This window comes from Chinchilla lanigera, unplaced genomic scaffold (assembly GCF_000276665.1).
Source record: "Chinchilla lanigera isolate Chin_1 unplaced genomic scaffold, ChiLan1.0 scaffold00155, whole genome shotgun sequence".
Classification (NCBI taxonomy): domain Eukaryota; kingdom Metazoa; phylum Chordata; class Mammalia; order Rodentia; family Chinchillidae; genus Chinchilla; species Chinchilla lanigera.
Genome location: NW_004955556.1, coordinates 874414 through 944791, shown reverse-complemented (window position 1 = coordinate 944791; position 70378 = coordinate 874414). Strand labels below are relative to the sequence as shown.

The 70378-nt window shown below is 51.7% G+C and overlaps 1 protein-coding gene and 1 long non-coding RNA gene across 4 annotated transcripts; one reads left to right on the top strand and one right to left on the bottom strand.

Annotated features, from left to right (window-relative positions):
• Positions 1 to 10325: 10325 nt before the first annotated feature.
• Positions 10326 to 27293, bottom strand: LOC102030672. Its single transcript, XR_264974.1, has 3 exons — positions 27162 to 27293; positions 13598 to 13741; positions 10326 to 11893 (listed from the first exon to the last, which is right to left on the bottom strand). It is a non-coding gene; the product is annotated as an uncharacterized LOC102030672 (long non-coding RNA).
• A 302-nt stretch (positions 27294 to 27595) lies between these two features.
• LOC102003387 (chromosome unknown open reading frame, human C10orf71) lies at positions 27596 to 50085 on the top strand. Of its 3 annotated transcripts, XM_005412572.2 has the most exons (4): positions 27596 to 27698; positions 39693 to 39795; positions 44140 to 44277; positions 45126 to 50085. In XM_005412572.2, exon 4 carries the CDS (start codon positions 45266 to 45268, stop codon positions 49511 to 49513), a length of 4248 nt encoding a protein of 1415 aa, XP_005412629.1. In that variant the 5' UTR covers positions 27596 to 27698; positions 39693 to 39795; positions 44140 to 44277; positions 45126 to 45265; the 3' UTR covers positions 49514 to 50085. The 3 variants fall into 3 exon arrangements, with proteins under 3 accessions (XP_005412629.1, XP_005412628.1, XP_005412627.1); XM_005412571.2 differs by lacking the exon at positions 44140 to 44277; XM_005412570.2 differs by lacking the exons at positions 27596 to 27698; positions 39693 to 39795; positions 44140 to 44277 and adding an exon at positions 44330 to 44393.
• Positions 50086 to 70378: the final 20293 nt, after the last annotated feature.

The following is a 70378-nucleotide window of genomic DNA, read 5'->3' as shown; positions in this document are numbered from 1 at the left end:
TTTTTGAGACAGGGTCTCACTGTGTAGTTCAGGCTGGCCTTGAGCTCACTTTGTAGCCCAGGCTGGTCTCAAACTCACAAAAATCCTTCTGCCTTAGCTTCCCAAGTGCTGGGATTACAGGTGTGCACCACCATGTCTGGCCACACTTCCTCTTCTTATAAGAACATCAGTTATATTGGGCTAAGGCAACTCTGAAGATCTCTTTTTTAACTTAATTGCCTCTCTAAAGACTATATCACCAGATACAGTGACATTCTGACCTGGGGAATTAGGAATTCAGCATGTGAATTTCAGAGGGACACAACTGAGCCTATAACAATGCTCAAATAATTTTTGGAAAAGCACAAAAGTAAGTTGATGGGGGACATACAGCTCTATGACACATGATGTTGGGGCAGCTAGACATCCCAGTGAATTTGAATCTAAACCCAGGTCCTCCAGATAAATTGACACAAAGTCGGTCACAGATTTAAATGGCAAGCTCAAAACCACAAACCTCTTAGAATAGAAACGTCACTCAGATCTAGAGGTAGACAAAAAATGTTTAGACTTGATCCCAAAAGCACCATCCACAAAAGGAATAAATGATACCATGGACTTGATCAGTATTAAAAACTATTCATCTGAAAAAAAAAAAAAAAAACCTGCCAAGAGGACAAAAAGGCCAGGAGAAACTACTTGCAACATCTGAGGACTCACACCTAAATATATAAAAACTCTCAAAACTCAGGGTCAGTGGGGCAAATAACCCAATCAAAAAATGGACAAAAGACATGGTCAGATATTTCACACACAAAAAAACTATGCAGATAGCAAATACACACATGAAAAGGCAAACACCTTCAGTAATCATGATGGAAATGCACATTTTTACTGCTGTGAGCTGTTACCACACACCTGTCAGAGTGGCCAAAATAAAATAATCTTTTAAAAGTGAGGCTGAGGGCTGGAGACCACATATATTGCTGGTGGAGATATAAAACAGTGCTATTGCTCTGGAAAACAGTTCAGCATTTCTCAAAAAATTAGACAAGCAGTTATCATAGGGTCCTGTAATTGCCCTCTTTGGGAATCTACCCTACAGGGATGGCAATTTATCTTCATACAGAATCTAGTGCACATGACAGTACTATCCAAAGCGTGGAAAGGGTTTGAGTGATGTAAAAGCTGACTGATCCCAAGGACAGTGGCAATGGTAACCCCTGGAGGGCCCTGTTTAAAAGGAATGTGAGAGCTTGACACACACCTGTGCAGCTCCACCGAGCACTCACACAGGTACAGTCTCCAAGTGCAGGGTGCTTATACCAAGGGACACCCCTGACCCACAAGAAAAAGGATGTGAGAAGATGAACCCCTCCCTGGCTGAGCTCCAGGGAACTGTTCTGAAGGGCATTTCAAAAAGATACTAAGATTTGGGCTGAACTGAGTCCCAGCACTCCCACTTAGCTATAAGTAACTGCAGCACACCCTTGAGCTGCCCCTCAGTTCTTCCTGTGTGTCCTCACCCCACACTCCGCAAGCCTGGAGCTCCTCCCAGTACACCACCTGTAACCACTCTTTGTCTTGGTCTCTGATGGAGCCACCCAAATAAGATGACTCCCAGATGGTCAACAAAGACCAGCTAAACACTGCAGCCGAAGAGACCTAGGACAGGTGGCTTTGCATGACCACTTGAACCAATGAGAGTGTGAATAAAGTCCAAGGGCACAAGTGATCACAGTGTTTTCTGTACACCTATGTACCTATTCATTCATCTGTTCATCTACCCATCCATCAATCCATCCATCCATCATGCATCATCTATCCATCCATCCATCATCATCTATCCATCCATCCCATCCACCCATTCATCCATCCACCCATCTACCCACCCATCCATTTACCTACCTTTCCAGCCTCCTATCCATCTGTCCGTCCATTCCTTTGCTTAGACTTTTGCTGAGTTCTGGGAGCCCAAAGGTGCTGAGCTCTGGAGGGCCTGCTCATCCTTGAGCAGCCTGTGAAGGACTGTGGCTCCCTGCACCTTTCTCTGCCCTCTCAGTACACCACAATGATTTGCTCTGCCTGACTCCCTGCTGGTTGCATGTTCCAGCGGGAAAGCTCATACTCACAGACCAGCACCACCATCTATCCTCAGTGCGAGGCATGGATTAAGCCAGAAGTCCAAGGCAAGGAAAGCAAGGCCCAGACAGATAGACGGGTGGCGAGGTAAATGGGTGGGTAGATGGGTGGATGGATGAATGGGTGGATGGGATGGATGGATAGATGATGGGTGGATGGATGGATGGATGGATGGATGAATGGATGGCTGAGGTGACTTGGGTGAAAGCACACAGGGGGCTCCATCTAGATGCTCCAGCCCCAGCCAGCCCAGGTCAAGTACAACCAGAGTCACAGCTGGGGAGCTTCATCACTGACAAGTGCCAGAGCCAGGAGCAGAGCCTGCGCAACCCCAAGGCCCACAGCATGGCCAGGAGAAGCCAGTCTAACAGAAAGAGTAAGTGTGTGTGTGGGGGGGTGCCACAGGAGCTCAGAGCAAGGGCACTGCCCGAAGGCTGGTGCGTGAGGACAGGGAAGAGATAATGCTCAGAACTCATGGGGAGGGACAGAGATGTGAGCAAAGCTGACACTGAGGGCTCTTACCCAGGAGGGGTTACAAGTCATTGGCACTTTTAAAGGAAGAAAACAAATTCAGAGTGAAAGGATCCTCTCAGGGAGACTGAAGCAGGAGTGTGATCAGATGTGAGGGGGTCGAGGATATTGGCGGGGTCAAGACAAAGATGAGACTTAAGAGAGGGGGAAGGGGAGGACAGAGCCCAGGTGCAGGGCGTGTGGATGCATAGATAATGGTGCCCCCATCAGGAAAGGAAAGCATGTCATGCATGCCTACTGTGTGCCAAGCTGTCATGAGTGCCCACTATGTGCCTATCAAGCCATTATGAGTGCCCACTGTATGCCAGGCCATCATAAACACCTAGTGTGTGTCAGGCACTGCACCAGGCCTCAAGATGGCATCCAGCTCTGTCACTGCAGTAGTACTGTAGGATGTGGCTCTGTTCCTCTTCCTTTTTTTATTGCTAGTAAGAAGCCATCTGACATCTGGGAGGCACCAAGGGTGAAGGGGATGCACCAAGGGGTCATGGGACTCCAGGGCCAGGCACCCTAAGATGATACCCAGGTCACTTGCACTCAGCAAAAACAGGACACGGCAGGTGACAGCTGACCCAGCTTTGCATGTGTCATGGAGGTCAAGTGCCAAACTACAAAGCACCCACAACACCATGAAGCCAGGGTGAGGAGCACGCGTCCCTATGTGGTGTACTGACCACAGCAGCCGGCTCTGCCAGATCTGTTGGGGATGCACTAATCCAGCTCAGTGATGGGCATCTGACCCTAAGCCTGGGGGTGACACCCGGCTTGTACCGGAGCCCTCGGCTTAGCCAGGTTTAGTCACCATCAAAGAGCTCCCTGCAGAAAGGGCACCACTCATCCACTCCAGGGCATCCCAGATGGCAGGGCAGCGGGCATCCCACACCCCAGTGTCTGCATCACGCTGCCTTTCTTCTGGCCTTTCTGGTGTGACATGCCGGCCAGGGCCATCTGTAAATTTCACTCACGACAAGTTGCAGAGAGTTAAATGGTGGTCCATTAAAAGCTGTGTCCACATCCAAATCCCCAGAATCAAGGACTGTAGCCTTATTTGGAAAAGGGTCTGTGCAGGTGTCATTAAGCTCTTGAGGTGAGTCGGCTGGACAAGTGTCCTTGCATAGCAGGCAGGCAGAGGGATATTTGAGGACAGGACAGAAGGCAGAGATTGGAGGGATGCAGCCACAGGCCAGGGAGCAAATGGTGCCACCAGAAGCCAGAAGGGGCCTGGGGGACCGTACAGAACTTTAGGGTGCAAGACCTGCTCACACCCTGGGTTCAGACTCCTGGCCTCCATACTGCGGGAAAGTAAAGTTCCAAGTCTTAAGCCACACAGGGCATGGTAACTTGTTACAGTGGCCACAGGAAAGTGTCTGACATGCAAGCTGACTGGGGCTGCTGACCAGAGCCTGGGCTACTATTTGTAGGAGAATCTGTGACTTCATAGCTCAGGCCCACACAGCTGGCCCGCTGCGCCCTTGGCTGGAAAGGGAATCCTGATTGCATCTGTGCTTGGGAGTGGAGCACTGGTAGGGCAGAGAAGATGAGAAATGGGCCTATTTATAAACAGACAGGGCCCCAGGGTGGGCACAGGGTCAGCCGAGGGCTTCAGCAAGGTCAGAGGCCCTGTCACAGGGCACAACACAGAGAAGAGCAATGCTGAGTGGAAGGTGGGGTGGAGCGGGGCGCTCGGGCTCTCAGCAACAGGTTCTGGTCCCTTTTGGAGCAGGAATGTCCAGCTGGCTTCCAAGTCATATCTGGTGTCAGGGCAAAGGGCAGATTCTTCCCTGCTGTCTCATTGCCTCTCTGGGAAAGAAAGCCAACACCCAGGGAAGTGCCCTGCATGCAGCCGCTCCACACTCCTGCCACCCACAGGGTACACTGTCACTGAGCAGGCCTCCGTGTCTCCCCGATAATGACTGCTTCCTACGCAGGGCCAGGGCAGAAGGACTTGGCTGGTGGCGTCTCTGCCCAAAGCTCTCCTAAGGGGACAGGGTGCTGGGCACTGTGCCAGGGATGTGGCTGGCAGGGACCCTGCTAGCAGGATCTACTCACCCACTGGTGCTGGGACAGCTGGATGAGGGGAAATCATGGTGCACAGCCTGCCTCACTTGGCCTGTCCACAGTTCTGTGAGGAGAGGCAAGGGGTCCCAGGAGCCATGGGCAGGTCACCTCTGTGATCCTATCAGGTGCTAGATCAGCACTTCTCTGAGGTCACTCCAGCAGGATGCAGAAGGTTGGCAGACTACCTGCTCAGGTTCAAGGGTCCAAGATTTAATAAGCCTTAGATTCCAGCTCCATCTCCTTCTTAACTGTGTGACCCTGAGTAAGTCGCTCAACCTCTCTGAGTCTAGTTTCCCCATCCATGAAATGGAGATGACAGTTCTATTTCATCAAGCTCTTGATAGGACCCTAAGTGTGAGCAAAGCTTTCCTCCCACTAGAGGCATCTCTGAACCTCTTGTTTCTTCATCTTTCTCTTAAGAAAGTCTGCAGTGGCTGCAGGGCCTGTCCATGCCAGCTGTAGGTGTGGCCACACGGCTGCTCAGCATGTCACGTGTGCCTCCCGGGGCTCCTCTGGGCACCTTGGGAGTCTCAGGCAACCCTGTGCAACTGCAGGCCTGGGCAGCTGCTGCTCCTCCTCATGACTCCCAGGACCCAGCCAGGGCACTGAATTCTGAACCTTTCGCTTCACACCCACTTGTCACACGGGAAGCTGTAGTGACCCCCCTGCCCCAGGTTATGAGCAGGTCCACATGGATGCAGAATCTGTAGATGGTGGGGAGACCCACGGGGAAGGACTGGCTACCAGCTTAGGGAGCCCCAGTGGCTGCTCTCAGCATCTCACATGGGGTGGGGCATGGGCTGTTTCCTCTCTATCTCATCATCCTTTAAAAGGGTGTAACCATCCCTGAGGCCCCAGGGGCACAAGCTAACCCCAGTCACCTGTCTGCTTATGCCAAGCTACAGTAGCTCAGTGAGCTCGAGGCTCCTCTCCTGCTCCTGCCTACCTTTCACGTGAGCTGGAGCCCCAGGAATCATCAGGTGCCCCACATGCCTGGGCATGGAGTTAAGAGTCCCTGCAGGGACAGTAAGGGGACATCAGGGGCCAGCTGGGTCTCTCTGGAGTCAAAGGGGTCACTGCCCTGCTCCTGGCTGGGCAGTACTCCTTGCCAAACAGAGCAGAACTGACCCCAACCCTCCTCTGAGCTGCCACTGAGCCTCGTGAAGCCTAGCACCTCCTGAGCACCTCCATCTCCTGGGCTCCCCAAAGTTCTGCCCTGCTGCTCCCAGTCAGGACCCTGCTGTCCCCACCACACAGCTACACAGACCCCTTCCCAGGCCCCCCCAGGGTACACCTCCAAGCAGCTCTCAGCACCTGTCCCTGCCTCCAAGGGCCCCTGTGTGTGGATGCTGGATCTCCTGTCCAGCCTCAAGACAACACCCAGACTTGAGGGATTCCTCTGCCTCTCGCCCTGTGGGTGCCTGTCCTTGTCCCCAGTCTCTTCCCAGCATACACACACATCCGTGATAACACTGAGCTGGCAACCAACCCCCTCCCCACACACACACACATGCACACATGCAGACTCATATGCATGCACACTCACTCTCACACACAGCAGGGAGGAGAAGGAGGGCTCCCAAGTACCCAGCCTGAAGGGGGCCCCCCGCCTCCCGACCAACTGTACCTGTCTAGTGTGGCCTTTGCACCATCTCCACTGGCCCCTGGGCAGTCCTTGAGCAGCCTCAACCCAACACCCTGGCAAGGGCAGAGAAAGCCTGGGAGTGTGGTATACAGCCAGGGATGGGCACACTGGACAGATGCAGTGTGGGTTGGGGGCAGGCTCCAGGCCATGGCTGAGACACAAGGAGGTTCCTACAATCTATCCACCATAGGGCCTCAGAATTCCCATGGGCTCAACACTGCACAGGAAGGGAGAGTGCCCACCCTGAGCCAGGCTAACTCACCAACAGTCGGGCATCAGCATGTGGATTTGTGCCACCCAGGAGCGTGATAGAGAAATGGTTTCTCTGGACCCACCCAGCCTAATCACGCCCTCACTCTGGGGTGGGGCTACCAATCTGCCTGTCAGCACTTGTCCCCCTTCCTAGGACTGTGCTGCTCAAGGTGACAGCTGTCTGACCTCTCGTCTGCCACTGTACACCAGACCTGGTGGCAGCACAGGGCCCCACAGAGCTGAGACTGAGGAGCTGAGCCCATGGGGCCCAGCTGCCCTTCTCCTGGCTTTCGTATTCCTGGCTCTGAGGCAGGCCCTGCCAGGAACCAGTAGAGGCAGGATAGGAACCCAGACCCAGTTACAGGTGTGCATAGCCACAAATCAAAGAGAGCCAAGGATACCTGAGGCGTGGCCAGAGTGAGACCTCAGCCCCACTGTAGGAAATGGGGCAGGGTTAGCTAGTCGAACCTATGCCCTGAGAAATCTGCAGACTAGTCGAACCTATGCCCTGAGAAATCTGCAGACTTCTCCTGCATTAGTGAGACCTTCAGAGCACAGGACAGAGCAAAGTCACTCTTGAAAATGAATCTCAGGCTGCTCCAGAGTGGCCGCCCCCAGCCTTCCTGAGCCTGTCAGCAGCTCTGGACACATGGGGGTGGTGGTGACTGCAGAGGAGCAACAGAGGCTCGTGTCCCATGCACCGAAGTGAGGAGACAAGGCAGCCCCTCTCCGGAGCTTCCTCCAGGAAGGAGAGAAGCCAGGTGTGGGCAGAGGGGCCTGTGGCCTGGATCTAGGAGGGTGGTACAACTGAAGCAGCTCCTGGGGTGAGTGGTGGACTCAGCCCTCCCCCAGAGGGGCTCCTGTCTGCCATACTGAATGTCAGCACCCATGGGAACTGAAACTTATTCCGCAGCACTCCAGAAGGTGGGGATACCCGAGGCAGGTGGGCAGGGCTTGCCGGGAGGGAAGGACCTGAAGATGGGGTGAACAGGCTTGGAAAGAGAGAGCCAGAGCCCCCCAGAGTTTGTCCAAGCACAAATGTCAGAAGTGTGGGTATTAGGGTTCACTAGAGGGAGAGAATGAGTACAAAATATATGTATGACTACACCGTGGATTTATGAGGTGGGCTTAGAGGATCAGAAGAGAAAGAGTCCCAGTGGCTGCAGGATCAGAGGGGAAGAATCGGGGCTGGGGATTTAGCTCAGCGGCAAAAGCGCCTGCCTGGCAAGCGCAAGGTCGTGAGTTCGGTTCCCGGTACCGGAGAAAAACCAAAAAAAAAACAAAAAAAAAAAAAAAACCAGAAGGGGAAGAATCCAAAATGGTGGCCCACACTGTAGTGAGGCAGAGGATCCAGCAGCAGTCAAAGGTCAAGACTTGGAAGCTCACTGGTATAGAGGCACAGTTGTGAGTCCATGTCCGAAAGCCAGAGTGTCTGTGTAGGAAGGCCAAAGACTCTTCTCCAGAAGGCTGAAGGAATGAAGATGAAAGGACAAAGGCAATGGCAAAGATCAGACCTCCTCTGAGAAAAGGGCCCATTTCCTTCTTCTTTTCCTTTTTAATATCCAGGCTACAAGCCTATTGGTTGGTGCCACCCACATCCAGAGTGGATCTTCTCCCTCAGATTTTGGCTTACATGTCAATTCCCCATGACACATGGGGCTAATTACTAGCTAGCTCAGAGGTTCCTGCTCAAGTCAAATTGACATATCACAAGTAACAATCATGACAAGGGACACCATGCCTGCAAAAAAAACATTCAGACAGAGTAAATATGCTGAGGCCAAATGCCTGGATGAGGCTTCACTGCCTAAACCCTGTGAATCTGGCCAACGTGTCCCAAGTTCCCGGATGCCATAAGCTGAATTGTGGCCCCAAAAGATGTGGCTGCACCCGGGACCTTGGAAGTTGTGAATGTGAGTGTGTTTGGGAAAAAGGTCTTTGCAGGTGTGAGTACATTAAAAACCTTGAAATGAGGAGGTCATCATTATCCAGCAGACCCTAAATCCAGTGGCAAAGAATCCTTACAAGAGTCACACAAATGAGTGAGACACCCAGAGAGCAGAAGCCACATGGAGACAGAGGCAGAGATTGAAATGCCGCAAGCCAAGGGACACTACGGTCACCAAAAGCCAGAAGAGGCAGGAAGGGTCCTGGCAAGGACCTGCAGAGGGAGCAGGCCATGACCACACCTTGACATCAGACTTCTGGCCTCCAGGACTGTGCAACAGGCTCTGTTGTGGTAAGCCACCCAAGTTGCAGCAGGTTGTCATACTAGCCACAGGAGACTAATAAGGTGGCCTTGCCAAATGGGTTCCTGTCTACATATTACAGTTACAGGGGAGGATCTTTTTTGATCTTCATAAAAGGAAGAATACACAGATCCCACCACTAGAAAGCCATCAATGCCCACTTCCAGGAGAATAGCACGCAGCCTACAAAGAAGTCAGCAGACAACAGTTCACAATGGGCCCGATGTTCGTGTTATACGGTAATACCAAACACAAAATTAAATGCATATGCACTTCATTTTGCTTTTATAAGCATGCTGAGAAAGGACAGAATAACACCGGCTTAATTTGGCTCTATAGTAGCATGCCCTTTATTCTCTAACTTGTTATTTTCTCAACTTTTCCAAATTCTCAATAAATACATATTACTTTTGCTGCCAGAAAAAAGAGAGAACCGTTCTAAAGATGGTATCTTCTTGCAGATATGACAAGTGTAGTATCAGGAGATCCTTCCAGCAGCCCCATGAGGAGGTCTTGCCATTGTGCCATGTCGTAGGCGAGTACGATGGCTGCAGGAGGTGCTTGTCTGATGACAGCCAGCTCCTGGCACAGCCACTTAGAAAGCTGCGTCGTCCGACCTGCAGATGGGGCTGCGGCTGCATGTGCCACCACCTCCACCCCCTTCCTGACCACACCTGGGACCTGGCCTTCTCCTTCAAGTCAGTTGGTGGCTAAAAGTCTCAAGTGCCCTCCAGGCAGAGATAAATAACGAAGCATAAGATCCCGGAATTCCAGTTTCCTATTTTTAACTGGGTTGAAGGATAAATCACTTCTGCTAACTGTTTTTACCTGGCTGCAGGAAATGATGCATCGCCATCTTTTAAGAGAAAATTAAGCCTCTAATTCCATGGTGCGTGTAATAAAATGGTACTTCAGCTCTCCGTGCTGAATATATGGCCCGTCGCATCCTAATTTACTATTTCGAAGCTGCCTGAAATGTTCTGAAGTTATTAATGTGGCAATATATTCAAGCACAAAACCTGGCCTTCAAACGCTGTGGAAGCACTTAATTAACGCAATGGATGGTTGTGTGCCAGAGAAGGGATAACAGGAGGCACCAGCTGGGAGCTGGGGATGCGGCCAGCCCTGCAGGGCCACTGTTGTGAGCAGGGCCTTGCTGCCTCCTTCTTAGAGGGCAGAGATGGGGCAGGCCCAGAGGAGATACCCCGTTTCTCCTTTGCCTGAACCACCGCTGCACCCCTCTCCCTCAGCCATGAACTGCCCACATCCTGCTCTTTGTCCTGACTGCCACCATCCACAGGACAGCTGCAAAAGCTCCTGCATGCTGTCCACATACACGTGGGCAGGTCAGGGCTCTGAGCCGTCCCTGCTGTGTTCTAGAGAATCGGCCTTTACGACAGACGATCTGTCCTGACAGCCTGGGCAGCTGTCATAGAACAATAGGCCAAACAAGGAAGAAACAGCAAGAAGAAAGTTTAGGAAGCAGTTTATTACACCAGTGGGCTTCTGACTAGCATCTCTCCTAGAGTTAGAGCCCTGCACGGCAGAGTTTGAGGGCTTGTAAAGGGAAGGTAAGCCAGGAGGTGCAAAGCAAGTTGGGAGACATCATGGGTTGGTAAGGGGTTAGAGCGTCTCAAGTTACATTGTAAGGCTATCAGTTACACAAAGGCAGTAAAGAACACCCCATGTTACATTGCAAGGCCACTGGCTGCACAAAGGCAGTAAAATCAGGGGTTCCATAAAGAAAGGAATGTCCTGTGATCAAGCTTGCCCGGACATGTCCTCTGGGCTTGGCGGGCATTCTTGGCAGGCTTTCTTAGCAGGCTTTTCTCTAAAATTTTAAACCCCCCCATCATTCCCCTTCACAGTGACATACAGGGGGCCAAGTCTCATCCTAAGACACAGGCAGAGGCCTGGGGGGCTCTAACCTCAGGGTCACCTCCCTGCACACCTCCGTCCTCCACCTTCACCCAGTGCATATCAGGAAGGCCACAGTTGCCACATTTGCTGAGTCTCCACTGCTGAGCACGCACCTTCTGCAGGATGAGGGGCACCTCCTGCTTGGGGGACAGGCCACTGGGAGCGTTCATTTAGCTGTGGTTATTACCACGAATCTGTTCACAGCCACATAGACTCAGAGCCATGCCTGGCACACAGACGATGTCACTATGTGTTGGGTGTGGAATGTGCCTGCCCATTGCGAGTGGCTTCTTGACCTTGGCCATGCTCCACACAGAGAGCAAGTAATTGGCACTCGGGGATAATGAGTGTCTTCTGCTTCTTGTCTCCCACACGCAAACCTCCAGCAAGTGCACAACAGACGCAGTGACAAGAACTTGGAAAACCTAGGAGCAAGGGTTTCTGTTTCAGATGAGCCTATTGCTCCAAATCCTGAGCCTTGGGCACCTTTTGTGTCACCAGGCCCCACCAGGCCCTTCCTCCAACTCCATGTACCCCAACCCCGCTGTCCAGTCTGCTCAGTGGGGTCTGCTCCTGAGCCTAGAACCCAAGCAAGAGGAGGTAGGACTCCTTCAGAAAGCCCCCAGCCCATGATGTAGCCTGACACTGAGCCCCAGAGCTGGGCGCGGTGCAGCTGACAGCCGGCTAGAAGGCAGCTATACTTAGCCCATGTCTGACCTCAGGTGCTGTCCAGCAGGAGCAGAAGCCCAGCGTTAGGGGGCAGGAGAGAGCCCCTACCAGCATACCACCCTGGCTGGGCAACCCCATTCAGCTGCTCCAGGAAAGTGTCTGCTTCCAAACACACTTTGTTCCTAGGGTGAGGGAGCTCTGTCTTAGGATCCTATCTGCCACGTTTGGCCTATGAGAAATCACGGCCTGGCAACCTCATTGGGAGCAGGAAGCCCAAAGCAATCAGCTCGGTTTGCTGCTGGAGGAATTTCAGCACAGGAGTTAGAAGCGTGATGGGCAAAGACTCAGTTTCCATCTGCGTCCCTGGGCAGCAACCATGGGGTGTCGGTCATCTGTGCCCAGCCTGGAGAGTCTCTTCCTGATCCTGGGTTCCGGGTTCATCCCCATTCTAAAAGGAAAGGGAAAGCAGGCTCTGAGGTCTGTGGTCTCACCTACAGTCTGCAGACCCATAGATTTTCCCACCTCTTTTGTGGTCCAAGAAAGTCACAACTGGGGGCAGGGAGCTGGCCTCTCAACAGCAACCTGACCTCTGCTCTTGAAGTGTCACAAAATTGGCCTGAGACAGCTCCTGTCAGCACCCCCAGAGCACTTTCAGCACCTGATTAAAGGAGGCGCCTTCCTGCACAACCCCTGCCTGTGTCTGTCAGCCCCAGATGAGGAAACAGAGGCAGGCCAGCAAGGCTGCCTTGAGGGGCACAGGGGACCTGGCCCTCATCGGGCCAGCTGTGCTCCTCTCACCAGCCGAGAGCCAGGCCAGCTGTGGGGAAACCGCGGACGAAGCAGAAGGAAGAAGGGAGCTCGGCTGGGGTGATACCCTAGGACACTCCCCTGCAGGGGTGCTGTCCTTCACCCCAAACAGCTCTGCTGGGAGCATTTTAGCTTCGCTGCATATGAAAGGAAACAGAGACTCCTCTGGGGTGACCTCTCACCTTAATCTCCCTGCACTTGCACCTGTCCCCATCGCCATTCAGCAGCCCTGCAGCCCCAAGAGAAGCTCAGACCCCTGTCACCAGGCCAGCTCAGCCATTAGGCTCCCAGCAAGGCGACCTGGTCTCTGGTGTAGACAGAGAAGATCTTGCATCCAGAGGCCCTGTTTTCCACCATTCACGGGAGCCTTGAGCAATAAAAACTCTATGTGACCCTAAGATGTGGGGAGTCAGGCAGCCGGCTCAGGGTCTGGCTATGGCACACACGGAGAACTTAGTTCTTTTTTTTTTTTTGTCTTGCTGAGACAGTGTCTCACTCTGCAGTTTGGGCTGGACTGGAGCTCACTTTGTAGCCCAGGCTGGCCTCAAACGTGCAACCATCTTCCTGACTCAGCCTCCTGAGTGCTGGGATTACAAGCGTGTACCACCACGCCTGGCTGGAGAAGTTAGTTCTGAGCATTGTTGTCATCCACTAGTGACAGCTAGCAGATACGTCCACCACAGCAAGTCTAAGTAAAGCTCCCCTAGGAATGTCACCATCATGGCACTCCCTGAAAATCTCAATGACTAGAAATCCACGGCACAGTGTACAGAGCCGTTAAAACTAGAGCTATGGAAGAATACGTCAGAATAGGAAATGCTTTTCTTCCAACATTTAGTGACAAGAAGAGATTATGGAAGTTTCCAAGCGGTGTGACAGTAACTGCACGGGAGGGAAAAAAGAAAAAACAAGAAGTAAAACATGAGTGGGTTAGTTGGGTGTGGCAGGGCATGCTTGAAATCCTAGCAATCAGGAGGCTGAGGCAGGAGGATTGCTGCACAGGGTTTAACACCAGCCTGGGCTACATAGTGAGTTCAAGGCCAGCCTGGGCTACAGGCATAGCAAGACCCTGTCTTAAAACACCAAAAGAAAAAAACAAAGAAAAAAAAAGAAAAGATAAGAAAAGAAAGAGAAAAGGAATGAATGGATAGAAGTTTGAAATGTCCTATGGAGCATTCTGAGACAGTAGAGTTTCAGTAGTGTTTTGTTTTGTTTTGTTTGAGTCATTGTCTTCCTGTGTAGTTCATGATGGCCTTGAACTCATAGCAACCCTCCTGTCTTAGCCTCTCAAGTGCTGGGACTACAGGCCTGCACCACCACACCAGCTGGTTCTTTGTTTTCTTACCTGTCTTATAAACGCACTTTATTTTTTAGAGTGGTTTTAGGTCCACAGCAACACTGAGCAGAAGCCACAGAGCTGTGCCCTGCATAAGCATAGCTTGCATTATCAACATCCCTGCATGGGTTCTCCCCACTTTCTTCAGTTTGCCTGTGATGAGAAAAATGAGTTTTATTTGAGGCGAAAGAAGGAAAGGGGGAGCGGTGAGGGCCCCTTGGTCCAGGGTCAGAATCCCCAAGGGTTCTGGCCTTCAGCTGTCTGATGCACAGTGCATTGGGCCCACAGCTCGGCTTCGTCTGGTTCTCAGTTGACTTCTAAAGCCCCTACTCACACCAATCTTCACAGGAAGCCTTTGTTCTCCCTGCCTGCGCCCTAGAAGTAGTTTCTGCCTCACCCCAGCCCTCTGTGTCCCTGGCCTTCATTGTCTGAGACAATGTGGCCTGCAGGGTCAGCCCCCCACCGGCAGGGGGCAGAGAGCCAGGCTGGTGAGGCAACCCTGTGCCTAGCCGGGGCTACAGGAGCCTGACTGAATGTGGAGATGCATCCTGGAACCTATTTCCAGCTCTCTTTGAAGCGGTACAGAGGGCAGTGATGGAGCTGTGTGCACTGGTGATCACAGCAGAGCCCTGAGTGTCCACCTTGAGTGTCCAAGAGCTCACCCAGGGGCTGGGCAGCCCCCGTTGCAGAGGAAAGAGGTTGGGGTGGGCTGGCCTCATGCACCAGGGAATGTGGGGGCAGGCTCTTCCCCTCGGGCCTCAGTTTCCCTGAGTTCAGAACCACGAGGCTGGATGGCCTCTTGGACCCATCCACAGAGCTCTTCCGGACCTACTAACCATCTTTGCTCTGTATCAAAGCCCTTCCAAATGGAGACATGCAGGAGGATACGTTTTATTTCTATAGCCCATATAATGACATCTACGAAGAATTCTACTGAAGACCCTAGAAAATCAGCCCCAAAAGTAGGAATCAGCTTCTTACCGTTTAAGGCAAGATGACAGTGCCAAGTTTGACCCACGAACCTGTCTATGCCACTCAACTGTACACACCCACACTCTCAACCAGACTCACACACACTTTCCACAGCAGATACACACTCAGCCATACAACACACTCTCAGATACACATCCTCATCCACATTCACACACTCAGACACACACACACACACTCAGACATACATACACCCTCAGGCACACACATTTATATACACACAGCCGCACACTCTCAGACACACAGATACTCTCAGCCACACGCACACAGCCACACACAAATGTGCATATTCTCAGCCACACACGTACACTTTTTCATATACACACACACCTGTACACATTATAGCCCTTTCCGTGGTGAATGCACAAGGAAATTGTAGGAAGGCGACCGCTCAGTGGAACCAAGGGATAGAAGCGGCTTGAGTATGGATTTGTAGGAAATGGCCCTAGGCCATTGGGCGATAGGCCCTGTGCTTAGATTCAAGCAGATAACAGACTGGGCCACCTGGGGGTCTCTGGGAAGGAAAGGGGGTTTTTGCCCAGTGCACTTGCTCTGCCTCTGGCCATGTCACCATCTGGGTCTGAGCTTCTCCTCACTGTGGCCACCAGGGAAGTGAGGCCACCTTGTCCCTGCCTGCCTCTCTGCTGTCACCTGGTGGGCAGGTGGGCATGGAAGAAGAGCACATGCCTTGGAGAAGGTGGAAAATATTCCAAGCCCTGCTGTCTTTCCAGCCACCCACAGGAGGTTTCCTCTCCCCTCTGGCTGGCAGACATTGCCACACAGTCGCTATTAAAATAGTTCTCTGGGGTGTGGCTGGCTTGGTGGCTTCATCTTGCTCCAAATTAAAACTGGTCCCTGGCCGTCCATTCCTGTGGATGCCATTCCCACAGATGCCCTTGGTGCTGATGTCTAACCTGAACCCTCTGCAGTCTTTGTTTCAAAGGGCTCTGCCTCTGGCTTTGCACTCCCTGTGCTCCCTGGGGCTCTAGAACCTAGGTCTGAGTCCCAGCTGGGCCCTCACTTGCTTTAGGCAGCCCAGATTGCTCCCCTATTTCTCTGACTGTGCACTGCAAGGGCTGCAAGTTAAGAGGCTTTGTTAGCGCCATGGCTGTGGGGCTGTGGGAGGATACCTGCCAGGTTTGTTGTGAAGCAGAGCTTTGTGAGAACCTGCATTTCCAGTCGGCTCCACATTGCTGATGTTGCTGGCCGTGGAGCCACACTCAGACAGCTTCTGGTTGACCATGACAGCTTCTGGTATACAGTATCCCCTGGTGACGGGCATGTTTATTCTAATGCATGGGATTGGGTCACCAGCCAAGGGAGCTGCCCCCACACCCTGCCCTGCACACACCTCCTTGGGTACTGGACCACTTAGAAATGTCATCTCTGGGACTTGTTTTAAAAGAAAGCAGGATCCGACATGGTGGTACACACAAGCAATCCCAGCTATTCGTGAGACCAAGGCAGGAGGATTCAAAGTTCAAGGCCAGTTTGGGCAACTCAGTGAGATGCTGACTCAAAAATAAAAAATAAGCAGTTCAGTGGTAGCGGTAGAGCACCCCTGGTTTCAATCCCCAGTACTGCAAAAAAGAAAAGGAAAAAAAAAAGCAGAACAGAGAGTTGGGCCCTGTTGTGGTTAAACAATTATATCTATTTGATTGGCTTGGGAGCCAATCCCAGTTGGAAGTCGTGTCCCCTCCTGGACCCCTGAGGATCCTGCACAGACAAGACCTTGGCAGCAGTGATGCCCCGCTTGGCTGCACCACAGTCATCTGAGAGACTTTACCACTCTCCCCTCCTGAGGCCAGCCATCGCCATGCCACTACACAGGAACCGGAAATACAAAGGTGGGGCATGCAGCCTCAGGAGGGTCTCTGTGTGCTGCCCCCTCCAGGAAGCCAGGCCCTTGCACAGGCCAGGGAGTGGTCCCCACCAGAGTTGTCCGCAGCTCTCCCGGATCACATGTATGCCCCGCCCATCTGCAGAGGGCAGGACAGAGCACCATCACAAACCACATGATGGGAGGCCTCTGACTTTACACAAAACCCCGTGAAGCTGAGTTTGGGTGCTTCTTTACAAACTATCTTTGAAAAGTCGCTCACCAACACTAGTCACTAGGAAGAAGCAAGTCAAAGCCACAAGACACACCATTATGGTGGTTACTCCCAAAGCAAACTTTTAAAATAACAGGAAATCCAGAGCATGGACAAGGAGGTAGGGAAACTGGAACCCTCATGTGCGTGGTTGTTCAGCAGCTCCACGGGTCTCCTGGAGCCAGTCACTCTACTTCTGGGCATGTGTACAAAACACCAAAGCAGGCATCTGGGTCGGGAGCAGTGTTGTTTACCAGACCAGAAAGGTGGCCACCCACAGGGGAGTGGAAAAACAAATGGTGTAGCTGCCCAGTGGAGTTCAGGGAAAAGAGATTCCGACAATGCTACAACAGCCACGAACCCCAAGGACACTATGTTAAGGAAAGAAACCAGCCACAGGAAAGACAAATACTCACCTGGTAGTACACACCCATAATCCCAGCACTCTGGGAGGCTGAGGCAGGAGAATCACAACTTCAAGCCCAACTTGAACCTGGGCTATTTAGCAACTAGTGAGAACCTGTCTCAAAATAAGAAATACAAAAGGATAGGATGTACTTAAAAATACCAAACTGTGCCCCCAAAATGATTACGATGGTAAATCTTGTGTTACGTATATTTTACTGCATCAGAAAAGAAAATCACAACAAAACAAAGAGACTTTGAGGAAACGAACTAGGATTTCTTTCACAGTAAGTGGATTTATCCGAACCAGGTCTTAGCTGCACTGAGGGCACTGAGAATCCAAGGACCATGCCACACTCTGCTCAAGTGCAGAAACGCCCTGCTGGGGAGACTGTCAAAAAGTGGGTCATGAGCTCCTGCACCAATGCCTGTATCTATGCCTGCGCTGCCTCCACTGGCCCTCTGGAACTGCATGCAACCTTTTCTGTCCACTAACAGTGACAGGTGCTGGACATGAGAGGCTGAGGCAGGAGGGTGCAGGCTCTGGCTGGCACTGCCCTAGTAGGCATGATTAGAGAGAAGTGGCTGTGACCCAGGGAGGGGAAAGAGGCAGGGCACAGGGAGAGGGAACAGAAGAGGAGGGGCAGGGAAAAGCCTCTTCCAGCCGCTGGTGCAGAGGAGGCATCCAGCCAACATCAGCTTGCTCCATGTCAGAGTGAGCAACTTTCACTGAAAGACAAAGGCGCAGTGACTCAGCCTAGGCTGGGTTTGAAGAGCACACCTTGCCCAGCCCACCTCTGGGTTCTAGGAAGCTCACTCCTCACCTGTGGGCACATCTGGAAACAGCCCTGGGCCCCCACCTCTCTGCTACACCAATCGAGGATCCGTTCCATTTCATGCCAATTGCATGGCGAGATGGAACTGGGCCTGATTTCTGATTGGCTTCATTGCTCAGGTCTGCTCAGGGAAGGCGAAACCCATCAAGCTCCCTCTCCCTGTGCCCCTGTGAGGGGACTGGGCTCCCAGTGTGTGGAGATGGACACTCTTGAGGGGAAACGCATGTCACTGGGCCCTGTGACTGGCTGATTGTGGGTGCTTAATAAACATTCAATCATAACCATCTTAATTACTGGATTACATCATGTCTGTCTTCGGTAGGATATAAATAAATAATGCCGTGATAATAATGAAACTCTCACACAAGGCTGCTCAGCGTGAGTTCCCGCTATGATGCAGGCGGTTTTAATAAATTTGGGTGGGTTTCATATTTCATAAAGATATATGTATGCACAGCAGGTAACTGGCTCTGAGGATGAGGCTTGTTTAGTATCTATGGAGCAGAACACTTCCCAGTTTCCTGCTTTCTGGGTTTCCTTCAGGTTCCCTTTTCCCTAGCTCCCACGGCATCTGGCTTTCTGAGGGCTGGAGAGTATCCAGGCGCAGCTGACAGGGTGCGGGGCCAGGAGTCACAGGATCCTTGCCTGCCTCCAACAGAGCTGCGAATGCTGAGGTCCCCACCCCCAGGGCTGGCAGGCTGTGTGGGGAGGGGAGAAGCAGGGGCTGGAACCTGCCTCAGCTCAGCTCAGCTCAGCTCCTGCCTGTTGGGGTGTGCCACCTCCAGGTCCCCCGTCTTCCGCCAAAAAGCCAGCCAGATAGCTATTCCTGCAAAATATCTCTTGATTCTTAAATGCAGCCAATCCATCCAAGCTCTTGTAAAATCCAGCTAGGAGCCACACCTGGCCCTGGGCAGCCCTAGACAGTGTAGGAGTTTACAGCTGAGAGTGTGCCAGGAAGAGAGAGTGTCCATACCTCCACAATGGCTGGGTCAGGGTCAGCCACCAGCTCTGGCATCTTCCAGATTCACCGTGTGACTCCCCGGAAGTCCCTTTCCTCCCATTCATCCCTGGAAAGTGGAGAATGACAGGGCTGTAGGGCTCTGGAAGCCTATATGTGATATGGTGATATGAAGTCCTCTGCAGACCAACCAGCACCATGCTCTAGTACAGAGCCCATAGCCTCCTGAATTTTGGGCTCCAGAAGCTTCTAGAAGCTTCTGGACCCTGAAAGCAGAGCTAGTCTTGGAGAGCTTGGGTTAGAATGCCAGACCTCAACCCCAGAGAGAGATGGTGACTCTCAAAGCCCCCTCCCAAGGGTATGCAATGGGCTATGCCTACCTCACAGGCATCCGCTTCCCATCTTGGGCTCTGGAATTAAATCGGAGAATGAGAAGGGACTCTTCTAGAGCAGCTTCTCCCTACAGGGTGGGGACAGCCATGACATCCTCAGGTCCCCACAGGAAGCCAGCAGCTCTGACAGTAGAAGTGATCATGCTGGGTACAAGCACCCACATCATCCTGTCACGGTTCCAGCAGGAAAAGCCACAGGGAGTAGAGTGTCTCTGATCAGTGGTAGGACAGGCTTTCTCCACCCTGCTGCAGCCGCTTCAGTGGAAGATGCATTGCTATTCTTTTTGTTGTCATAGTTGTTTTGAGACAGGGTCTACCTTGTAGTTCGGGTGCTGGCCTTGAACTCACTATGTAGCCCGGGCTAACCAGGTTATCCTCCTGCCTCAATTCCCAAGTGCTGGGATTACAGGAACATACCACACACTTGGCTTGCATCACTTTTTAAAGAAAAGTTCAACACACACACTTTACTTGCAAAACATTTGCTGGTTTTCTGTATCTTTCTATGTTTGCAATATAGTATTTGAGCCATTTCATATACACAGACATTTTTGCATGTCTACATGAACACAGGGTTTCACTTCATTGCATAACAATGTGCCCTAACTATTTTCTCCTGTTTTACATTTTTCCTTTTTTTAGAGCAGTCCAGAACGTGGGCTGGACGTTTAATTGTTCCTAGTGTCTGTGGCTTTGCCAATGTTTGTGGAGCTGCTGTCCTGAAGCCACACTGTATCAAATAACCCTAAGTGAGGCTACCAGACAGACTGGAGTCTGCGGGACAGCTCAGGCGGGCTCAGGTGCCACCTGTCTTGCCATGTGGCCGGAGGGGCAGTCTCAGATCTTGCCAGGGTCAGCCAGGCCCGTGTCTCCGCCTCCCTGGCTGCATTTCCTTCCCAGAGTCTGTCTTCCTGTCAGCTCCCTTTGGTCCTTTTCCATCCTCTGCCTCAGGGAATGTCCCATTTTCTAAAATTGTAGGATATTTCAAATGAATGCATATAGAGTTTCCAAAGATGATATAACAAGTGCTTGGCCTCAAAATCTTGCTTCCCTATGCCCGGGCATCTCTCCACATATCACGCCACTTTGAAGAAAGCTCTAGGTATTGTGGGATTTCACTAATATGATGAATGCTATTATCATGCCTGAAAAATGAGCAGTAAGTCCTTAAGTGATACACCCCCAGCAGTGTCCCTCCATCCCTAGGTGTGTCACAACTGTTTGCCAGGCTCGAGAAGCAAAGAGGATTTGGATGGTCTTTGGCCACTATCTTTCTAGTCTTGCAATCAATAGGCTTCACCTGCCCCACTTTCCCAGAGTTATTTCTTAGAGACTTGGGCCCTTGTCCTACAAGCTGCATGTGGGTTTCTCCAGCTCCCCTGAACTTGCTGATTGCCACCTTGTGGTGTCATTTCACTGCCATCCCTGCTGTACTTGTGCTTGGAATTTGGTGGCTGAGCCCAGGTGGGAGGCTGGTTCCTGCTGAGTCTTGACTTCCTGTGTACTTTCTCAGCAGCCCATCTACCCTTGTGGCCCTGGGTTCCCTGGGATTAGAAAAGCTCCCCTACTAGACATCCCAGGGGGGTTCCTGCGCCCAGCACCTGGCACTTGGGACCACATTGCCAATTCTGTTCACACAGTAGCCACACTTTGGCCCCATCCTGTGTCATTTCTCAGACCAGGCTCACTCTACCCTCCAAAGGAAGCTTAGGGGTGATATGAGCTCCTGTGTTTCTTTGTTGTCATACTGAACTGCAAGGTCGGAACACGTATAGTGTGCATTTTATTTATTGCTGTTTTTATGCTCATTGATGGACAAGCTGCTCCCCCCCCCACCGGCCTCCACAGGGGAGCCTTTTCTGGATGGCGCCTTAGTTTTTTAATAGGCTCCCCTGGAGGTTTTTGATGGCCTGCCTGCCTTTCTGGTGTGACAGAGTGTCTCGCTTTTTCTTATGCATTTTCTCTTCTTTCTAATGAGAAATGGTGTTAGGTTCAAAAACCCAGGCACCAGTGGGGTGGATTGCTTTTTTGCCCATTAAGAAATACCTTCCTTTTTAGGAAAACAGGATCAAAAGTTTGTATTGATATTTCAGCTTAGTAATACAGGACTTCACTTGAACATTTTAATTTTCTCCAACATTAACACAATCTTGCTTTCTAGTGGCATTAATTTGCTTTATCTTATCTATCTATATTTTGGAGAACACCCGCAATTTTATTTTGCACTTAATTATGTGTTAGGTTATGCCCCCATTCTGGATATTAATCATATTACTACATTTTAAAACCATTTGAGACAACCCCTCTCTGTAAAATTACACCACCTACACATTAAGCTCATTCGTTTCACTCTGTTGAAATCAATGTTCCTCAGTTTTAAGGCACTTCCTTTAAAGTTTTTTTTTTTATTTGAGTTTTAAAATTGTACAAGATGAGTCCAGTCAAATCTACCAACCCAGAGGAAGGGCTGGCCTCAAAGAAGCCAATTCCCACCCCCTACCCTGCCCTGCCCTGCCCTGCGCTGCCCCATGCGTAACTATATTTGTTATTATTCCTTTTTCTATTGCTTGTTTCCTTTCAGTCTAAACAAATGCACATGGGTACAAACATACCTGCAGCCTTCCTGGAATAAATGGCTGATGTGTTGTGCATGTGTCTCCCCTCATCCTGGGATTTGGACCCGGGCAAGAATGGAAAGCGGTCTTCGTCCCTTTCTACATTTGCATAGTATTACACAGCAAGGAGGATCTCGCTCTTGCCCCTCGCACACTGCCATTCGCCAAACCACTGGTGACCACAACAGATAGTGCCATGGCTGCTGTGCAGCTCCACCACTCACCAGGATGAGTGCCTCCTCAAAGCTTGGGGAAGTCAAGTCACATGCTATAGATCTGGGAAGAGCATGCTGCCTAATTCCTTGAAGTCGCACCCCCAGGTCACCTGTGTTGAACTCTGGAACCTAGCTTTCCACTACCTCAGAGATGGAAAATGGTACCACACAGGAAGACCACTGGTTGTGCTGGTACCCAGAAAGACTTCTGTATTCAGGAGTCACAGCTTTCAATATGGAACCCACAGAAGGCATGAATGGGTTGAAAGGGCTTGAGACCCAAGGTCCTCAGAAAGTGGGCTTGGGTCCCTGCAGACAGTGCATTTTCCAGGATGAGCCCCAAGCCCCAAGGTCACAGTGGAGTGGGGGCAAGTGGTGGGGAGCACTTGGAGTGGGACGGGGGACTGTGCCTGTGCCTTCCTCAGCACACTAGGTGCACAAAGCATTGACTGCTGCATAGAAGATCTCAGAGCTTCCTTCTGAGACCCAGGATAGCCCAGGCCCAAAGCCAGGCGGCTTCTGCGAGTGACCCGTGCCATGGAGAACAGAAAGAGGGCACCATGATGGATGTCCAGCTTAGCATAGGTGCTAGAGGAATAGTGTCTTCTCCCTCCTTTCTTTGTTAGCAAAGGCTTAATTTCTTAGGGGCCCCGTACTTCACAGCGAACAGGGACAACAGTGCTTGCAGGTGACCCGGGAAACAGCTGCCTGTGCTCCTGCTAACATCTGGGCCCTTCACCAGGAGTTTCCCAGCCTGCTTCCAGGGCGACCTCACCAGGTGGGGTTACTGGGCAAGGGGGTCCATGCCAGGAGAAGGGCTGGCCCCGCCCTGTGTGACAGAATCACTGTGCACATCACAGGTGTCATTTGAAATCTCCCAGTGGCCACATTCAAAAAGAAAAAGAAATTGTGTAAACAAATTTTAGCAACAGATCTTATGGAACCCAGAATACCAAAAGTACAGATGCTCCTCAACTTGTAGTAGGTGACGGCCCAGGAAACCCCTGAGGGATCTGGACTATAGTCAGAACTGCACAGAATGTCCCTGACTTACCTGTACCACTTGCAAACCATCCTAGGTGGAAAACTGTAGGTGGAGCCATTTTAGGCCAGGAGTCATCCACACGATCATTTTAATATGCAGTCAGCAGTCAATACAGACATCACTGAGCTATTTTGTGGGTTTTTTTTTAATGATATCTTTGTATCCATGTGCATTTCACAGTGTGTCTCATTGTAGACTTGTCATATAAGTGCTCACTAGCTCAGATGGTTTTAGGGTAAGGTGGACAAGGAGCCCAAACTCTCATGTGCTCTGAGGCGGGGTTTGGGAGGTGCTTGGATCATGAAGGCTGCTATATTCATTGGTGGATCCATCCACTGATGTGTCCTGAGGCTGAGTGTAATACGAGTAGGTGGGGCCTGGTGGAAGAGGCGAGTCACCAGGGGTGTGGCCTGGAAGGGTTCATCTCCCTCCCCAGCTCCACTTCTGTCTCTGCTTACTGTCCACCATGATGCAAGCAGCTCTCCTCCACAGCAGGCCCTTCCACTATCCTGTTCCTGCCTTGGGCTGCCCCACCCTGAACTGAAACCTCTAAATGCAGGGAGTCCAAATGCACCTCTCTTTTAAGTTGTGGGTGTCAAGTGTTGTGCTCCAGTGACGAGAAAGTGTCTAAAACAGATAGTCTGTGTCCACTGGTGTAAGATCAGCCAGCTAGGGTCCTTGAACCAAATCCAGCCCATTACAGCCCAGCAAGCCAAGACTGGTTTCCACCTATTCCCATAGTTTGAAGGAAAATCAAACACTACTTTTGACATGTGGAAATTGCATGAAATTCAAAGTTCTAAATGTACACTCTAAAGGTTTCTGCGCTGTGTTCACTGTCCCTTTGCACAGAGATTGTCTCCGATTGTGGTTAGGAGGAAGACCCTTGGCCATGAGGCAAGGATGCTCTAGAGAGTAGCTCCTCCTAACCCTAGCTGCCAGACACATGGCAGTTCTGAGAGAGGAGTTCTGTGCTCCCCAGGTCTGTAAAGAGACAGTCCTCGCAGCTGGTCTCTATGGCTTTGTTGTGTTTGGTGGCATTTTAGTACATTTACCTCTTTCACAGGTTTCTGTGGGTTCTCTCACTTGTTTAAACCTTTCACTGTAAAGTCCCCAGCAAAGAACCCTGAAAAGGGACAACTCTCTTCCAGGGTGGGCCTTGGGTAGTTCTGACAATTGTCATTCTGGTGCCTGGATGTTCAGACAGGAAGAACATTAGCCCCAGGAAGGGCACTCGGCTGCCTGGATCTGTGGGTGGATTTTTGAGCTGTGGCCCAACAACAGGGACCCTGTCCCCCAGGTCAGCCCCTTGGCCAAGTGCAGGACAGCCCTGAGCAGTACAGGTGTCAGCCCAGTGTCCCTGCAGGAGGGTCACCTGCACAGAAACCTAGGTGGGCAAGCTAGGCCTCAGCCCCAGGATCTGCCTCCTACAGGGGCGCACCAGTTTGCCACAAGCCCTAGGGACACACTTGGGTGGTGCCAACACAGGACACAGATTCTCAAGTTCCCGTAATGAGTCATAGTAAGGAGGGACCCAGGCCAAACCCTTTCTCACCAGGGAAAAGCCCAGTGAGCACGTGGGGGAAGAGGCTGCATCCTGGGCCTGGGCTGGCAGAGTGGTTGATGGGAAAGCAACGAGGCACACATCGGACAGGCAGGGGATGGTCCTTTCCCTGCTGCTGTCGGCTGCATGGCCTCCGGACCTCGGCAAACCTCAGTTTCCTCATCTGTGAGGAGGAAGCACTGACTACTGTCACTCAGGTAGAGCGAGGGTGTTGTGGAAGAAGGAGACGGCCCTGGTATAGGGAGAGTATTTATCATTATTATTTTTAAGCCAGAAGAATGCACCAGGGTCCTGCAGAAGTCTTCTGAAGAAATCTGTGCCCTAGTGGAGAAATGTCACTGTTGCTCAGGTTGAGAGCGTAGGAGAATACTGTGAGTCACCTGAGGTCGCTTGGAGGAATGGGAGCTTTAGATGCCCAGAACCAAAAATTAGCTGCAAGGCCCATGCTGCACAGCCCTTGGCCCCAGCTTTTGAAGGCGTCTCATGGACACAGTTGCAGAGTGGGTTGACTGTGCCATAAGATTTATTGACTGGTCTTCCTGCCAGTGGAGGATAGCCGGATAGTTTGTACTCACACTAATAGGTAGAATGGAGGACAGCCAGGCTGTTTGTGCCCACACCAGTAGGTAGATACCCGCCCCTCAGTGCCCCAGAGCCACTGCAAGAATGGGACCTGAGTACGCCATCCGAGGACAGCTTTATTTATGCTCTTGCAGAATGTACACTCAGGCCTTGTTTTTCTGACCGGTCAGGGGCAGGCTGGCTCACATAGCGCCCATGAGGCTGCTACATTTAGAATCGTGTCTTCATTCACATTCTTTCCACGCAGCTCAAGGCTGCTGGACTGGACAGCAGGGGTCACTTTGCCTGGGCCAAGCCCCCAGGAACACGGCCAGCTCCTAGCCACGAGACCCTGGGTTCTTGGTCGAGAGCTCAGCGATGTCCTTGCCCTGGGGTGGTTTGCAGCAGGGCAAAGCATGGGACCCATGGTGTGGGAGGGTATAGGCTTTTCTGGGGACAGGGTACTCTGCAGCCACCACCCGAGCTCAGGCTGGCTGGGTGGGGCTGTGAAGCAAGCCTCAGGGTCTCACTGGGACAGCTGCTCTCCTGACCCTGCTGCTGACGCTGTTGACCAAGCTGCCTGCCATTGCGCGGGCTCTGAACTCCCCACAGTCACCCTCACAATTTTCCTTTCTCAGCCACTTCAAGCAAACACCACCAGCTCCTGGCGCAGAGCACACCCCTGCATTCCTAGGATCCTAAGCCAAACTCTCCCCACCTGTGAAGAATTAGAAGTCAGTCAGGCAAGAGCGTCCTGAAGAAGGGAAATCAAGTTAGGAAAATTGGGGGCCCACTGAAGACTGCAGCTCCGGTTACGATCACCCTAAATCTGCCTCCTGCATAAATGAGATTTGGCAAGGCCAAATTTCCTAGCACCTGGGACAGAATGATTTGGGTCAAGCGCAGCTGACACATGGACTGGCTGTGCATTTGTTTCCATGTGTCATAGGAAAAAATATGAACTAACGTATCAAGTCTATGACTTCTCAGCTATTGTTCACCATGACAGTCTGCTCAAAAGCAAACTAAGTTGATTTCAATTTTCTTGAAAGAAAAATAGTCAACAAATGCTGATACACACAGTTGAGGATGTGGCAAAAACCATGAAAAGAATCACAAACAACAGGCTATATTTGAGCAGCTTGAGTGTATGAGTACAGCATATTTATGTTCGTGAGCTTCTGCAACCTTCAGCCCCAAAGAGCACCAGCACTCTCTCCATTTGATAGGTGGGTAAACTGAGGCTCATAGCAGTAGGGTGACTTAGGTAGTATCTTAGTCACCACCTAAGTCACCCTACTGGTGCCTCCCTCTTCAGGGCCTTAAGGAGCTGTTCCTTCTAAACTGCTTCAAATTAAAGTGAGCAGACCTAGTCATGGGCCCCAGCCACCAGCAGCATTGAGGTAGGGGTTGTGCCAGGGCCCTGGGGCTGGGGTGGAGGTGGCTGCCCTTGAGAAGCCACAAGTGGGAGGGGCAGTCCACAAATAGATCAGTGATACCGGTGCTGCAGAGTTCCCAGGGCTGGGGCACCGTGGGGAGCAGGGCACCTGCGAGGGACTGGTCACCTCAGTTTTCTTGGGCCATGGGAGAGGGGAACATGAGAGAGTTTTTGGAAAAACAGAAAAATCTCTGGCACTAAGTCCTGACAGTGAGTGGACCCTCGTGGGGCCAGCTGGGAGAAGGCCAGAAGGGTTCCTGGGAGTTGGCATAGGTTAGTGAGCAAAGCCTGGGGAGGAATTGGGGGTCTTTGGGCAGTGTGGGGAGCTGGTGACCTTGGGCCAGTACAGAGAAGGTGACCATGGGACGGCTCCCCTGCCTGGCCGGAGGGCTTGCGCATTGGCACCTGTGCCCTGCAGGGGACTGGGCAGCTGTGGCCGAGCTCAGCATGGGATCACTTACCTGCTTCTTCCCGATTATTCATGGCCTTCCACACTGTCCCCCGAGCCCCAGCCTGGCCTGTCCCCAGCCTGCAGCTGGAGAGATCATTGCTCCAAAAGCTCAGTGGAGAGTGGCTCCTTACTCGAGGAATGCAGGCATGGCTCGTCCAGAGCCGATGATGAAACGGGCTATTTCTGCCTAGGGACATCAGCAGGCCACCGAGTGCTGGCCCCAAGGCATACACGATCATGTTTTCAACGTTTCCCTAGACAAATGTTTTCCTTCCCACCTTGAGATATTTTTATTTACTTCTAGATGCTCGAATGGCTTTAGGAGTCACTCTGGATGAACATCGGCTCGTGGGGAGGGTCCAGCTAATCGGCAAGCAATTTCTCGCTCCCTAAGTTATCTATTACCCGGGCTGATCTGGATGTAAAAATAGCCGCTGAGGCTGTTTGTTTAATCTGACTGTTACTTGACACCACACGGGTGTCGCCGGGTGGACTGTTTGCCTTTTCCCCTCCACAGCACACTGGTCCCCGCCGGGTCTCTGCCGAGGTAAGCCCCTCGGACTCTAGGATCTGGCCATAGTCGGGCGGGTTTGGGAGAGTTGGGAGGTGTGGGTTTCCCGTCCTCTGTCCCCCAGGCAGCCCTGGCCCACAGGGGAAGAAGTTGACTGGGCTGCGGGCAGTCTGATCTGGGAGGCCTGTGGAGCAGCAGCTGGGACGGGTGGCGCGGAAGAGACAGTGCAGACACAGGCGGGTCCCTTGGCATGATCAGGGCACGCCAACTGATGGCGTAGGGAATGTCTGCCTGAGACGGCCGTGGTGTGGGGTGTGTGGGGCGGTGGAGGGTGAGGGCTCTCTGGACGTGCCGTGTGGATTGTGTACAGAGAACGTGGTCCCCACGCGCAAGACTTTGTCCTTCTCTGTCATCTGTCAGGGCTCTGTTCCTATGCTGCCGAGTGAGCGGTCACTGCCAAAATGCCAGTTCCTGTGTGGCCAGCCTGGACAACCTCCCCGGCCACAGTTGGGGAAATCAGGTCGGAGGAAGTGACTCTGGTTTCCCCCACAGCTGAGCCAGGCAGGGTCTCTGCAGCGGTAGCAGGGGACAGAGCTATCGGGACATCCTGGTCTGTGGACCCCGGAGGCACATGTGTCTGCAGGACATAGCCTTCCCCCAGCCGCCTGTCCCCACACACCCTGGGGGCCCAGCCAGGCTCCTGTGGCCTCCTAGGCCAATCTAAAAAAGTGTTTTCTTTTGTGGAGAAAGATTGGTAGGCGAGAAGAATAGCTTTGACCATATACAAAAAGCTAGACAGCCTCAAGAAAAGTTATTTGGGATTTTAAAATGCCACCACAAGGGTAAGAACCCTGGAGAATAAATCTTGAAATATGCATGGTAAGTGATGTTCCGTTTCCCAGCATCGGAGAATTTTTGCCTCAGTAGATGGGGAACCTAGCCTGTGGGCCAGACACCTAGTTTTATAAATAAAGTTTTATTGGCACATGGCCATGCTCGCTCATGGTCTATGGCTTATTTTATACCACACCCACAGGGACCATATGGGCTGCCAGAGCAAAGTCCTTGGCTATGTGGCTCTTTGCAGAATTTGGCTGCATAAGGCCAGTGCAACACCCTACACCCCAAGAAAGCAGGGGAAGAAGGTCTTGCTGAGAGGCTAGCCTTGAGTGGTCCTGGGGACCAGAGGCTAGCACGCTGGGCCTCTGCCCTCTACAGCCTGTTTTCAGGTCTGGCTGGCACAGGAAATGTTCTGTTTGCTATGGTAGCGCTGGGAGGCTTAGCTTCACCGTGGAGTCACCAGCCGTGTGTCGTGTCCGTGCAGCCAGCCGAGCAGGGCAGATTATGCTTATCGAGTGGTTTATAAATAGCCACTTTCTCCGGGTAACCCAAGTCCAGCCCATGTCTGTCCCTGGTCTCCGGACTGGGAAACATGGTGCCTGCTCTTTGGTGACAGAGCTCATTGGATGGGAGCCACTGTGTCTGGTGGCAGGAAGAGGCTGGTGGCATGGGGGTCCTGGGAGGTGAAGGCCCTAGACCCTGAGACCAAGCAAAGGGAGACATGAGGGACAGGCAGGGATGAATGTGTCCACCAGGCCACCCTTCCCTGCATGAGTTGCCTCTGTCCTGGCCCCAAGAATGCCCTGGAGGTCCTCGCAGGAGAAGGGAAGCCCTGGGTCTGGAAGTAGCCTGTCCCAGCCTCTACCAGAGCTGGGAACAGGGTGCCATCTGTGGCCAGGCTGGGCTGCTTGGTTCTGTGTGCCCAGCACCAGTAGAAAGAAGCTCAGGGCGGCAAAGGAAGGCCCCTGCGGTGGGCCACACAGTGCTGGAGTCCCCAACATCCTAGCCAATCCACAGCCTGTGGCTCAATGGCAAGTCTCATTCAGTCAGCTGAAAAAACTCCCAGAGGCCTCTGTGTATCTGATAGGCCCCCTGGGTTTCCAGATATGAGCTGCTGGGAGAGGTCAGAGGAGGAGCCAGGGATCCACCTGAGGCAGAGTTGGGAACCCCAAAACAGAGCTTGTGAACCTGCTGACACCAGGGTGTCACCCAGCATAGGTCACAGGCTCATGTGGGACTCAGCTGCTCATGTGGTGACTAGTAGAGTCTGAGTGACAGTGGCCTCCTGAGGCCAGGGCAAGTGTGTGGATTCCCTTCTGGCTGGCAGGAGACGATGGCATCTTCTACAGAGCCTGCCTCAGTTGGTCCCAGCACCATTCCTGGTACCAGGATTGTCTTTGTCCCCAGGACCTGGGGGGCCTCTGTCCTAGGACACAGTGTCTTAGGGATGCTCTCCTGGACAATAGGGACACTGTCTATTCTCAGTTCGGGCCCCGAGGACCCAGACTGGATGGGACACAACCCAGGGGCCCATGGCTTCCTGAGGTGCTGGGCTCCTCCCTGTCTTGGATGGCTCCTTCCTCCTCAAGTGGCCCTTTCCAGACCTTGAGCATCTGAGTAAGTGTCCTGCCTCAGCCTCTCTGGTTGCAAAGCTTTGCCAGAGCATGAGGAAGCAGGAGAGGAAAGACTAAGTTCTCTTAACCACTTCCCACGGGTTCCTGCAGCCACCCAGCCATTTGCCACCTCTGCCTGCCGTGTCTGGAGGCTGCTTCCAGACCTGTGCCACTGAGCTCCTCTGCCAGGGCCAGGGCACGTTGGAGCTGCCTTGGCTGGCTTTGTCCTGAGGCCTCCAGGCCACATGCAGCACCACCAGGCTGTCCCTTCTTCTGGCCCTGTGGGCCCCTCTCAAAAGCAGATCAGGCCCGAAGACTGCAGAAGTCATGGTCAGACACACAGAGCTAAGCATCTGGCATCAGGTCCCAGCCCTAGCCCCAACCCACCCCCGGGCATGGTGGCCACCATTGTCTGCAATTTTGCCTGGGCCAGAGCCCTAGTGGCTCTGTTGTGAGCCCTGAGGTCAGCTCGGTGAGGCACATGAGCCCCTTCCCAGGGGCAGGACTGAGGCACAGGGAGGTTACATGATTTGTCCAAGGATGCACAGCTCGGGAAGGGGTCCAACGTTCAGTGGTCAAGTGACCTGAAGCCTAATGCTCTGGAAGACACAGAAGACACAATGCAGGAGGTCTCTGGCCCTTCAGGAAGCTACCCTGGTGGCCTGATGGCAGATCAGCATCACAGCCAGCCCTGGCTCCTCTCAGCAAGCCCTGAGCCTCAGTCTGCACTTCTGTGAAATGGGGACACCACCAGTGCCCACGCGAGGGCCCCCATGAGTGTAATGGACAAATGAGTCCTAGGCACCCAGCATATGAGAGAAACGCAAGAACTGTTTTCTTCTCTTCCTGTTCGATTTGGGGAATTTCTTCTCCTGCTTAATCATCAGCTTGGGTTTATCCCTTCCTAGGGTCACCAAGGAGAAAGCCCTCCAAGCTCATTGCTCAGCTAGAGAGCAGCCGGCACCATGCAGGGCTGGCCCATGCCTGCAGTGACGACTGGACACTGCCCCTGGCTGTATGTGTGGCCCCTGTCCCTTTGAGCAGAGAGAGTCTCAGGTCTGTGCACCTTCAGCACTCCGGGTGGAGCCCTAAGCATGACGTTTCTAAACTGTACAGCAGTGCCTCAGAGCACACAGGACACCCTCTTCTCCCCACCGCCCGCCCCGAGGACCAGAAGAGGGTTAAAACTTCTGGGTCACATTAGCAGAACTTGAATGCTCACTATGAGCCTGGGAATGTGCTCTGTAGTTGAACAGCAAGGCTGGCCCAGGTTGGCTCAGCAGCTGCCTAAGAAATGTGGACACGGGCTTCCAGACGGGAGCAGGCTCTCACTGGGCTACCAGATCCTGGTGGTGTAGAAGGGGTTGGGTGACCCAGGGCACCCAGAGGAAAGACTCAGAGGTGACTCCAAGGCTGGGGGCCCTCAGAGCTCTGGTCAGGTCTGGGTCAGTTCCAGGGCTTTCCCACACTTCTCTCAGCCCTTTGTGGTGGGTCCAATGACCCCTGACTTGGGGCTACCTGGGTTACCGGCTGGTGACAGTGGTGGTGTCAGGAGCCAGCCTCATCACCCTCACAACAGACCCACGAGGCAAGGACTGTTACTGGTCTCATTTCACAAACAAGGAAACGGAGGCACAAAGCCAACATGTTATTTGTTGAGGGCCATGCAGAGCTGGCACAGCTTGGATCCAGGCCCAAGGGGTCCACAGCCTTCCCACCAGCTTCCTATGCCCCCATCTGGGGAGGAGAAATGTGCACAGCACTTAAGTTTCATTTGTATTAGTGCATGTTTGCAGTTCATACTGATTACATTCCTGGTGGCGAGTTGGTGCGTGTGCACAGCACATCTTAATTCTCTGTAACTGCCCTTCTCCTCCCTCCCTGCTCTCTCCATTACTTAGTCCCCTTCCCTTTGCAGAAGACCTATCTCTCTGTTTCCTATTGGCTATCTCTTACTTTGCTCCTTAATTTCTTTATACTTTGAGTTCCTCATATAAGAGAAATCATGCAGTATTTAAGCTTACATATGTGTCATTTATTTCACTTAACATTATGGTCTCAAGGTGCATCCATTTTCCTACAAATGACTCCAATTTATCCTTCTTTATGGCAGAGTAGTACTCCATGGTGTGTAAATACCAATTTTCCATTTCCATTCATCTGTTGATGGATATATATAGGCCACTTCCAAGATTTAGATATTATGAGTTGTGCTGCTATAAACATGGGATGCATGGATCATTTTACTATGTTATTAACTCTTTCAGGAAGACACTTAGAAAGGGAAGAAGTGGGTCCAGTGGAATTTCTGGTTTTAGATTTTAGGACTCTCCGTAAGCACCTACGGATGCTTCTCAGATGTGCTTGGTGATGCTGTGGGATGTTATTTTTGCCATGGTGGATGTGAGCTGAGGAGTCCTCTTCCAAAGCCCCAGGTCTCTGTCTTAGTCCCTAAAATCCCATCAGCTGTGTGGCTTACAGAGCAGTTATGTCTCACAGCGCTGGAGCTGGAAGTCCGAGCCCGAGGCCCCACCACACCGTGCGGGCTCTTTTCAGAGGGGGCAGCACCCCCTGCGTCCTCGCCTGCCAGCGCAGGGAGGAGAGAAGAGCACTCAGGGCCCCTTCCTGACGGCACAAGCCCCGCGGATGAGGACTCCATCTGTGTGACCTCGTCACCTCCCAGAGGCCCCCAGTCCTGAGACCAGGCTCAGCGTGAGTTCGAGAGACACGTTCAGGCCACCCAAACTAACTGGCTGGCGCTGTGGATGGGGACCTTGCTCTGTGCACATCTGTCTGGGCGCCTGGCCTCTTGGGAGCTCAGAGAGAGAAGGGGACTTGCTGAGGTCACACAGTGCTGGGGAGGGGGCATGGGGCCGACCTGGGCTCCGCTTTTTGCTTCACTGGCCCTGGTGGTGGCTGCTCCAAGCAGACCCTGCCCACAGGGGCATCCTTCTGCTCCTCCCTCAGGCCCCAGCAGCGGCTTCTCTCCTCTCCTGCTCTCCCCTTATGGACAGCTGTCCTAGAGAGGGCCATGTCTCTGATCCGTCTCTGTGCCTTCCATACAGGTGACCTCCCCAAGATGATGGCAACCCTGCGGCCCATTGACCAAGGAGGCTACAGCCCCCTGGAAGTGGTCTGGCCTCTGTTTCAACATGTCTGTGGGACTTGCCCCAGTGCTAATACCTGGGCCCACTGCTGAAAAAGCCCTGGTCATGCTGAGAGGCCAGAACCTGACCTGACATTTTCTTAGGAGAGAAAGGGAGCAAGTTGCTGTCATTATTCTCAGACCCGACAGGAGACTACCAAGGGGCTGGCTTCTGCCTGTCGGCAGGTCCATTGCTTTAAGCACCTCACCTGGCTTCCTTTCCATGTGAGATAGCAGGCTGGGGGCAATCCCAAACCCTGCTCCTGCAGGAGCTCCATGAAGAGGGCAGGTGCTGGCCAGCTCCACTGTTGGTCAGTGAGTCTCCTCTTCTCTCCTCTGCTGTGCACCCAGCCTGTAGAGTGCCATCACAGGTGGGAGAATTAGGGCTGCAGACAGCGTGAAGGACTCTGCAGGCCCCGCCTACGTATTGTGAGGAGCCCTGCCCACGACTCCTTCCTGCCCTACCTCGTACACTTGGGAGCTGCCTTCCCGGGGACCAGGTGCTCAGACACCCCTGCTCCTAGCAATGCTTCTGCGTGGGCTGGCCCCTGGGCCAGCCATCATGCAGTCACAAGGACTATCAGGCTCCCAGGTAGCTGTTCCACTGCCCCCAAGGTGACCAAAGTAAGGCTGAACTTGGGCTAATTGAGTGACTTGTCTGAAGTCTGTCTGATTAAAGCTGTTCCCTTAGAGCCGTGCGTCCCAGTCCGTAAGGGACACCACAGACCCCACACTCCAGAATCCGGGTGTGATGGGACACAGGGAGTAGATGCTCTGCCTGGGGCCATAAGTCTAAAGATGAGCTCCAAGAAAATCCAAGGGAAGGGCTGAGAGTACCGGGTTGCAGGACGCTGCCAAGGGACAGCGTGCACAAGAGAGGTTCTCAGAATCTGTAGGGAGGTTTGAATGCAGGAGGCAGGGATGCCTTGCCCATGCCACCCTGGACTCTGTCTTCTTCCTCTGTAAAGAACAAGAGTAAAGTAGCTGCTGAGTTAATAATAATATTAATTAGGAATGCTGGGTTACACCAGGTGCTCAGTAAGCAGGAACACCGCTTTATTCATTCATTCATTCAACAAATAAATGCCCGGCCCTGTGCTAGGCACAGACACTATATGGAGACTGTGGACCCAGCCCAGAAGCAAAAAGGCAAGGCCCAGCCTTGGACCCACCAGCAGTGGATCTCCTCTGCTCATGTTGTACTTGGCAGTCCCTGCACCAGATCTCCAGTCTCCAGTGCTCCGTCCACATGGAAGCCCAGCCTCCCCGAAGCCACACATGAGCCCTTCAAGGACAGCCAGAGGCTCTGGTCTTGGACAGTGTCTTGGGAGAGGCCGTGGACCCCAAGGCAGCACCGAGCCTCAGAATCACTAAGTGGCAAGTGGTTTTGACATGGAAGATCCCAGCCAAGTGGGACAGGCTGGAGTTACCAGCGCAGTGCACGTAAGGAGGGCGGGTTTGGTGTGACTTTCCCTGCCTCCCTGTGACTCGGAGCCTGTGCTGTGCTGTGATATAAGAGTATTTCTTTCCCTGCCTCGAAGGAAACAAATACGACCACCTACCTCACCATGGGAAGATGTTTTTCCCCAGCAAAGGGAGGACCCAGGACCCAGAGATGCCACAACCAGGTCTTCCGGGGGGGAACAAGCCAACTTTCCCTGTCCCCAGCACTGGAGCAGCATGGAAAGGGCAGGGCACAGCCAGCTTGCGTTATCCCCATTTTACAGTGGCAGGTGACATGACCAAGATGACACAGGGAAAGTGTGAGCCCAGGGGATGACCCTGCTGTGCTCCCTGATGCTACGCCAGAGTTCTCAGCAGGTTCTGCGGTGCCACATGAAGAAGCCTGTTAGGAGCTGCTCTGAGAGGTGCATGGCGTCCACTCTGCCTTCCAGATGAGACATAGAGGTCCGCAGCTGACAGCTCTGCTCAGCAGATCCAAGACTCAGGAGGGCCTGCGTGGTGGCCCTGTGTCTCTAAGGACCTTGTCCCTCCCCTGGTGGCTGTCCTAGCCGGGCCTGGCAGGGAGCACTGCCCTGCAGTTCAGGCTGAGTGATGAGGAAGGAGATCCAAGCGTCTTACCTCCTTGAGCAGCAAAACCATTCCTGCTGATCTGTCTCCTTGTTTCCCAGCTGTCACCCCACAGGCAAGTGGGGACCCCAAGGTCCTTGCTGGGCAATGGGACAACCTGTTGCCCTATTTCTGAGAAAGTGTGAAGAAGGGACAGGAGAGGCACAGGTCTTCCGTGGCCTGAGCCAGAGCTCGGAGCAATTGCTCTAGCACATAGCACTGGACACCTCAGAGCCCATAGGAGGAGCCTTGGGCCCTTGCTGGGGGCAGCCCCGGGGATCTGCAGAGGGAGCAGAGGGGCACCATGCAGACCCCTTAGTCCAGCAGGGATTCCCTCCCTCCTTCTTTGCATAACCTTTCACATCTCTTGAGCCTGGGGTCCAGCCCTGGGCCTGTGATACCTGGAACCAGCATCTCAGCATCACCAGCGTCCACTGTGGCAGGCCTGGGCGCTCTCCCTGCAGCTGCAACCACCCTCTGGGCAGCGTCCCAAGGCTTCTAGGGACATGGCTCACGTCGATTCACAGATGGGCTCTGTGGGCAGGGTGGGCTTCAGGTGAGCTGAGCCCCCTGACAAGGAATCCAACCCCCAGGCACTCCTGGGGTTGGAGCGTGGCAGAGGTGACCTCATGCTCACAATGTGCAAGCTGAGCCAGCTGGCTTCCCCCCCGATCCCAGGAGTGTCCTAGACCTCTGCCTGCCCCAGACTTGGTGGTCCTGCATGTGTGACTTGATTCCTGCGGGGGTTCAGCTTCCTTTGGACCCCAGGACCAACCACCCCATATCCACCATGGCTCTTAGCAAGCTCCAGAGCCTCAGGTTATCCAGTCAGCCTAGGCTGCTGCCCTCCCCACATGCAAGCCCCAGGCCTTGGGTCCCTAGAGGCCCAAGAGATATGCAGGACTTCCACGCAACTCAGGGCTGCATCTGAGGTGCAGCGAGGCCCAGTCGGGAGGTGGTTTGGAGCCATCCGTGGTGAACATGCTCCTAACAAGCAACACTCAGACCTGCCCAGGTCAGCCCTGCCTCAGCCTTGTCCCCAGCCCAGGCAGGCAACACGGGTGCTCCATGAACGGCTGCACAGAAGGGCTTTGAGCTCAGTGTGTAGAGCACACGACCTCTCCTAGAGAGCCAAAGGAACTGCAGTTTCTGCTTTCTGAAGGTCAGAAGGGGTTGAGAACGGACAAATGGTAGTGGAAGCAGAGAAGGCATCATGGTGCACAGAGCAGGACTGTGAGGCCACTGATGAGCTGTTGCCAGATCCAGTCCTGGATGGCTTGGGAGAGGGACAGCCAGCCAGCCCCTCACCTAAGCCTCAGTTTCCCTAGCTGTGCCAGGGGAGGAGCTGGGTGTCTGGGTTTCATTGCCAGCCAGTGGGTACCGGCACAACCGGTGAGGGTTGAGCCTGCTGCCCAGACCCCTCCCATGTCTGCCTCTCTCTGGAGGATCGACTGGTGAGGCCTGTGTTGCTGGATGCTTGTGCCCCCAGGACATGGTGAGCAGTGGCTGTCACAGCAGCCCGCCAGTGCCTGGTCCTGCCCCCACCCCAGAACTCTAAGAATTCCAAGTCGCCATCAATGAAACATCCAGCTCAATGTGGGCTGCATGTACGATCACAGGGATGGTGAAGCCTGCAAGCAGCGCACAGATAGGGAACTTGGTTCACCCTGCAGACCCCTCCTGAAGGCTCCCCAGGTTGTGCCTCCTGAGCTGGGCCCAGAAGAGACAGCAGAGGCAATAGTGGGGCCCTGTGGTGTGATAAAGCCAGCCCTGCCATCCTGTGGCCTTGCACTTCCCCTCGCTGGGCAGCAGAAACACCACTCAATTAAGACAATTAAATCACCCCCCCGGCCTCGTCTCAAACCACAGTGTGGGCCAGCGGTCAGCCCCACAGCAAGGCCGACCCAGCGCTTCCTCCGGAAAGATAGACAGATGGACTAGAGCAGGTGACCCAGCATCCCCAGCAGCCCAAGAGGGGCTGAGAAACTAGCAGAATCAGCTCAAAGGCCTGGGCTGAGGAGACCCCATGACATGACACCACAGTGACACCGAGCTCACGTTCCCAGACACGCCTGCAACTCTCCAGAGCCCAAGCAGGGGCCAGGCAGAGGTGGGGCTTTAGTCTGGAGAAGCCCTCAAAGGTGACCTGAGCTGGACCCCAGCCCAGTCCTTCTGTCCCTACAGGCTGTGTGACACTGAGCCTCACCCTACACCTCTCTGTGCCTTCTTTCTCCTCTGAGAAAATGGTGACCACAAGTTGTATCCCCCCTACCCTCAGAGGGGTACAGGGATCAGACCTGCAAGGTGATGTGCACAGGTGGACATTGCTGTCACCTTGTCCTCCCACAGTGTCCCTGTGTCATCATCCCAGCTCAGGTTCTTACACCAGCTTCCTGCAATTCGGATCCACCCTGGGCCTACAAAGCTATAAAGGCTCAAGGTTCCTGCCCAGGAAGCTCCATGTACAATGACTTCCAGACAAGCCATTGTCCTCCTGTGAGTGTGCCTGTGTCTGGCCTGGAATATACCCAGTATAACAAAGGATTTCATGTCCTCTGAGCCTGGCATCCAAGGGTGTCCTGTGTGTTCAGCTTGCTGGAGCTCCAGACCTCAACTATCCTTCCCTTGCTGTGCACGGACCCCAGGATCACATAGCCTGGGACCCGGCCTGTCACCCACCAGTTGTGATACATGGACTGCTGGCTTCTCCTCTGGTGTTATCTTCTCATCTCAGAAGGGGCTCATCCATGGCACGCACTTTCATTTGGCTGTGTGTCCTGTTCTCAAGAGGCCTCTGCATGAGGAGAGAACCATGCTCACATCTGGGCTGTGCAGGCATTCACCCCACATATGTCCCCAAGTACCAGGCCCTGTGTCCCTTCTGTGTTTCTGGGTCATGCAGAACCAGCTGCACCACACAGGCTGGCTCCAGCTTGCCACACAGAATACACCCCTCGTTGGGTCCTCACTTGTGGCATGGACCCTCTAGTGCCCATTTTCAGTGTGGCTGTCACCTGCAGTGCTATCTCTTCACCTAACAGGCATCCAGGTGAAGGCATGCAAGTTCCAGAGATGTGCAGGCACTGGCTTCTGGGAAGCATGTGTCCACAGTAATGACAAGGAGACCAGAGCAACAGGTCCCCTCAGTGTCCACAAAGCAAATGCCACAGGTCATTCCACGCCAGTGTCCTGCCCCTGTCTGCCCCAGATGGTACCCACCCTCCTCCCTGAGCCCTGCATGGGACACAGGCAGGGGAGTGGGCTTAGCATAGGGGGATGCAAGAGACACAGTCTGACTTTCAGATGGCCTTAAGACACAGGACTAGGGTCTCTGCTGCTATCGCACTCCCCTTCTCTGTGCCTCAGTTGGCCCTTGCAGAGACAGTGAACCAAGATGCAGACCTGTAGCTCAGAGCTTTGCCACAAACATGACTGAGCTGTCAGTATGCTGAGTGCACAAAGCCAGGTGGGCCCCTCTGAAGGCTGGGGTAGCTTCTGGGGGAGGACAGAGAGTGATCTCCAGTTTCTAAACATCTGGGTGACACTCAACATATGATTTGTGTCAGAGCCATGGGAGCCTCAGGGAAGGCACAGCCAGCTGGGAAGTCAGACGGGCCTCGCCGCACGGCCCAAGCCAGTGAATGCCTGCTACTCTCCAAAGAAATATGCTCCCAAATCTGAATTGTTACTATAACTAATATGATTAATAAACAATCTCAGACTAGATTGATATCCAGGTGTTGCAGCGTGAAGAAGGTCCTGTGGAACCCCCTGGGGTTTGCATTTAAGATTTGCAGAGTGGGATTGTTTTAATTAGTTTACACTTCATCCTGAGGTCACTGAATATCCTCCCAGACAGCTTTCTGGTTATTTTCGCTGTCACAACAGACTCTTCAGTCTCCTGTCAACAGTAAATCGAACGCCGATGATGCTGTTGCCGCTTGAACCTGGCCACTCTGGTTCCCAGCGCTGCAAACCTGAGTCCCTAATTCAGTAAGCAAAGAGCCTTTGGTCAAGTTTTACTAGCAAGAAACAAGTAAATAATAATAAATTCATAACTGGGCCAATTGTATTAGGAATCCCAAAGGCTTAAAAGAGGTCCCTGAGGATTGCTTGGATGGTGGACAAATTCATGAATATTAGAGAGGAATATGAATTAACCTTGTGTTGGTTTTCCCTGAAAATGCTTATGTCTGGAATTTTGTTGAGTCTGTGTTTGAATTTTTAAAAAAAGGACTGCAAGTCAATTGCATTCCAAATTATAACCATGTTTTGGTGTTTAAAGATGGTTTTCCAAGGAGCATATTCCTGGCCTTTTGGTCCATTGGGTTCCACTAAAATTACTTTCCCTCTTCTTTCTAGATGGGCCATGGTGATATCAAAAGCAAACAAGAAAAGAAGTTTGGAAACTACAGACTCTGAAACATAATAAGACAGGCACACATACCCCCGGCTGCTATACCAGGTATGTGTGCAGGCCACTTCCTGTCCCTGAGACAAACACCTGAGATAATGAACTTGAAAGAAGAAAAGCTTACCTGCTTCTGTAGGCTTTGGTCCATGGCCATCTGGCCTGTGGCAGTTCTGGGTGCCATGTCTGTGAGCATCTTCACTGCTGTTTGGAATTAGGATGAAATATGAGACCAATTAGGGCCACAGACAACAGAAACCAGGCACAGGGACAGGAAGGAAATTGGATCCTGGGGTCCAGGAGTGGGAGGGCAGGATAGGCATTGCCAGAGCCCCTGGAGCCCAGGAAAAACAGGCAATACTTGGTCCTGTCTTGGGCTTCATCTCCACTCTGGCCTGGAAGCTGCACCTTGACTCTGCACCCCAAGACCAAACATGGCAGTGGGGAGAAGCAGTTCCCCCAAGTCAAGGTTCTTAGGGGAGGGTATTCAAAAACCATAGCAGATTCCTAAAGATAGACAGTGGGGGCTTTTACATGTCTCTGAGATTCTAGCTTTCAATCTGCACCAACCCCATTTTTATCTTGAAGTAAAAGTGTAGGAATCCCAGGATTCTTGGGTTCGTTACCCGTCATGGCCAGGTTTAAAATCCCAGCACGTGGGACACAAGGAGATCCTCCTGCACTGTCCTGGAGGATGCTAAGGACAGGAAACATGGCTCACAGTGGCCAAAGCCACTAAGCTCCTCCTCAGAGTTGATGGATCCTTCATCAAGGTCCCGGCTACCCACTGCTAATGCTGCCATCCCCAGCAAGATGGGCTTTGGTGGTCATGGTTGCTTGTCCTTTGGGTTGCAGACCCAATGCCTCCACATTATGGTAGAACTCGGTCCCCTAAGAATCTACATGTTGTTGTCCTAACTCCAGGACCCCACTGGAAATAATGATAAGGTATGTAGGTGGGCCCTGATCCAGTCTATCTCAGATCCTCTTAAAAGGGAAAATATGGACACAAAGACCAGCAGCAAGGGAGGACAAGGTGAACCCACAGGGGTCACATCTATACCTCAAAGAGTGAGGCCTGGGACAAGTCCTCCCTCCAAGCTCTTAGAAGTCTCCAGCACTGCTGACACCACGACTCTGAACTCTGGCCACCAGTGCTCAGAGACACCATTCTGGTCGTGGGCACATGGCCCAGTGTGGATCTGGAAAAGCCATGTCTTCAGTTTCCAGCTGGCTGTCACAGTCAGAGTAGGAAGAAAGGGCCCCACTCGACGGGGACCACACTTTGGGTAAGGAGACAAGGCCTGCCCCAGATGTCTGGCTGATTCTGCCCCTTGAACTAGAATCCTGTCCTCTGGCCATGGTGGCTGCAAGAAGCCTGTGGTGCAAGTTTTGGCTTTCCCAGCTTTTCAGAGATCAGCAGTTGGAGGAGAGGGGTGTGAGAAAGAGGTGTAGCTGGAGCTCAGAGGGGTCCAGCCCCCATGCCACCACCTGGGCCCCTGCTGTCCCTTCCTGTGGCCTTCCACAAAGCTATGCTTTCCCGAGTGTGTCCATCACAAGCAGCGGGCAGCCTGGTGTTCAAGGCAGAGCTGTGGAGTATGAGAGAGGCTTCCCAGTGCAGATCACAGTGCCCAGTCCACTCAGCCACTTGCTGGACACCAGAGTCCTGTCCTCCTCATGCTACAACATAGCTCTTTCATTCAGAGATCCAACCACCTGCCAAGGATGGGCTTTGGGCACTTCCAAATGCTGTGATCAAGAGACCAGCGACAACAGACCCCAACACAGGCCAGCCTCTAGGATAAAAAAGGAAGAACAGACAGCACAGATCTCTTCCCCTCCTCGTGGGGATACTGGGAGCACAATTAATGCTGGCTCGTGTGGCTCCACCCATCAATGCTGGGAGGACATTGAGCCCCGGCAGCCAGCAGCAACCAATCAGGGTGCCCGGTGAGCCAGGTGGGACCCTTGCCCTGTTGGGAGACTGTCACCCTCCTCCCAAGCACTGGCTGATATCACAAAGGGCAAGCAGGGAGGTTGTACCACCTGGCCAGCTCCTGTCGCTCTGAACAGGGCAGTGGGAAACAGAAGTTCTTCCATCCATCAAGAACATAACAGCACTCTGCTAGATGCCCACCATCCCTCCCCAAACCCCAGGCCTTTCAGGGCCACTCAATGCTCTTTCATGAAGCATCTCACAAGTTCATTATGGAACATTCTGGGTTATGTGGCATTCTGGGCTTTGGAAGTATGTATACTCTGCAACATGCTCAGTGTCCCCAACCTTGGGACCCAGGAGACAATGTGATATGCCCACCCTATAACCATAGGGTGGATACTATATAAAAAAATAGGAAATACTGACAGCTGAGGAGGATGTAGGGAAACTGGCACATTGAAGTGAGAATGCAAAGTAGTCCAGCCCCTCTAGAAAACAGCCTGGTGGGTCCTCAAAAAAGTGAACACACAATCACAATATGATCATGCAATCCCTCTTTGGGTATAGGAGAATTGAACCCCAAAGAACGGAAAGCCAAGTCTCAAAAAGACATTTGCAGACTCACATTCACAGAGCATCATCCTCAGTAGCCAGAAGCTGGAAGCCACCTGAGTGTCCACTGGTGGTGATGGACATGCATATGGTGTGGTCCACCCTGTCCACAGGGTCCTGTCTGCAAAGTGGACCTCAAACATCCAAAAGGCTCTGTAGTGAACAAGTACAGATGTTTGTCCTTGTCATTCTTCCCTAAATAATGCATAAAAATAATTATTTATAGAGTATTTGCATTGCATTTGGCATAATTAGTCATCTAGAGACAATTTAAAGTATATGGGAAGATTGTGTAAGTTACATGAAAATATTACACTTTTTACATAAGAGATTTGAGTGTGGTATCCATAGAAGGGTCAAGGGCCAATTCACACAGATATCAGTGGATGAGCCTGTGTGTGTATGCGCAGTATACATAGATGAGATAGACAGAGATGACAGAGTCAGAGAGAGAGAGAGAGAGACAGAGAGAGAGAGAGAGAGAGAGAGAGAAAGAGAGAGAGAAAGAGGGAGAAAGAGGGAGAAAGAGGGAGAGGGAGGGGAAAAGGGATAGGGGTGTATAACAGATACAATTCAGCATTGAAAAGGAAGGAAATTCCAATACACCCTACAATATAGATAAGAAAGCCTGAAGGATTTTGTACTAAAGAAATAAATCAGACACAAGAGGATAAATACTGTACATTTCCATTCTTACAAGGATCCTACAGCTGTCAATGTCAGAGATAGAAAGTAGAAGGGAGGATGATGGAGCCTGGGAGAGGCCGTGGGGAGCTGGTGTTTCATGGACAGAGAGCTTTGGTTTTCCAAGAGGAAGCAGCCTGGTGATGGATGGTGGTGTGGTCAGCACTACTCAGCTGCACACTCACACATGGTGAAAATGCCAAATTCCATATTGTGTATGTTTCAGGACAATTACTTTTAAACAGAAGATACTATCATGAAGGAGTACAGCAGAAGAACAAGCAGAACTCGTGAGATCCCAGGGATGTGGCGTTATTCAGGGACAGTGGGGGCTGCTCGCCCAGCCCTGGAGGGGCCCAGTAACAGAGGACAGCAGAGTTGTAGCCACAAACTGCCACCTTGCCCCCTCTCAACCACCAGCTCCTCTGCAGGCCACACCTAGGGCCATCAGAGCATCCTGGGCCTGACACCCAGGCTCAGGGGACCGTGTCCTCCTGTAGCGGCATCCCTCGATGAGGGACAACAACGAACACAGAGCCCAGCATCCCCTAAGCTCCAGGGCTTATGGGATAATGTGGGGACAGACAGCAAAGAAGTCAACCTAGTTTTAGGTCTTGCTCAGTAGCAGGATAATAAACCAGGGGTGGAGGAGATGGGGGCACCCTATGGGGTGTCAGGAAACTTGCAAAGATGACAGCTGGCTTTAAGCTGTGTATCAGTCAGGGTTCTGCAGAACCAAACTAACAGAATGTGTGCAGAGGCAGAGAGAGAGAGAGAGAGAGAGAGAGAGAGAGAGAGAGAGAGAGAGAGAGAGAAAGAAAGAGAGAGAGAGAAACCCAGTTAACACAGATCTACCTTCTTAGCCAATTTCTAAATATTCAGTACAGGGCCGCAAACTATAAGCACTGTGACGGACAGGGAACTCTAGGACTTACGCATCTTGCAGACTCCAAACTTTGAGCCTTTTGGCAACACCTTCCTGTCACCCACCTCAGCCCAGACCCTAGCAGCCACCACCTCTGCTCTGCTTTGGGGTATGTTTCAGAGTCCTCACACAAATGGTATCATACTTGTCCTTCTGTGTGTGGTTTATTTCACTTAGCGCAAGGACACTCCGGTTCCCCTATGCTGTGACGAATGATGAGATGTCCTTCTTTCTCCAGGCTAAGTGACACTCTGCTCCATGTATAGAGCACCTTTCTTTATTCATCTGTCCATCCATGGACGTTCATGATGCTCCTGTGTTCCCCTGCTTAGAACAGCACTGCTGAGAGCACGGGAGTATGAGCATCTTCTCTAAGGTACTGATTTCATTCACTTCGGGCATATGCGCAGAAGAGAGCCACTGAATCATGAAGTATTGTGGATTTTAGCGTTTTGAAGGACCCCATACTGTTTCCCATGAGGCTGTTTGCAGGTACATTCCCACCAGCGGTGCACAAGGTTTCTTCTCCCTCCCATTACCACCAACACACCTCATCTTGCTTTATATGTAAAGCACCCTCACCACCAAGTGCATTCTTACAACTTGCACCTCCCTGATGAGCAGTGATATTGAGCATCTTTTCCTACACTATTCGTGTCTCTTCTTTTGAGAAATATCTCTTCAGTTCCTCTGCCATAGAGGAAATTCATAGAGATGGGTTATTTGCTTTTGCTTTATTTTTAGTCTTTTTTGCTATTGAATTATATGAGGTCCTTATATATATTGGGGTATTAATCCCTTATCAGTTGTATGGCTTGCAAATGAATACTTCTTCCCATTCTGAAGGTTGTCTTTCACTTTATCAATTGTTTCCTTCACTGCACGAAAGCTTCTAGTTTGATGTGATCTTGCTTGCCCAGTTTTTGCTTTCATTGCCTTTGACCTCTCAAGCATGCTCCCCTTAAGATGTTGCCGATTAGATGAGGCTTGCCTGCATGAAGGAAGAAAATCTGCCTACAGTCTCCTGACTCAGGTCAGTCACATCTGAAAGTGTCATGGCAACATTTAGGCAAGTTATACTGGAAACAACTAACACTGGCCAGCCAGGTTGGCATAAAATCAATCATCACAGTCACCACTGCCCACCTGGAGCAGCAGAGAGCGCTTGTGTGGAGCTGTTACACTGGATACCCTGCTCACACCTCGCATTTCTTTCTTTTGCAGAGAAAAAGAAAATCCGTGCTTTGAGATTAGAACTGGTCCACAGGAAGCTCCAATTTTGTGGGAAGTGGGCTGCACCTATCCTTCCAGCAGCAGCAGCATCAGAGCCCTCCCCGCGCCACCCCCCCCACGCCAACAGGGCCATGCAGGGCAACAAGAAGTGCACAGATGGCTTCAGCGACTCCTCTAGCATCGGCAGCGTGCTGGATGATGCAGACCGGGAGGTGAGCAACCTCACAGACCGGGCCTTCCGGAGCCTGTGCGTCTCTGAGGAGGCCTCCTTCCATGACTCTGATCTGGCCCTGTCCCCGGACATCTCCCGCCGGGTGTTTGGGCCTCTCCACCAAGGTACAGTGAGCCACGCCCACAGGAAGAGTGGCATCTGGAGCCAGCTTCCGCCACAAGGCACAGAGCACACGGGCTGGGCGGCCACTTTCCAACAGCTGCCCAAGTACGTTCAAGGGGAGGACAAGTACCCCAAAAGCAGCCCCCCACCCACTCCTGCCCAGCGGAGACTAGAGGTGCCAGTTTCTGGCCTGCGGAGCAACAACAAGCCTGTTTCCAAAGTATCATCCCTGATCAAGTCTTTCGACAGGACTGAGAACCAGCGCTGCGACAGTAGGCCACCCCCCAGCAAGCCTCCAGCTCTCAAAAATCCCCCCAAATTCACACCTCTTCCAGATAGCAGTGTCAACTTCTGCTTCGACTCTGCCTTTCTGACAGTCAGGAGGGTGCCTGCTGAAGTCTCCAATGTACACCAAGGCAGTCACCAGCCCACCCAGAGCCAGGGAGAACAAGAGTCCCCTAAGAACCCTGAGATGGCCCATCACAGCTCCGGCACCTTCTTGTCAAAACCGGACAGCGCGGCCAGCTTATTCGAGTCCAAATTCCCCTCTCCACCACACCACGCAGCCAAGGTGGAGCCTAGCAGAGTCCAGGAGTGGGCGCACAAAAGGACCTTTCTGCACAGTGAGAATAGTGCCTTCGAGTCGTGGGACGCCCACCAACCCAAGCTGCTGGAGAGAAAGAATGTCTCTGAAAGCATCTCTGAAAACAAAGTTCCCAGACATTACGAGGATGCAACCCCCATAAGAGAGGCCCATGCTCCGCAGCACAAGGTCTCTCCCCGCCCCATGCGGCCCAGCTGTGCTCAGGAGGAGAACTGCTCAGCCACGGGGGTTCTGTCCACCTCTGGACCCTGGGGAGCCAGGGATCTGGGAGCCCAGGTGGAGGGAAAACCACCCAGCTCACAGCCTGACCCTCAGGTGAAACCAACCCAGCCTCCGTGGAGAAAGCCGAAGACCAACAGGGGAGGGAAGGAAAATCTGGTAGATGTTGCAGAGGAACAGAAACAGACCCAGCGGAGAGGCCCCACTCTGTACACAAAGCACAACGTACAGGCGCACCCCGCAGAGAACGACACCATGGACGTGGCTGGGGACCGCGACCCGCATTACAGCCCTCCTTTCAATATCAGTAAACTCCTGACCCCTATCATCCCCACCAAGCACGCCCTGGAGTCATTGGACAGCCGGCCAGAGGAGACCAGCCCGTCCCCACCAGGGCAGCTGAATGGATATCAGGAGCGGGAGCCCAGCGAGTGTCCATCAAGAGACAGCTACAAATCCAAAGCACCCAGCCTGCTGTTCAATCTCAAGGACGTGCGGAAGCGCGTCAAGAGCACATACAGTCCCTCCCTTCTGTCCAAAGGCTTTGATGAGAAATCCCGAGGGAAGGCTGATGGCAAACAAGAGTCAGTGAGCAACGGAGTTGTGCTTCCCAACGGGATCGAGGAAAGTCCTCCAAACGAGCTATTTGCAGAGAGGTTAGCTGAGGACCCTACCACCTCGCACACCGGCACCCAGAACCCTCCAGCCCACCCCAGTGAGGCCTCAGTGCACAGCCTTGGCTCCCTCCCTACAGCTGCCACGACCTCTTCCTGTGTCAGCGAGAAGGCTGCAGGAAGGGGCAGCAAGGCGAAAGATGCTGATGACAGGGAGTCAGAGCCAGGCTCTTCCGAATCCACCTGGCATGCAGACAGCAGGAGACAGGGTCCCAGGAAGCATCTGTCCCTGAGGTTGTGCACCAATGAGTCCAAGGAGGAGACTGGGCAGGAAACAGGGCAAACCAAGCCCTACCACCTGGAGAACGGTCTCTTGCAATCCTCCTCCCAGGAGACAGAACCTGAACACAAGACAGGGCTTCCGAACCCACCCCTGGACCAGAAAGCCTCGCCAGGACCCCTGTCCCCCGAGGAGGAGGATGTGTTCTATAGTGACAGCCAGTCCGACTTTATGCCAGGCCTCCGCAGGAAGACAAAGTTTAGCACCAGCTCTTCAGATCAGTCTTTTGCTTCCTTTGATGATCAGCAGAAGACGTGGTTTTCCGAGAGCCAGCGGGAAGACAGAAAGAATGATGTGAGTGTAGGTGACAGTGAGAAGAAGGGACATGTGACAGGGACAGGTGACGTCCTGAGTAATGGGTACATGTGCATGGGAGAGCACAGCCAGGGTCAGGCACCGCAAAGCACAGGGGAAGGTCTGTGTGCAGGCGGACCCGGAAGCGTGTCCACTAAGGAAGCAAAACACAGAGGCTCTTGGATGGGGGAAAATAAGGACATGGCCCTTTCACAGGCCACAGACCCCACCCCTTCTCCATCTTCAGCTGTGAATAAGCACCTGCTGTTCACAATTAAAGACAACACCCTAAGGGCCACCCCTGTGATCAAACCCATCATCCTGCCACTCCTGAGGACGGTGTCCTCAGAGGACTCGCTCGGAGGTGGCCACAGAGAGGGAGGATCACCAAGGCAAGGCTGGGGTGAGGATGCTGGAGGGCGCAGTGTCCTCGAAAGCCGGGAAATGCCCAGCACCCCGACACCTGCTAACACGCGGGGCACACGCTCAAAGCACATGGCCTTTGAGGTCTCAGAGGATCCTGGGCAGATGTCCGTGGCAGCTGGGACAGACACCTCTCAACAAGACCCTGAGGGGACTTTCTCATCTCTGCCACTGGCGGGAGAGGGCAACAGGATGAAGCCACCCCCAGATAGGGCACAGGAAGTCATAGCTAGCAATAGGAGGCGCAGGCCCACAGACTCCAGGAAGCCGGCTGCCCCTAGACACATCCCCACCATCACTTTCCCTGAGGGTGATCTGGAAGAACAGCCAACCCCTCAGACACTGGCCACTTGCTGGGAAGAGCAGCAGGAAAGTATCCAAGGCCAGTTTCTGTCTGCACCCAGAGCAGGGCCACTAGGGCGAAGACTGGTCCTGGGCGAGATGGCGACATCCCCCAACCCCAGCTCCATGGGAGAGAGCAGCGCCTGCTCACCCTCTGCCAACAGCCTTTGGGACAGTGCCTCTCAGGCCCCTGGAGACCTGGGTCTGCTGCCCGAGGAGCCCCCTGGCAGCCCAAGGAGCCCCTGGGCTGGCCTAGATCCTACCAGGCTGGCACGGCGGGAAGACTTGATGCATGGCCTCATGTGGGAGCCAGATAGCTCAGACCCCCAGCGCCAGCTGGTCACAGAGGACCTCTGGGCGCTCTCCCCCAGAGGCTCCTTGCCAGATGCAGCCACCAGCCCTGAAAGACCTGAGCCTCCCATTCAGCTGGAGAGGGTGGCTGAGAAGCCCCCCGCAGTGCCCCCCAAAACCGAGAAGGCCCTGCGGCGAGCAAAGAAGCTGGCCAGCAAGCGGAGAAAGAGTGATCAGGTGGCTGAGCGGCTCAGTGAAGCCCGTGAAGTTCGCGAGGGGACCGAGCGTAGGCCCCGGGCCTTTGGGGAGGGACCCCAGCTCCCTACCGTGCGTGCACTGCCCCCTCCTGCACACCGCCACTCAGTGTCAGGTGTCATGGAACCCATGGGGAGGCGGCTGTGGGGGACCCAGTCCCTGGCACCCCTGCCCCCGTACCCTGCCATGCAGAAGGTCCTCCAGGACCCACAGTCTGGGGAATACTTCGTCTTCGACCTGCCCCTCCAGGTGAAGATTAAGACCTTTTACGATCCTGAGACTGGCAAGTATGTCAAGGTCTCAGTCCCCGCCTCTGAGGGGGCCTCCCCTGAGCCACTTGGGCAGGACACCCTGACAATGCCCTACCTGATGTACCCAGGTCTCCGGCCTGTGCCTGTCACAGCGCTGAGGCCCCTGCGCTGTTCTTCCCAGCTCTCCGCACCCACCTTCCTGGGGCAGGGCCTCCACTCTAGGCCCCACAGCGTCCACGACACAGGGCCTTGGCCCAACGCTGGGTCTCAGGGGGACACAAGCCCACCCAAGGCCACCCAGCATGCACATGGGCCACCCAGGGGCCTAGAGGATGAGGAAGTGGAAGCCCCAGGCCTGGCCATCATCTCCACCGATGACCTGGAGGACTTTGCCACAGAAGGCATTTCTTGAGGGTTAAAACAGACTGAGCCCCAACCCCCAAAACCAAAGAGCTTACATCCCATCCCCTCAAACAGACAGTCTCTCTCTCTGTCTCTGTCTCTGTCTCTCTCTCTCTCACACACACAGGCCCACACACACACATACACACAGGCATCAACCATATTCAGCAATCTGAGACCCCAAATGTCCAGAGGAAAGTGGGGATCTACCAGCCCCCTCCAAAGAGGGTGCTGTTCACCTGGCCCATCCCTGCTGCCTCTCCCCGCACCCGGCCATCCCACCCTGCCTGGGCCCTGTTCTAGGGTGATGTAGCTCAGATGTAGCTCAGATCCTCAGGGCTGCTGGACAGCAGCCTCCACCCTTTCTCAAGGTGGGCTAGCCAGGGAAAGCCTGGGTGTCCTACCTGGGGTAGGCCCGCACACCGCAGCCAGGCTGCAGGTCACCTCAGCAGTCTTGTAGAAATGATGATGGCGACGAGGACAGGTGTTGCTTTGTTCCCCACAGGGAACTTGCCTCCCAGCTCTATTTTCTGACAAAGAGAAGGCTACCATTTAAAACAATGAAACAAGTTTGCCAACCCAGTTTCTTCCCTGGACTCCTGTCTGTCTTCTGTGGGCAGTGTGGGGTGTGGGCCAGGAAATTCAGGGTCACATGCCAGCCATGAGGACCCCACAAGGCCTGGGGATCTGAAGAGATTCTCCCAGGGGCCCCTGGTTCCTCTAGCCCCTGCTATGCCTTCCTGGGCTCGGGCCTGCATTAGTGCCAGGGAGACAAAATGAGAAATCCCCAAGCCTACAGACAGGGATGGCCTAGGGAAACTAAGTCAGGACCTAGTGGCCCTGATTTAGTGGCCAGTTTCTGTGCTGTACCCTCAAAAGGAAGTTGTTTCCTTTGTCTTCAGCCTCCTCGGTTTGGAGGAAAATCTCTAAATGTGCATGGGGAGGCAAGATGGGTAATTGGCCCTACTCCCTGAGTATTGAGAGGGTCCCAGAGTGGCACACATCCCCATCCTCCCACAGCTTTCCCACCCCAGCTTCTGCAAAAGCCTCTGTTCTTGTTCATCTCTCCTTGGTTAGAATCTCAGCAGCAGCAGGATCATGCTGAACAAGTCCCACGGACCTCGCAACACACTGCGCCATTTCCACACCAGGAAGATGGAGAGGCCCTGGCTGCATCCCTAATGTCTCAGTCTGAACCTCCCCAAGTCAGACTGACATGGGTCCTCGGTTTGGTCAGGATAGAGGACTTTTGGGAGGCACTGTGGGTGGCTCTTGTTGGAACAGCACTGTCAGGTGAACAGGAGGAAGAGGGACTTGCCCAGGTGGGAGACAGTGGGTGCTACCTTGCACTCTGGAATGACCATCGCCATATGCTTTTGGTGTCATGGACACTGAATTGCAGCTTTCCATGACCCAGTTGTGTGGCTTCCAGGAATTGATGGCCAGGATCCAAGTCAGCATGAGGTGGCAGTGAGCATCGATGGAGGTCATCTGCGTGTAAATGAGGACACACTAGCAAATCTGAATTCTATGCACACAGAGGACATTGCAACCCAAGTGACTTGTGACACAAGACACAGTCCTCCCATTCATTCAGGTTTAAGGTCCAAGCTGACCAAGGTTTAAGGTCCAAGAGAGAACTCTGGACCATGTCAATAAGCTTTTACCCTGAGTCACGCTCAGGCTTCTTCCATGTCGCCTCTGGTGGGGGGACATTAGAGCAGTAGGCTCACCCCTTCCATCTGGCTGAGCTTCTCTCCTGCCCGGCCCCAGGAGAAGTCCCATCCTGTCTGGGCTGTGTAGTCACCCAGCAGAAATTTATCAACAAGACAGCTCTAGGCCCCACCTGCATCTCATCTGTCAGATTTTAGGTGCTAGGAAAGGGAAGCTGTAGACGTTAGTGCACTCCAAGATTCTGAAGCATGCAGACTCCTAAATGCCACCCCAGAGCAGAGCACTATACCTGGTCTGGCATACCAAGCAATAAAGCCAGGGCAGGTGTCCACTGGCAGGACTCTTCAGGCTCAGAGGAGGATGTGGACATTTGGGCTTTCAGGGAACTCAGAAGACCTGCTCCTCTCCATGGAGTGCTACTGCAAGGGTTAAGAACCACCAAAGGGGTGCCAGCCCTGCCCAGAGCCACCCAGGATATATGGCCAAACCCAGCAGCCTGGCTCATCTGGTCCATGTTGCCACTACCCACTCCCTTCCCTGCCTGGCTCCTTTGGATGGCCCTGCTTTAAAGGCAGTGCTTATTAGAACAGAAGGCTCCCTGCCACAGGTGAAGCCCTGGGCTCTGGTAGCACAAATGGATATCTGGAGATGAAGATGCTCTGCCCATCGTCACCCCAGGCAGGGAACCAACCTTCACTTTGTGTTGCTACAATCAAGTACCCAAGGCTGTGTACTTTATAAAGAGAAGAGGGCATCTGCATCCTGGTGAGGCCCCTGCCTATGTCACAGGACGGTGGGGAAACAGAAAGGGAACTGGTGAGTCTAGGGGACCAAGGATGGGTGCAGCACAAGAGGAATCAACCACACTCAAACCATGGTGCTGTGGTCCTCACTTGCCAAACTGTAGTTTGCACTGTGATTCCTATTATTGTTTCAGCACTTTCCTCAATCCCAGCGTGGGCCCCATCACACTAATACCACCTTCCTTCCTCCTTTTATGTCATTAGTCCTCCCAGACTCAAGCTCAGTTCCCACCTCCCATACCCATCCTTCCTATGATTTAAAGCCTGCTATCCTCCTTCAGGAGGGCATCTATGCAATGATATTGTTGGCACCTGGCTCTGTCTTCCATGGTCATTGCTGTATTTCCCTCTGAACTGGGGGGCTTTGGGCTGATGTGCTCTTCTTTCCATCCCAAAACGCCATGTTATGTGGCTGATCTTCCTCAGTATTCCTGTGCTTTTTTCCAGCCCATTCTTCCTTGATGACTGTATCAGTCAGCTTTCCATCACCTATAAGCTCAGTCTCACAAAGCTTTAGGGCATAGACAAAACACAGACAAATTCTTTACCAGAATATAATATGCATGGCCTCTAGTCCACTTCCCAATGGAGTCTTCATTCCATCTGAAACCTCCTGATCCAGGCCATCACTGTCCTCATTCCTATTAGCATTCTGGTCTTCTGGTCTCTGTATCATCCATCAAGCTCATCTTACAACATTCTAGGGTTTCTCTAGCCAACATCTCTAAACCTTTCCAACTCCTACCTCAAACCAGATCCAAAGGCTTCTGTACTACATGATCAGGTACAGTCATAGCAATGACCTTACTCGCCATAGAAATTTTGTGTAGAAGTCAGCCTTCCGTTACTAGCACAAAATGCCAGACACACATAATTTAAAGGAGGTTTATTTTGGTGCAGAAATTTCAGTCCACAGTCATCTGGCTCCAAGGCAGAAATATGGCAGAGGGACCAGGTAGAGGAAAGCTGCTCTATCCATCAAAACCAAGAAGTGGACAGCATTGGAAGAGGCCAATAAAAAGAAGGCCAGGGACCAAATCTAATCCCCAATATCGTGCCCCACCCATGACTCACCAGACACACCAAGAAGTGTGCTTTACTAATCTCCTTGGCATATCTCAAACCAATCAAGTTGAGAACGATGATTAACCATTGCAGTGATCAAAGCAATGTCAATAAGCAGTTAAGAGTTAATCCAGTGGTTATCTCCCAGCAGAGACTCCAGCCAACACTGCCATCATGGCAACCCTGTGGCTGCTTTCTCACACCTGTGACTCATCACATGCCTACAGTAGGAGTCATACACTGCACAGGCCAAGACCATCTCAGTGCAGCTCCAGTCTCACCTGGACCACACACATTAACAGACTGTTAGTGGATTCAACCACTAATAACTTCACAGCTGAATGTGTTGTTTGGAAGTGGGGATTGGTAGGAGGTAGTTTGCTGTTCCTTTGCTCTCTGCTCCCTGGGTGCCATAGGCTAAGCACCTTTTCATTGTCCATGCCCTTTTGCCATCCTATTTCTGCCCTCTAATCAGTACACCAGGGACTGGACCCTCTGAAATAGTGAGCCAAATAAACTGTTCCTTTAAGTTGTGGGTGTTGGATATTTTGTCCCAACAATAGGAAAGTAACTAACACACACTAACCTATACAATCTAGTAAACTGATTTCCATGAGGGTAGGTGTCTTTCTCTGAGGAACCTTTGACCAGTGCTCAACATTCCTGGTCACTGGAAAAATGTAGATTAAAACTATAGTGACACTCTGCCATACTCATTAAGATGGTTACTCAAAACAGCAAGAGCAAAGATGGGGAAAAAATGTTGACTAGGTTTGGAAGAAAATGAAACTCCTATTAACTGTTGGTGGGAATGTAAAATGGTATGACTGCTGTGGAAAAATTTGGCAATTCCTCAAAGAGCTAAACATAGAATTACTACATGGTCCAGCAATTCCACTTATGGGCACTTATACACACACAAAAAAAATGAAAGCTGGTACCAAATAGATGTTTGTCTACCCATTCATAACAACTACTAATGATAGTAGAAACAGGGGAGCAACTCAAGTGTCAGTTTCTGGGTGGGAGATACAGAAAATATGGTATGTCCATATAGTGAAATATTACATACCTTTAAGGCAGTTCTGATTCACACTGCAATATGTATGGACCTTGAGGACACGGTGATCAGTGAAATAAACCAGCCACACAAGGACCAAATGCTTCACAATCCCATGGCTCTGACAGCCATGGTGCAGCATGATTTATAGCTGGAGAAGACAGCAGTGGCTACCAGACCAGGGGTGGGGCAATGGGGACATGGGGATGGGGACTTGCTGTTTGATAGGTACCAAGTTGCAGATGAGGATAGAAAAGCTCAGGAGGTAGAAGGTGATAAATATACTTAATGTCACTTACTGTGCTTTTAAATATGGCTAAAATGGTAAATTTTAGGTCATGTATATTTTACATTTTTTTTTGAGAAAACAACCAGACAAGCCATATGCCCAGTGCAATGCATTCTATCTGCCCACAGGAAACATTCTAGTGTGGCTGGAGCCCAAAGTTAGTTCCCTGTTCTGTCCCTCTCCTCCCACAGACAAAGAAGCAGGGGACAACAAGAAGAACTGGGGATGCTAAGCCCTGTGTGAGCCAGGACAGCCTGCTCAGCACTATGGCAGGTGACCACACCTAACCCCACAGAAAAACGTGGTGGAGGAGGAAGCCCCAGCATCCCTGCCACCATCTTAAGCCCTCTCTGCTGGCCCTGAATCCCACAGCTATACAGCCTGATAGTCCCAGCTGCTTCTTAGGTGCAGCTCCCACCACTCCCAAACATTGCCCCTGTCCAACTGGCCCCAGCCTGTCCACTCCACCTCCAGGTCACTGTCCATCTGCAGCCCATAGTCTTTCCTCACCCCATTGCCATCATCACCTCATCACTGTCCCTGATCTCCATGGGCCCTCCTTCCCAGCCAGTCCCACAGGGCAGCCCTCCCTTCTGGTCCCTTCCCTCTCACCCTCACCTCTTACTGCCAGCCTTCTTCTCCCATTTCCTATGTCCTGAGTGCACAGCCTCCCCTACAGCTTCCTGTGGATCCTAACATCACGAGCTACTTCGGCCCATGGTCACAGCTCCTCATCTTACAGCTTCTCCTGTCCACTTCCTGGGACAAAGCTCACAGCCTTCCTCCGTCTGCCTCCTGTGATGTTCAAGGTGCCCATGGTGGTCACTGTGTCCTCTGGGAGATGTCCTTTGGGCCCCGCTCTGTGCCAGGACTGACTCACTTCCTGCTACACTCACGTACTGTGATTGCTCACTCACTGTTGGTCTCCTTTACACACTGAAGGCTCAGGCTTGAAGAGAGAAGTCTTGCTTGTCTACATCCTGCCGAGGCAAGGCCACCACTGTGCCACAGACCAGGTGGGCCATCAGCCAACATCACAGGTTTGAGCCACGTTCTTTTTCTAAACAATTGGGTCGAAGCAGAGAAAAGAAGCTGAGGCAGGAGGACTGCAAGTTTGACAGCAGCCTGGGCAACTTTGTAACTTAGCAAGACTCTATCTCAAAATAATAAAGAAAGAAAGAAAAAGAGTGAAAGACAGAGGAGGGAAGAAAGGAAGGGCTGGGATGTGTAACTGCTAAACTCCACTTCTCACTCCCCCAACTCATTCTGGGACATCACACTCTGCTCCCTGCAACCCATAGACCTGAGGCTTGAGAACAGATGTCCACATTGCAACCTCTCAGGGAGAATTCCCAGTTCACTAATGATCTTTGATGAGAAATTCCACACCTGCCAGTGAAGGAGGCCAAAGGCTAGCCTACCATTCACAGTGACATCCAAAACCCTGATTAGAACCACATTATCATTTGGCCTTGAGATGGGGAAATGATGAGGACATTAGGCAAATTGTGTTAAGTGGATGAGCCTGAATCCCCTGTTCCCTTCTGGAGGGAGCCGTGGCCCCGACCACCATCTTCCAAGGCAATCAGAGGTGCTTGGTGCCAAGTGGGAAGGCCAGGTTGGCACCTGGATTTCAGCTTGTAAGTCACCTAAGAAAAACCAAAGGTGCTATCCTTCCAGATAAGGAAAGTAAATTAAGGCAGTCATTTTATCTCTCCTCCTATTTCCCCTCAATCCAATCCAATGAATCTAATTTTACTTCCATAGATGGAAACATAAAATATTACCACAGAGACAAATGGCTCTAAAAGGCATCCACATCTCCAAGCTAACTCTATAGCAGGACTGGAACATCAGTGCCAAGCACAGAGGAGCTTTAGAAAATATCAGAGAATCTTTGGTTGCTGGACACCTGCACATCCCAGTCCACTTCTCTGTGGATTTTAGAAACAAGTGACTCTGAATTTTCCAGGAAGGCCAATCAGCCATGTCCCCAAAAGTAAGTTTCCAGTTTCCTTTGAATATGTTCTTGAGGCTCCAAAACCTTGAAATCAAATGACCTCAGTGAGGCACATTTGTTAAGAGGACCACTGTGTCAGCGCAGTGCTTGCTGAGTCCTAGGAAAGGCTGCACTCTTACCTGCTACACTAGGGAGCGCAGGGCAAGGCCACCAGCACCCAGAAGAAGGGAGGACACAACCCTTCAAATGTCCACATTGTATCAGAACCTAACCTGAGTCCTTCAGATTCTTGGCAGGAGATGGAAAGGGAAGAGTTTTCTAAGTAAATCTGAGCCCGTGTTGATGACTCTGGAGAAGATTTGCTAGGTCCACCATAACCTCCTGCATGACTCCTTTCTTCCTGACACTTGGGCAGGATGCTACCATGGCAGGTGAGACACGCCCAATCAAAGTGACAGCACTAGGCCCATTCTTACTTAACCAAAGAGCCTTCTGGACCTTTAACAGGAATTTATATGAAAAGGAATCTATGTAGAAAAAATTTTCTTGTGTTCCACAAATAAGCTCTTACATGAATTTCCTAATCACTTAAGTCAAGCACCATAGCAGAGCTAACTGAGGTGTACATTGTACAGAGTACCTCTTCTACTCTCCTTCTTAGCAATAGGGACCCTGCATGAAGAATGGTTCTAGACTTTGGACAACAGGCAGAATAGGACTATGGTCCTGAACATAAGGGAAGCAAACAAGGTGACTCTATGATGTACCAACTTATTGTCTGGAGGCAATTTCAAGGCTGCAGTGCACGAAAGTAGAAGCTTAACAGTATCTGAGTTTGTGGTTCCAGAAATCAAAATTTCAAGGGGTTGAGAGTCCTAGCATTTTCAGGCAGAATATTGGGGAGAAGGGGATTTCACAGAAAAAAATCTGGAAATCTGCAGAGAAGTCCTCTCAAATCTTTGTCTGAGAAATGATGTTTATATATGTGAGAGGAACCTGCCAGTGTCAGGAAAAGAACCACCAGAGGTGCACAGGTAGAGGAACTCCCAGAGTTCACACAAAGCTGAGACTCATTCATGTCCCACTCACAAAGTGGAAATGCCCCACAAGACACTGGGAAGTGGGTAGAACCTTCAAAGGGACATCACCTTAGTAATGGAGCTCAATAAATCTCACAATAAGAGCTCATTGCATCTACTCTTAAACAGCTTGAATGTAATCACTACAGCCAAAGTGTCCTGTATGGTAAACACCAGGTAAATGTTGCTATTTATAATCACACAAAGTAAAAAGTTTAGTCCTTAAGCATCACTGGTCATATGCAAGGCGCCAACCTCACCCTCATCTGCATTGGCACAACCAGAGGTTCAACTTTGACGAATGACACCCCCCTGCTTGCCCACACTGCTAGGGCTGTTCTGGCCTGTGGACACACCCTCCCAAAAAATGTTCTGGTCCAAAGACATCCTCCCCAAAAGTTAGCTTTAAAAACCCCATGCTTTTCTCAGCTCAGGGCTGTCCTAGTCCGCTGGGCTGGCCGCCATGTCACTCCCCCCAATAAAGACTCCTCTCATGTCAGAAGGTCTGGTCTGGTTCTGTGTGGGTCTCAGCCCTATCATATCAATCTCATTCCAAAGTGAATCCTAAAGGATCCAACTGGTTTCAGCAAACTTAGCTATCTATAAGACATATTGTTCATCCATTTAAAAGAATACAACACCTAGCACTTTGGGAGGCTGAAGCTGGAGGATCTCAAATTGGAGCCCAACCTGGGCAACTTAGTAACTCTGCAAGACCTTGTCTCAAAAAAATGAATAAATGAATAAAGGAATATAACAAAGCCCAACAATGTAAAAATCACAATGCTCAGTCTCAGATATTACAAGGCCTATAAGGAAATACAAAAATAGAGTTCATAACCAAGAAAAAAAATCATCATGCAATAGAAATAAATCCTTAAGTGAAAGAAATGATGAATTAGCACACAAGGACAATTAAAAGCTATTTTAAATATTTTCTATATACTTCAGAATATAGAGAAAACTGTGGCCATGGTGAGGAAAGACATGTGAAATACAAAAAAAAAAAAAAAACTCCACTGCTGGCTCTTCCCCAAAGTCAAAATGAAAGGTAAATGTTTCTAATTCATTCAGGACATCAGTGCAGCCAGAATACCACTATTAGAGACACTCATGAAAAAGAACTTTCAGACCTGCTTAAGAAAGCAGGGAGAACGATGGCATAAGTGTGTTCAAAGCAAGGGGGAACATTTTAAGAAGAACTGATAGTAGTGTGAAGTTTCCTTAAAAAAAAAAAAAAGCTTTAATTCACCACATTTTTAGATCACACCTCATGTAAGCTACACACATCTTCCCATTTACTTTAAATCATCTCTAGATAATTTATAAAACCTAATGCAATGTAAGTGCTGTGTAAGTCATTGTCACACTGCATCCTTGAGGGGAAAATGACTACAGAAAGCCTTGCGTGTGCTCAGGAAGATGCAATTTTGAATGTTTGTCATGTGATGAGTTCAGGGTAGACTGTTTTAACCCAGTAAAGGTTGGGAACTAATTGTATCTGTGCCCAGAATCAACAGACAACTCCTGCTGATTTCCTGCTCACAGGAATAAATTCAAGTTGTGGAAGAAAACACTTAGACAATCCAGAAAAATGGGTGGTCATATTAACATCTGCCAAAGCAGATTCTCCAACAAGAAGTAAAGAGGGTCAGTTCAGAATGGTACAGGGGACGTCTAACCCAGAAGAGGCCCTCATGCCTAACAGCAGGGCTCTAAAGGGCAAAGCAAGTCAAAACCAGGATGAAGCAGCGGAACCCGATGACCCCAGCACCGGCAAGGGTGGAGAAAAGCTGGAATTCTAGTGCACTGCGGGCCAGAATGTCAAGGGAGCCAGCTCTGTGACCTCTGACAAAATGCTAAGCTGAACAGTAGCTTCAAATTTTAAAACCTCTGCTTTCTCACAATGCCACGGGTAGAGAATGCCATAGTAGCTTAGCTGCCTGTTCTAGGTTAGGAGTGTAAGCCAAAGTGTTGGCCAGGCTGGATCTATCTGCCTTCCTCAGCGAATGGGTATGAGAGAAAGTGGAAACTGCCTGCCCTAGGAAGACCTGCAAGCAGAGCACAACAAGGGTGGCAAACCACTCCCTGGCCCAGCACACAGACGCACCACCTGGGTGGGACAGAAGAGAGGACTCAGCTGTGAGGAGCTGTTATGGCTTACATCCAAAGTGTCCTCCACAGCCTCATGTGCTCATGGGCAGGGATTCTGGAAGGGGATTGGGGTAGAAAGGCTGATAGCATACCTGATATTAGGAGGCAGGGTCTGGTCTGAAGAGGTGGGTCACTGGAGGTGTGGCCTGAAGGGTTTGTCTCCCTCTGTGGCTCCTCCCTTTGTCCTCTCTGCTTTGTGTTTGCTCTGCCTTGAGTAGCTCTTCTCCACCCTCCCCCTCAGCCATGTTCCCCTGACTTGGAGGCAGCCAACTATGAACTTCCACAAAATGTGAGCCAAAATAAACCTTCCTCTCCTTAAATTGTAGATGTCAGGTGTTATGTCTGAGCAACAAAGAAAGTGACTAAGGCAGGGCATAGGGCACAGTCCTACAGTCAGGTTCACAATCCCAAGCCACTCTGACCCTCAGTACTTTCATCTGTAAAATCCCAGCTTCACAGCACGGTGACAGGGACCAGGCGAGTTACTGTGCTCAGCGCCTAGCACCTACTAGGTGCTGGTAAGTACCCGGCAGTCATCAGCCTGGATGGTTCCCTTGCCTACAGCTGCTCCCTGCTCAGCAACAGCCCTGGCAGCCATGGTAGCTTGATGCAGGTTGAGAGTTGGCAGCAGATGCCCTGGGGAGTTGGGCAGGGCTGGACCAACTGCAGAGGTCCCATTCATCAGGGAAGGTGCGGAGGCCCCTGTCAGCTGCCTCCCCACTCCAAGTCTGTAGGATAATCTCCAGGAGTGCAGGGCTGTGCAGCACCTAGGAGGTGGTTAGGACCTCTTTTGGGGGCAATGGGCCAGCACTGCAGAGAGGGTTACAATAAAGGCTGATTCCCAGACCCAGGCACAGGAGAAGAGTGGATTCAGACAGCAAAGCTACTCTCTTAGTCGTTTGCACCTCCAGGGCCATGAGCCTTGCTCCGTGCACCAGATGCACCAACGTGCAGTGACCCACATGAGGGCAGCTCTGGGCTGTGTCCAGGGCTCAGGCTCCAGCCTGCATAGGGATTATTGTTGTGTGCTCTGCACAAAGGGCTCCCTGAGGTGCAGGCTCCTGCTGCCTGGGCCACAACATGGGGCATAAGAAACCAAGGAGATCCAAGCTCACATTCCCTCTGGGGCACCACGCAGACTTCGCTGGTGCTCACAGTACCTCCATGTGTGAGATCTCCCCCCACCTTTGTCCCCTACCACCCAGCACCCTAGAACTGCCATGCTTCTCTTCTCCCATTTTTGCCTCTTCCTCAGGGTTTGTCACCTGCTGACACCATGTAACTTAAGATCCATCTATTAGCTATTGTCTCTTTCCCTCCATCAAGCAAGCAAGCCACAGAAAGCAGGGATCTGTCGTGTTCTCTACTGTGAACCAAGCGCCTAGAATGCAGGAGATGTTCAGTAAACATGAGTGGAAACAGGAGGGAGGGAAAGTATGGGGGAGGTGAGCTTGCCAGAATCAAAATGGAGTCACTCATGTCAACTTCAGCAAGATAAAGCCAGGCATCGTGAAGAGACGGTCCTCAGACATGACTTACCTGACAACAGAGCTACTGCAGCAGAGCCTGCCACACTGCAATCTGGCATGGGCGATACTTCTAGAGAACACCTGCCCAGCAGCTGCCCATCCAACCGTGGGAAGATACCATCCTTGTTCTTAACCCTGACGCCAAGGGCAGTTGTTTCAAAATAACTGATGTGGCCTCTCTCACTTTACTGTTGAAAACCCTAGCCACCATCGCCTCCCTGATGTGCCCACAATCCATCAGGACACAGGTTGCAGCCGGCAAGCTTCTGCTCACTCTGATAAAGGCATTCTGTGCTGAGAGCCTCTCTGAGTAAGTGGACAGTGTGGAGAGGGAGAGAAGGAACAACAGAGGCAGAGAGGCAGGGATAGATTACCCCCAGATGCAGATCCCCAGCATTCTCAACATGGACCCCAAGATGCTGGAAGTCCATGAAATGACCAGGAAAGCTCAGCACTCAGCTGGCCTGAAGAGGCCTTGAGTGCACCCCAGAGTCTGCAGCCACCCTGGCCTTCCACAGCAGCCACTGTCCCAAGGCAGCCACAGAAGAAACCTAGACCTGGAGCTGCCAGTCAAACCGTTCCCAACGTACACACACACCCTTCCCCTGAGTGGTACTGGGCCTTGGTGTCCCAAATCACTGATGCTGAGGCCGTTTGCACTGAGCACTGGACAACTAGGACAAGGGGACATCCTAGTGGGTCTCCAGCAGACTCCACTGTGCTATTGGGCACAGGGGGAGGACAGGGTGTTTGTGCTACAGCTCAAGGAGGAAAAAGAACAGGAAACAGGGGACACAAAGGGTCTACAGGACAGGGGGAAGGTCCAGAGAGAGGCAGCGTGGGACCAGGTGGTATGGCCAGGTCAGTGTCCCCCATGGAGGGCTGGACTAGCCTGCCCAGTGGCCTCCATCTGTTGCAAGCATGAGTGGCTATGTCATCTGTCCTCCCATGGAGACCCATTGCTCCTTGTGGACCTACTTTGCTCACACGGTGCCCACAGATCACCTGGGCCATCAGACCAGGGATGAGCATGCTGGAGCAGGTGTCCGAGCTGGGTGAGATCAAGTAAGGACTAGAACTCTGCACCTCAGACTTGCAGGCTTTTTGCCCAGTCTGGAGCCATAGCTGTCACCCAGAGTTACAGCAACAGGTCAGATCACCGGAAGTCAGAAGCTCCGTCCCTGGATCTGGGTCTGGGTTTGGCAGCAGCAGCAGTAGGTAGGACAATGGGGACTCCTCGGCTATGTGGTGACCAAAGCAAACAGATCACCGTCAGGTTGTTAAAGGGGCAGCTTCCTGGCCCCAAAGGCCTCCTGAGAATTCGGTGCCTGGGACAGGGCTAGGGAGAAGTGGGAGGGAGGCCCGTGGAGTATCAACATTTTAAGTCCCATGGATGGGGTATGGGGAGCTGTGCAGGCCCCCTGAGGACACTGAGGCCAAGCTGAGTCCAGGGGGCACTGGGCCCAGCCAGGAGGGTAGACCAGATGCTTGGCATGGATGGCCCCAGGTTCAGGATATAGGGAGGCCAGGCCCTGCCCCAAGCCCCTCCCTCTAAGTTCACCCACTGAGTAAACAGAGATGAATCTTCCCCATAAAGAGGGACTCCGGCTGATGCTTTTACTAATTGCCAGCAATAAAACTGCTAAATAAAGCACAGGAATGGAGAGATGGATCTATGGGAGGCGTGCCCGACAGGACAATTAGGCTTGAGAGATGAACCCCTGCGCAGACACCAGCACCAGGCATGGATTATTAATAAAATTGGCCCTGAGCTCAGCTGGGATGAAAGGACAGAGCCCCCGGATCCCCACCCTGCCATCAGGGAAGTCCTCCAGGATTGGAAAGTGCGCATAGGGAAGCAGGCAGGACCCAAGGACCTGGCCACAGCTCATAGGCCCGAGTCCTTCTTCCCAAGTATGATGGCTGTGTCCCTCCTGCTGCTGCATAACAAATGACCCTAAAACTTAGCAGTTTGAAACAAGGAAGGCGGATTGTCTCCAAGCTTCTGTGGGCCAGAGATTAGCTGCTGGGCTGGGTGCTTGCAAGTTATTGTGAAGCTATAGAAGGCTGATGGCATGGGTCTCACCTGAAGACTGTGGGGAAAGGAACACTTCTGAGCCACCTGTGTGGCCTCTGTTCCTCTGGGCTGTGGACCTGAGCCCTCTCCATTCCTGCCTGGGAGTGGTCCCAGGTCTATGGGGCTGTTACCCGATATTTGATTTGTGTTATGGCAGACCCGTCTCCCCATCACAATGCTGCCATCTTTCTAATGCTGTTGATGCAGTGTGGCCGCTCCATCCACTCTGTCCTGAGACAGACACCTTGTCTGCTCTCTCCTTGAAGAGACAGGAAGAGGCCCAGGTCCATGTATGGACCACCTGGATGGAGTCCTCAAGAAGGTGCCATATCCACTTGTTGTCCACACTGTGGACTCTCCAGCCAGCAAGGCAGGGGCTCCTGAAACTTGGGGCCCATGGAAGACCATGCCTCCACCACAGCCAGCATGAAGCAAAACAAGGGGTCACAGGCTGGGGCACATTCCCAGGAGGACACTGGTCTAACAAGCAGTCACCACTGGACTCTTGATAAGTCACTCAACCCAGGAGCCCAGTTTTTTTCATAGATAAATTGAGAAAAATAAAATAATAGCAGCTGCGATGGTTAGGGTTAAGGTTAGATTCCACCATTAGAAACTTGATGCCCAGTGTAGCATCACTGACAGGGGGACCTGCAAGAGGTGATGATGTTAACAGAGTGAAAGCCCTCATACCAATGTCCTGTTACAAAAGTTTGTCACTTCTACAAAGAGCTTATTGAAAAGTAGTTTTTTCCACCATGTAACGTCATAGCCAGATGGGGCACCTCAGTCATAAATTTACCTCCCTCTCTGTGGAACTGTGAGCCAAAATATTGCTGTTCTTTTAGCCAGCAGCACAAAATGCACTATCTTGGTTACTTTTCTCTCATTGCTGAGACAAAACACCTGATGCCCAAAATTAAGGGATGAAAGGTTTATTTAGCTCATGGTTTGTGGCCCCAGTGTAGAGTGGCACATGGCAGAGGGCAACTGTTCATGACAGCAGAAGACAGCAAAAGCAACAAAAGCAAAAGGGGAGGAGAGAGAGAACAAGCCTCTTTCTGTCCCTCATGTTGTATGCAGGCTTCCCCTCCTAGGGTGGGTGTAGCCCTCACATCCATGCTTCCAGCATGACACAAAGAATCAATCACAAACTCTAGAAGCCCACCCCCACAACTGTATGAGGCTTTGGGAGACATCTAGAATAAACCACAACATGGACTAAGACTCCAGACTCATGCATGCACCCAGCACTGGACCTAACAGACAAGAAGCATCAGGCAGAACTGAGACACACAGGTGGCACCCACGAGTCATAACCAAGTCAAGCATACAGCCTTTGGGTTCCCAATACTTCCCACATCCCAACCAGATACAGGTCATGTCTGTGCTCCCCACTCTTTGCCCGCCACCCCATCCTCCAACGGCCCATGCCTTTGGGACTATATCAACTTTCTTTTTTAAAAATTGTCTTATTTTAATGTTTAATTCACATAAAATGACTACTTATATTTATGGGGTAGAGTGTGATATGGCAACATGACATACAATACATAATGATCGCATCAGGGTATCAGCACATCTATTACCTCATTTACCTTTTTTTGCATACAGTGACTCTCAACATAAATATCTCAATTTTCCCACAGGCAGAATTTCCACACATTTTGCAGGCACCCCTACCTTGATACCCTCCTACCAAAGTTAGACAGGAGCATCAGCAAGTGAATGGACACCTAACTAAGCGGTCAGCATTTTAGCATCAATACTAACAGTGCTAGTACCAACACAGCAGTGTTGTGCTATCCTGGACACTGGTCTTGTTTATCTTTTCTTTAAAAAAGTGGAAAGATGTTGAGTTGCTAATGAGAACTAAAGCAGTAAAAAATACAAATCACTGGGCATATGGTTCTATCGCCTCTGCCTGCCCTGAAATATCTACCTGTAAGGAAGGGATAACTAAAAATCGTTGGTCAGCGCTGCGAAGAAATAGGAAGGGTGTTTCTAGAGGCCAAAGCCATGGATAGATGCTGCGGTTGAGAATGAGCTACACAACATTCCAGAAGCAGATCCAAATGTTACTCTCCCTAAAATATATATTTAAGAGGAAAAGCCAGTAGGTCCAGAGAGCTGGCCTTTGTTTGAGGGGGACGTGGCATCTCTGAGCAGATATGGGGATGCCAGACCCAGTCAGCAGGGTCACCTCTGGAGGGAGCGGTGAGGAGGGAGGATCACCAACAACACTTCTCTCACCTGGAGTAATAAAGGGCAGGCATCCAAGCACAGGGAAGATCTCAAGTCCTTGTGTGGTGCTTGGCTTGCCACAGGTCCTCTGCCAAGATAAATAGGCTGGCATTCCATCGCCTCTTGATAAATTGTTCCAAAAAGTTAATAAGACATCACTTATTTCTCATAAATCAGTCCTGCATTTTCCTGCTCCATCAATACAGACTCCCTATCAGCTAAGCTTTCTCCACCTTGAAAACAGTTTCCTCTAACAAGCACAGGAAAAGATACTGCACTTCACTCTTCATTAGGGGAATACCAATCCAAGCCACAATAACACACCACCTCGCACCCACTGGAACTGGCACTTTAAAAAATAATTAAATATCAGTGCTGGTGAGGATGTGGAGAAATTTTAACCCTTGCACACTGTTGGTGGAAATGAAAAATGGTGTAGCCAATGTAGGAAATGGTAAGGCAGTACCTCAAAAATTAAAATAAAAATAGAACTATCATGTGATCCAGCAATCCCACTTCTGGGTATATCCAACAGAACCAAAGCAGGGATTTGAGCAGACATTTACACAGCAGTGCTCACAGCAGCCTTATCCACAATAACCAAAAGGTAGAAGCAATCCAAGTATCTACTGACAGATAAGCAGATACATAAAATGTGGTGTACATATTCAGTGCTACTGGTTCTACCTTCAAAAAGGAGATCTGACACATGCTAGCACATGGGTGAGCCTTGAAGATGTTATGCTAGTGTAATAAACCAAGCACAAAGGGAAAAGCACTGTATGAGTCCACTAATATGAGGTCCCTCAAGTAGTCAAATCTGTAGAAACCAGAAGTAGAATGGTGGTTTCTGGGAATTGGGGGAGGTGGAAGTGGAGAGCTGTCGTTTGAGGTGATGGAGTTTCAATTTCACAAGATGGAAACGTCTGGAGATGGACAGTGGCTGTGGTCACCCAACAGCACGAGTAGTCCTAACACAACTGAGGTGTACACTTAGAAACAGCTAAGGGCACAGCTTTACTTATGTGCATTGTACCACAATTTTAAAAATTAAAAAATAAAGCAACTTCTTCTGTCTCATAATTGTCCTGTAGATAATTGACTAGAATCAGAGGCTTAAAAAGAAGCTCTGGAAGCAGTTCTAGAGTCCTCTTTTGTGAATGTCTTTAGTTGTGCTCTCATGGCTGTCTCAGTGTCCTGAATCAATTCAAAATTTTACCTTTCATGGTCACTTTGACTTTTGAAAAGAGCCAAAAGTCGCACAGCACCAGATCTGGTAAATAAGGTGGACAAAGACACAACATCATGTTTTTATTTCACAGAAATTGTCTTAAGTGTTTGATCAATTGGCGATGATAAAAAAATCTACAATGAATGTTCAGTTTACTTTCACTTTAGAAGTATTGTGGACTGACAGTTTGTGTCCTCCAAAATCATAGGTCCTGACCCTCAGTGTAGTAGTGATTAGAGACGGAGTCTCTAAGGAGGTGATGTGGTCATAAGGGGGGGGTACTAATCCTCTGGGACCCCTGTCCTTATAGGAAGAGACATGTGGGATGTTTCTCTCTCATGCCCCTGCTTCCTCTCCCTTTGACCCACCTCCTCCCCAGCGACACACCCAAGGGAAAAGGCCACCTGTGGACATAGTAGGAGATGGCCACCTGCTAGCTTCGATAGACCCTCCTGGAAACCAGCCCAGATGGTGCCTTGACCTTAGACTCCCAGACCCCAAACTGAGAAAGTACATTTCTGCTGATTAAGTCACCCAGCCTGTGGCACTGTGTGACAACAGTGGGCTAAATGATCTTCTGTGGAGTTACGTTAATTCCCTGTGTTTAATCTTTTAGGTCATTATAAGTAACAAATCATAGTTAGTGCTGTCTTTAAAAAAAAAAACTCTGTAGCTACTGTGTGATCCCATGTATGTTACAGGCTCAAAATAAGAAAAAGATACAGATGGATCGGTGGTTGCTCTGAGCTGGCATGGGATGAGAGTTTCTGTGGGTGACAGAGCAGTTCTGTACCCAGACTGAGGATGGTTACAGGAGTGTGTCCGTGCGATGACAGTTCACACCGCCATCACCGTCATCCCCTTGAACACAAGCACATGCCAAACAGTGAGGTCTGAAAGGCTTGCAGGGCCGTTCACTGCCTCAGTTTGTGTCACCACACTGTGCCTGTGTCTGCATTCGCTGTGGGGCCGGGCACTGGCACTCTTGCTCTCAGGTACTGAGGCAGAAAGATCTTGTGTTCCATTCCAGACTATAGTAGGATCTTGTCTCCGAATAAAGAGGGTTCAGGGTGTAGTTCACTTGCCTAACATGTGCAAGGCCCTGGGTTTGCTCCCCCTTGCCAAAAATCAAAAAGTTCTCCTTGAGGAAAGTTGGGTGCAAAGTGCATGGAAATTCTGTGCTATTTTTGCAAACTATGTGATCAGAAAAATGCAGTGAATGTTTAAATTAAACAAATTATTACAGGAAATGACACATTGCCCTTAATCCCCCTCAAAATGCTCTCTTTCTGTTCAACACTTAGCCCATTGCTCTTGCCATTTTCTGAAGCAGTTCTGGAAGTCCTCTTTCAAGAGTGTCCTTAGTCATATTGTGTGGCTGCCTTGATGTCCTGAATTGATTGAAAATTTTAGCTTTCGTGCTGTGGTCGTTCTGACCTTGGGGAAGAACCAGAAGTTACACAGTGCCAGATCCAGTGAATGAGGTGGATGAGGACACACTGAGGTGCTTTTATTTGACAGAAATTGCCATAAACATCCTAGCAGTGAAGGATGATCAAAAGCTACAGTAAATGTTTACATTTTTTAAATGATTACAATAAAAGACACAATAATTCCTCTCAAAATACGCCACCTCACCTTGAGTACATCTATCTCATTGTTCTTGGCAATGTGTCTTTTACTCTAAGAAGTTTTTAATTGAAACCTTTACCATATTTATCAATCACCCTTGCATGTGAGTCCAATATCATCTCAGAATAATCCAATAATCGGAGAACAAATGATACCTTGTCCCTTCCTGGAGACAGAACCACCATATAGAGGGTCATATGAGGTGCTGCTGCACTCCCATGCAAGTACCTGTGTCTGTGCAGGCCACTGCAGGACCACTATGACCTTGACCTTGACCTTGCACCCTCATCTTGATGCTTCTTTCTGTCTACAGGATTCTCCAGCAGCCTCAGTCTGAGCTTCTCACTGTGGGCTGCAACAGCTCAGTCCACCCTATGCTGGGCACAATGCTCCTCACCATCTCTTCCCACCTAAACCTCATTACTTCCACCTAGCAGATGGGGAAACTGAAGCTAAAAGAGGCAGAAGACATGCAGAAGACCCACAGCCTTGGGTGGTGTGGGATCCTGGAATCGAGGCCAGGTTTAGGGACACCCTGCTGGGCCCCACGCTCCCCTATTGGCCACCTCAAGCTGTTGCCTGCAGGCTGGCTTCCGGGGCAGGTGCAAGGCCAGCCTGGGGCAGGCGCTGATCCAGACTGTGGGCAGAGCAGCTGTTCTCCTAGTCCCAGCTGTGCTGCGCTTCTGTCCTGGTAGATAAAGTGCTCCACTTAGGAGCAGCTCCTCCAGGCTGAGGGACCATTAGCTCTCTGCCTCCTGGAAAAGCCATTTGGCGGCGCTGACAGATGTGGCCATTACACAATCACTTAGCCCCTCTCCCTGCCCTGAGCAGACCCCGGGGGGGGGAAGGAGGAGGAGGTTGACAAAGCCCCGGTGGTGGGAGGTAGGGTCCTCAAGATCCACTTCTGGTGTGGCCTCCTCCCACCCTAGAGCGCACTTTGTGAGGCCACACGGAGGCAGCAGGAGGCAGCCTCAGGCAGCAGGGGCACAGCCAATGACCTTGTCCTCCTGCTGCCACAGGCATCACTGTGACAGACTCACGTACTTGACATCAGGGTTATCTCCACCACATAGATGGAGAAGAGGCCCAGAGAAGTGAAGTGGCTTGCCCTGGGTCACACAGCTATCAGTGTCAAACCTCTAATTCCTACTCCCTGCTATGCTTTCCCAGCCCCATGTAGCTGCTACAACCCTGTCGGGGCTGTCACATATGTGGCGGGGGTGTCCAAGCCCCACATGTACCCAGCATGGAGGGAAGAGCGCTGAAGAGCAGTGGCCGGGCTCTAGAAGAGGCTGATTGGCCCAGAGGGGCCTCACCTACCCACAGACCTCAGAGCAGGGGCCAGGCTGAAGTCCCAGGTAAGGAGACAGAGTGCAGAGAAGACCCTGAAGGCTTCTGGGGATGCTATGCATGCTGCTTGACACCAAGACACCTTGCTTTTGTCTTGAGGTAGCTCAGAAACGTGGCTTCCTTGTCCCTGTCTGGGCAGAGCCCAGGGCTGATCTGTAACACCCTCCCTGGGGGAGGGGCAGGCTCCTACCCTCACACTGCCTCCTGCTGGAGGCAGAGAACAGACCCCCACCAGCCTGCTTTGCCAGGAGGGAGGAGGGCACTGCTCCTGGGCACAGGCGACAGACCCCACTGCCTGCCCCAAGTCCACACATTGGCCCCCTCAAACAGCTCAGGCTTTGGGGCTGGGGTCCTGGGATCCAAACTCAGAGATGGGAGATTTATTGTCCCTAGGAGGGCAATGTGAACACGGATCATGTGCTCCAGGTCTGAGCTGGGAGCACGGTGGACACACCCCACCTTGTATGTCTGTGCACAAGTTCACAGCCGCTGTCACGCAAAGTACTTAGCTGTGTCCCTGCGTGGGGTCCAGGATAGAGGTGGAGCTGCGTGGCTGCTTTTCTTAGGGAGGAGTCCGAGTTCCTCCCCGTTTCTGTCTTCCCCGAACACAATGACCACACAGTGGTTCATGTGGCAGTGGGCCCAGGTGGCCCACTTCAGTTACCCTCCCTCCCGGCAGGTCCCTCCCCAGGCTGGCTGGGCTGTTGGATGGGAGGGGTGGACAATGC